Source organism: Quercus lobata, chromosome 10, assembly GCF_001633185.2.
Source record: "Quercus lobata isolate SW786 chromosome 10, ValleyOak3.0 Primary Assembly, whole genome shotgun sequence".
In the NCBI taxonomy this organism is placed as follows: domain Eukaryota; kingdom Viridiplantae; phylum Streptophyta; class Magnoliopsida; order Fagales; family Fagaceae; genus Quercus; species Quercus lobata.
In genome coordinates, this window is record NC_044913.1 from 64,135,035 (window position 1) to 64,207,123 (window position 72,089).

The 72,089-nt window shown below is 34.0% G+C and overlaps 3 protein-coding genes and 1 long non-coding RNA gene across 6 annotated transcripts; 3 read left to right on the top strand and 1 right to left on the bottom strand.

The window, feature by feature from the left end:
• Positions 1-24,323: 24,323 nt before the first annotated feature.
• On the top strand, positions 24,324-36,636 carry LOC115965223 (putative disease resistance RPP13-like protein 1). Its single transcript, XM_031084397.1, has 6 exons — positions 24,324-24,433; positions 32,898-33,201; positions 33,443-34,880; positions 35,424-35,802; positions 35,887-36,481; positions 36,532-36,636. Exons 2-6 carry the CDS (start codon positions 32,902-32,904, stop codon positions 36,634-36,636), a joined length of 2,817 nt encoding a protein of 938 aa, XP_030940257.1. The 5' UTR covers positions 24,324-24,433; positions 32,898-32,901.
• A 208-nt stretch (positions 36,637-36,844) lies between these two features.
• LOC115963213 lies at positions 36,845-44,091 on the top strand. 2 transcript variants are annotated; one of them, XR_004085746.1, is made up of 9 exons: positions 36,845-37,158; positions 37,855-37,951; positions 38,569-38,663; positions 39,026-39,114; positions 39,241-39,362; positions 39,966-40,016; positions 41,529-41,641; positions 42,491-42,749; positions 43,600-44,091. It is a non-coding gene; the product is annotated as an uncharacterized LOC115963213 (long non-coding RNA). The 2 variants fall into 2 exon arrangements; XR_004085747.1 differs by having other exon boundaries at positions 43,629-44,091.
• A 4,788-nt stretch (positions 44,092-48,879) lies between these two features.
• On the bottom strand, positions 48,880-49,918 carry LOC115965224. The gene is made up of 2 exons (XM_031084398.1): positions 49,329-49,918; positions 48,880-49,210 (listed from the first exon to the last, which is right to left on the bottom strand). Exons 1-2 carry the CDS (start codon positions 49,916-49,918, stop codon positions 48,880-48,882), a joined length of 921 nt encoding a protein of 306 aa, XP_030940258.1.
• An 8,922-nt stretch (positions 49,919-58,840) lies between these two features.
• On the top strand, positions 58,841-63,227 carry LOC115963211 (probable thiol methyltransferase 2). 2 transcript variants are annotated; one of them, XM_031082142.1, is made up of 8 exons: positions 58,841-59,137; positions 59,465-59,595; positions 60,325-60,411; positions 61,110-61,210; positions 61,289-61,388; positions 61,696-61,742; positions 61,922-62,000; positions 62,943-63,227. In XM_031082142.1, exons 1-8 carry the CDS (start codon positions 58,894-58,896, stop codon positions 62,994-62,996), a joined length of 843 nt encoding a protein of 280 aa, XP_030938002.1. In that variant the 5' UTR covers positions 58,841-58,893; the 3' UTR covers positions 62,997-63,227. The 2 variants fall into 2 exon arrangements, with proteins under 2 accessions (XP_030938002.1, XP_030938001.1); XM_031082141.1 differs by having other exon boundaries at positions 62,934-63,211.
• Positions 63,228-72,089: the final 8,862 nt, after the last annotated feature.

Consider the following 72,089-nt stretch of genomic DNA (forward strand, 5'->3'; position numbering starts at 1 on the left):
GATCTAGTACAAAACTTTTGTCCCTAAACTCTACAATTCTCGTAGATGAACTTACAGCGGAAACCTTCTATTGCTTCAAAACCTCTGAACTCTTCAATATATGTGAAAGCTCAAAAATGTGTTAAAAACACAAGAGCTATTTAAACCGCCAATTTAAAATTATGACTCGATAGATTTTACTCTAACTTATACTAAGTGCAGAATAGAGTAAATGCGAGCGGATAAACAAATAAACTACTCTAAGCCATATTCAATAAAACACAACAGTAATATGAAAGCTAAAAGAGTAGGGAAGAAGGATGCAAACACAAGATAACACGCTGATGTGTTATCGAAGAGGAAACCGAAGTACTCGGCGTAAAACCTCTCCACCGCCCTCTAATCAGTAATCGATCCACTAGACAAGCATTTGGGATACATGGGTTAGTAAGAGACCCTACAAGCCTAATCTACCAGATGCACCTAAGCCCTCTAAGCTCCTACTCCAACAAGGCTTCTCAGAATCGTGTCTTGTCTAGCTCTCCAGATACCGCAATCCACCCGATTGCATCCGCCAAAGCCTGGCTTTTTCCAATGCTTCCCAGCAGCACCAAAACCTCACTGAACACTCTGAAAGGGTGTGGTAAGTATTTGGACTATCAAATTTTCAATGATATGGAAATGGAGAGGTAGGAGTTGAGGAAAATCCACAAGTAATTGTATAGAGAAATGTGGGTATCACAATCTCTAACTCTCAAGGTTTGTGGTTAAGGTTTTCTCTTAGAAGCACTCCTCTAACATCTGTGGGTAATGGGGGTATATATAGTGTACGTACAGAAAGTGTGTATCAAAAATGACAGTTTAGCAAAACAAAATGTTTCACGAGTATCTCGCGGGAAGGCCTTACCTGTGAGACACTTGCGAAATCTAGCTATCTCCATCCTGTCCTAACTCTTCGCATTCCAGTCATGTGCAGGGCACATGCATCACTTCGCAGGATGCTTACTCGCGAGCTACCCGAGAAACACTTTAGTCTTCAATTTTCCTTGAGTCTTCACACACTCTCTCTCTCACACACACAACCCTTACAAATAAATCCCACATGAAATACAGGGTACAAAAGATTGAACATAATTACAATCAAATTTGGCACAGAATAAAGCCAACAAAAACATAGTTGTAAATTACACCTTTACAATCTCTCCCTTTGTCTATTTCGTGACAAAACCCCTAAAATAGACTCTAGACTTAGACGTGAGTTTGGGAACAGCGGTAAAACTCACTTATACCTAATCTAGAAGCTGTGAAGCACTTGCACGTATATACCTGTAACCTGAAACACTTGCACATAAACAAAACTTTCATTAAGCTTATGACAAGTTGAATACAAGCTACGTACATGAGCAAATAAAGTGCGATCAAATTTGTAAACACTATAAAACATGTAAGCATATCTTGATCAAACAAGGTCAGTCATTAAAGAATGACTACAATGAACATTTAACAATGCTCATCCGGACATGCAATGCAATGAAGACCAATCACAATGATCAATTGCATGTCCAACACACACCTAATGCAAAATACATGAAGTATATGAATCTAGGATACAAGATCCTACAAGGGTACAAGTGTGAGGTACTTAAGATATATAATCAACATCTAAAAGTACTAAAAAAATGCTACAAAGCATTGAGATAAACACAAGTACTAAATATAAAACTGAAATATAAAAACAATGTACTTAAGCATTAAAAGAAAAGCAATAAAACTATCCATGAGTTATAAACAGTAAAACAGTTTAAACTAAACAAAAGTAATGCTAAACCGCCTGAAATGAACCAAAATTTGTGGTCTAAGCTATGCTCCCCCTCAACTGTGCAAGCTCCCCCCTCAAAAGTTTCTCCCCCTTTTTGACCGGTATGGCCAAAGAGGCTAGAACTAATCTGAATCTAAATCGGATCCTTGTGTCATCAACATATCGTCAATCTATGAGGATAATGCAGTAATCTAACCCTGGATATATGCAAACTAATCTGTGGTGTGCTGCACATGAGAATCAAGCTTGCTAAACATCTGGTCTACTCTATCAATGAGGCGATCAAGTCTATCGGGTCCTTGTGCTGGTGCTGAAGATGATGGCTGAGTAGAAGTCTCTGGTGCAGAGGTGAATCTATCAATCTCCTCCTCTGTATCTCCACCTTCTTCCTCGGCTCCATCCCTTGGTATTTGAGACACATCGGTTTTGGATTCTCTGATGTGAGCTGTGCTTCGAGTCACTATATGTGCTCCAATAGGGTAACTCTAGGCACAAAAGTGAGGCCACTCGGAAGTTTGAGCTTTACCTTTGCAATGAGACCCATGATGAGAGTAGGGAATGGCATGATTGTCCTTGAGTTCCTTTTAGTGATGCTCTTGGTCAGGAGGTGGAAGATGTGTCCACAAATATCAATCTCCTTATGAGTGAAGAGATCGTACAAGAAGATTGTCCTTGGAGCAGACAATGTCGTCAGGTTCATGACCGGATACAAGTTATGGATCATCACATAAGCAAGAGCCCTTATCTCCGAACTGAATGGAATTGTGTTCATGGAGGACTTCTTAAGTGTACCACCAAGAATCGTCACCATCTCTTCAATAGAGTCTAAGTGATCATCATACTGCACAGTGATTGGTTGAGATGGAGGACGAACTTTAAGGAAGTCTTGGATTGATTCCCTTGTAATCACAAATTTTTTGTGTCTCACCCAGTAGTTAATATGGTCTCCGTCTACACTAGCATTGGAAAAGAACTCTCTAATGATTTCCGAGTACACATTTCCACTTGGAGTTAACAGCTTCATCCATGTCCTTTCCTTGAACACGTCTGGAATGAAAGTGTTTTCAAGAGTATCCAATTTGACAACTCTCTCCATAATTATTGTGGCTCGTTTGTACCAGTCATTGTAAGCCATGTCTGCATTAGCTAATATGAAGTTGTTAGAATTTGTGCGAGCACGCTTGGAGGATTTCTTGGATGCTGAATGCTTGGTGGGAGACATCTGCACATGTACACAGAGAACAGAGAAAAGAAATAGGTGCACAAACATAAAAACATAGCACAAACATGATTAGTTTCATGTTAGTCCAAACCAAAAGTAAAAATACTCAAAACAAAGCATAACAAAGTTAAAACAACATGCTTAAAGTGCTAAAACATGTAAACCTTAGCAAAATGCAAGAAATAAGCAACTATGCATGTGTGTACATCTAGTGTGCATGTGTGTGCATGAGGTGATGCATGGTGTGTTCCTAGTGAGTGCCTAGTGTGTGCCTAGGTGGTGCATGGCATGGCATTGTGAGGCACAAAATGGGAAAGTGTGTAAAACACACATCCATTGACCAAAACATGTCAGACATGTTCAATCAAGAGTAAACCCAAGCAATGGAACTCATTTGAGTCCAATTCAACACAAAAATACACAACGCATGCAACACTACAAAACACCAATGGACAATGCATGAACACATGTAAACATGCCTTAATACATGATTAAAATGCCAAAAAGGGCCAACACAGATACACACAAACCAAATGGGACTCAACCCAATCAAAATTTTGAAAAATTTTGGATAAAATCAAGAACCAAACCCTTGTTTCGAAAATCCCCAAATTTTGAAAACCTAAGTTAATTTCTACAAAATCTAAGACAGAAATGAAAATAATGTCTAAGAAAACATACCTTGAAGTGATTTTGCAGAGATTTGTGCTTGAAAATGATAGGGTTTGAGTAAAAATCAGTTTTGGGTTGAGAGGGGTTCGAGAGAGACAAGGTGAGGGAAATAGAGAGTGTTTAAAAAACTGTCACATCAGCCTTATAAAATTGAAAACACATGTTTTTCGTGGGTTAGGCAGTCGTGAAATTAGACGCGGAAAACACCACTGGAGCACAGAAGCTTTTGCGAGAAGCTTTTAGTCGCGAAACAGTTGTGAGACAGTCGTGAAAGCCTCTATATGAAACTTATGTTTTTCCAGTTTTTGCCTAAAACTCATTTCCCAGGAAGTTCTTGGTCGCGAAATAGTTGCGATACTCTTTGTATGAAATTTGAAATTTTTAGTTCCCCTTAACCTCTTTTTGCGGGAAGCTCTAAGTCGCGAGCTTCCCACAAAACTGCCTCTGAACCAGTTTGAAAGCTCGAAAATGTGTTAAAAACACAAGAGCTGCTTAGACCCCAATTTAAACTTACGGCTAGCTAGATTTTACTCTAACTTATACTAAGTGCGGAATAGAGTAAATGTGGGCGGATAAACAAATAAACTACTCTAAGCCATAATCAATATAACACAGCAGTAATATAAAAGCTAAAAGAGTAGGGAAGAAGAATGTAAACACAAGATAACACGCCGATGTGTTATCAAAGAGGAAACCGAAGTACTCGGCGTAAAACCTCTCTGCCGCCCTCCAAGCGGTAATCGATCCACTAGACAATCAGTTAGGATATATGGGTTAGCAAGAGACCCTCCAAGCCTAATCTACCCGATGCACCTGAGCCCTCCAAGCTCCTACTCCAACAAGGCTTCTCAGAACCGTGTCTTGTCTAGCTCTCCGAATCCCGCAATCCACCCAATTGTTTAGGCTATCAACCTCTCAATAATATGGAAAATGGAGAGGTAGGAGTTGAGGAAAATCCACAAGTAATTGTGTAGAGAAATGTGGGTATCACAATCTCTAACTCTCAAGGTTTGTAGCTAGGGTTTTCTCTTAGAAGCACTCCTCAACATCTGTGGGTAATGGGGGTATATATAGTGTAGGTACAGAAAGTGCGTATTAAAAATGATAGTCTGGCAAAACAAAATGTTTTGCAGGTATCTCGCGAGAAGGTCTTACCTGCGAGACACTCGCGAAATCCAACTGTCTCCATCCTGTCCTGACTCTTCGCATTCCAGTCATGTGCATGGTACATGCATTACTTCACGAGATGCTTACTCGCAAGCTACCCGCGAAACACTTCAGTCTTCAATTTGCCTTAAGTCTTCATACACACAACCCTTACAAATAAATCCCACATGAAATACAGGGTACAAAAGATTGAACATAATTACAATCAAATTTGGTACGGAATAAAGCCAACAAAAACATAGTTGTAAATTACAACTTTACAATATGAATGCCACCCTTTTACACGGATCCCAGTACGTGACTAACTCTAGCAACTTGAATATGTTGTTAGCTGCAAAGTTCTTCACTTCATGCACAATAAAGATCAAGAAGTACTTGGTTACAAAACCTTAAGGCGCAAAAGACGCAGTAACTTCTTGCAGAGAGAATAAGGCACTAGGTCACTTTCTGCATGTGTTCTTTATTTGTAACGGCTTTTAAAATAAACCTTATATATGTCTAAGGTTATGAGAAAAGAAACCCTACACATACATGTTAGCATGAGCCGAAAATCAAATCTTGAAATTATGATTTCGTAGATCTTGACAAATTCAGCTTTGGTCGAGCTTCTGTTGAGCTTCATTCTTAAGTCTCGATAGATACTGTTTCTGTCGAGGTATCTGTCAAGCTTTAATGAATAGCTTTTCTTCACTTGTTTCTTGGTCCAATCTTCATGGCTTTAATACTTGGCTTGAACAACATGTTTCTTGAAGTACTAAACTCATCCTTGATCTACCCAATTACAAGTAAAGTGTATTTTGTCAAAGGATTAGCCAATTACATAAAATATGTCCTTAACAATCTCCCCCTTTGGCAATCCATGACAAAACCACAACAAACAAATGAATCATGAGAGAAGTCTTAAATCACTAGACTCATAACCACTTGTTGGACTACAAAACAAATCTAACCCTACTACAAACTCTTGAAGAACTTTGCAAGAAGAGAGTTCATGGCACGGTAGACTTTCACAACCTGTCTTTCTGAAACACTTAAACAAAACTCATCAAGGCATTATGTGTGAAACAGAAATAAAGATTGCATACATAAAGAAACGTGAGTATAAAAATAGAGAAGAAACAACACATGTAATGATGGGTGAAGAAGGCATACATCATATATATATATATATATATATCAAAGATAAGCACAATGTATGTAAATATGGTCACAAGACCGGTGTACAAGAAGCTAAAAGAAGCTCCTAAAACAACAAAGAGGTAAACTCCCCCTAACAAGATGAAACACAACTCCCCCTTACAAAGGCATGTATTTCTCCCCCTAAGAAGAAACCACATTTTCTCCCCCTTTTTGTCATGATTGACAAAGGGTACAAGAAGCTATAAAGCTTCACCCGAGAAACATAAAGATGATCTAAGATGATCAAGGGATATAAGGAATCCATATAAATGCATGAATGTAATGAAACAAGATGCTATGGATGACAAGATAAAAGAAAGATGCAAAAACATGTGAAAAAAAAAGCATGTAAGAGGGTCTCAACAGATCGAGAAGCTATCTAGTTGCTATCGAGCTGGCAGAGAGCACATAAAATTACCTCGATAAATTGAGATATGTGTCGAGAATCTATCAAGAAGCTACCCAGAAATCTCGATGGATCGAGAATCTGTCGAGAATGTATCGAGCAGATAGAGAGCACAAAAATTGGGCTCGATGGATCGACATAGCTGTCAAGAAGCTATTAAGGTTAAATCCAGAAATCTCGATAGAAGAAACTTGTGTCGAGCTACTGTCAATAAGGTATCGAGCAGCTGTCGAGAAGACAGAAGCAAGGTTTTCCAAGGGAGGAAACACACACAAGATGAATGCAACAAAATAGCTACTCAAACAAGTATCCAAGCAGCATGTTAAGCACTCAAACACAGCTCAAATCTAGATGTAAAGCATTTCTAGATCAAAAAACACACATACATATTAAACAAGTCTAACCAATTTTATTTTTTAAAAAACAAGTTAAGACAGTTTAGCAAGCATATATTAACACATGTATCCTTTGTGATGACCAAATCGCATTGTACCTGCACATGTATCAAGAGTAGCAAAGAATTTACGTGTTGTGTGTGAAACAAAGCAAGAGTGCATAAGTGTCTCATATTATGAAGATTTGAGACATGAGAAAATCAAATACACTCACACACAATCATAACTGTTTGATAGGGACTATCACCTTTAAGGTATATCCTATAACTCATACATCTCTTAGAAACACGCTTGCAACCCTATTAAAAGCATTTTGATTCTTTTTGCTTTTATTTTCTTTGCATGTTTTTCTTTTAAGCATAGCATGCATGGGCATATAAGAAAGAAAAGAAATATCCAATTACGTAAGCCAAAACATCACAATTTTGCTATGCCAAAGCACACAGATGTTATATATGATTGGCGGGGTTTAGTGATGAGATGGTTATTTATGCCTTTTTCTTAGGATTTTCTAGTCCTTCCCGTCAAAAAGAGTGATATGAGCATGAGATATAAGAGATCATCTTAATTGTACTCATCACAAACACGAGCCACAAAGCTCACTTGCTTAGTTGTGCATTGAGATGCTTATCTAAGCTACAAGAGATATAAAGTTTAGAAACTTTGTTTCAATGGCCATCCAAGGTACACAAGTACCAATATACACAAACACACACTATTTTTGTATTTTTATGATTTTTTCCTTTTTTTATTTTAAAATAAAAAAATAAAAAATAAAAACTAAGCAACCAAACAAAAACAGACAAACAATATGAAAGCATGAAAGAAAGATACAGATGCATGAAAGCATGATTCCAAAAGCAGATAAGAAATCAAGCAAGAAAGTCCCACTTTAGATAGAAAGTATTAAAGTAGAGGACATATAGAAAATACAATTAAGTCTTAGGCTCCTTTCTCACCCACACAGCACGAGTCTTTGGCCATGAAGATGAAAAGGCACATGTCCTAGTATGTCTACTAAAGGACATAGAAGAATTAGAATTCTCCTGAAATTGAGTTAAAAAGCTCAAAAATTTTAATAACTCTCCAAACAAAGGTGTTGAACCTTGAAAGGGAACCTATAATCGTTTGGATACTTGCTTATGAGGATACAACTTGAAGCAATTAAGACGAATGTGTCCAGAAACACCACAATGGTGACAAACATGAGTAGTTTTTGAACTAATAGACTTCCTAGAGTGAGGTCTAACAAAGGATTTAGAATTAGCCAAATCAATTTTGGATTTCATACATTTATCACCTTTCTCAGATTGGGGCACAACGACAATCTTTGATCCAGAAGCTGTGGAAGAGGAGGGGCCGAAGGAAACAGCATATCCTAAGCCAATCTTATTAGAACTAGGTTTTTGAGCACTCAATACCTCATCAAGCTTTGCACTAGACATCCTCTCTATTTGAGTTCTAGCTTGACTAAGCTCAACCTCGAGATTCTTGACCTTCTCTTCTAATGAGGTGTTCTCCACAACAAGAGTCTCAACTAACCTTATAGTCTCATCTAGTTTGACTAACAGTTCAGCTTTTTCAGTTTTTACCTCATTAAGCTCTTTTCTACAAAAATAAGAAGTCTTTTTAGATTTTATAAATTCAGTGCATAGCTTATTATAGACTTCTTAAAGGGTCAACTTCTTGGGTACTTCATCATCAGAAGAATTCTCACTGTCACTAACACTCTCCATAATCACCTTATCGATTGTGGCAACAAAAGCCATATAATGACCACATTCATCCTCATACTCATCAGAAAGATCACTCTCAGAATCACTCGAGGTAACAACCAACACTTTACCTTTTGAATTCTTGGTCTTTTCCTTCATAAGATAGTTTGGGCATTCAATCCTCATATGACCAAAACCTTTGCACTCATGGCACTGGATGAGGGGTTTCTCATTCTTGCCCTTCCTAAAAGATTCAGATTTCCTAGGGGCTTTGTTTTATCCTTTTTCCTATATTGGAGAAGCTTGATAATCTCATTAGCTATGAAGGTTAAGTCCTCATCCTCATCCTCATCCTCATCCTCATCTTCATCTTCATCTTCAAAGTCATCACTCTCTTCCTTTATACCCTTAAGAACCATGTTCCTACTCTTTCCACCTTTTTTCCATTTTACCTAATCCCATCTCATAGGTTTGAAGGTTCCCTACAAGCTCAGTTAAAGGAATTTAATCAATGTCCTTCACTTCTTCGATGGTAGTGATCTTGGCATGGAATCTTTCAAGTAGGGACCTAAGGATTTTCCTAATAATTTTGGGTTCCACAATAGATTCTCTAAGATTGAAGGCAAAATTCACAATATCCTTGAGTTTAGCATAGAACTCATCAAAGGTCTAATCCTCTATCATCCTTATTTTTTCAAAACTGCTGGTGAGTATTTGAAGCTTAACAGTCTTCACTGCCTTGGTATCTTCATAGGTGGTCTCAAGAATAGTCCATGCTTCCTTAACAATTTCCGTGGATGATATTTTCTTGAATTCCTCATTGGTCACACCATTAAATAGAGCATTCAAAGCTCTATTGTTCAAGTTTTCCGCTTTGATCTTGGCCTCATCCCAATCAGCCAATGCTTCCTTTGGCTTCACCCAACCAATTTCCACAGCTTGCTAGACCTTCTCATCTAAAGACTGCAAGAAAACTCTCATGCGCACTTTCCAGTATGCATAGTTAGTGCCATCAAATAAAGGAGGTATAATAAGAGACTGTCCTTTATCCATGACAAACAAGGGTCAATGGATCACATAACAAAGATTAAAACCTAATCAGAGTGTGCCTGCTCTGATACCACTTGTTGGGAAATTTAGACCACGGTTGATAGAATTAACAAGTTTTAAACCCAAGTTGTTAATTAGATTTATTATGAATAAATTTTGTTAAAACAAACAAACATCAATATCATGTCAATATCATGTACAACAGAATAGTAAATAAGACAAGATATGATGATCCAGGAAAACCAATTAAGCAAACTAGTTTCACAGTAAAAAACCTGGGGGGAAACCTTCTCAAAAGGCAATTTACTATAGTAAAGAGAAGTTTCAGATCTAGTACAAAACATTTTTCCCTAGACTCTACAATCTCCGTAGATGAACTTACAGCAAAAACCCTCTACCACTTCAGAACCTCTGAACTCTTTAATATATGAAAGCCACCCTTTTGTATGGATCCCAATACATGACTAACTCCAACAACTTGAAGATGTTGTTAGCTGCAAAGTTTTTCACTTCATGCATAATGAAGATCAAAAAGTACTTGGTTACAAAACCTTAAAGCACAAAAGACGCAATAACTTTTTGTAGAGAGAATAAGGTACTAGGTCACTCTCTGCATGTGTTCTCTATTTGTAACAGCCTTTAAAATAAGCCTTATATATGTCTAGGGTTGTGAGAAAAGAAACCCTACACATACATATCAGCATGAGTCGCAAAACAGATCAGGAAATTCTGATTTCGTAGATCTTGATAGATTCAGCTTCTGTCGAGCTTCATTCTTAAGTCTCGATAGATACCGTTTCTGTCGAGGTATCTGTCGAGATTTAATGAACAGCTTTTCTTCACTTGTTTCTTGGTCAAATCTTTATGGCTTTGATACTTGGCTTGAACAACATGTTTCTTGAAGTACTAAACCCATCCTAGATCTACCCAATTACAAGTAAAGTGCATTTTGTCAAAGAATTAGCCAATTACATAAAATATGTCCCTAACAACAACCAAAGGAGATAGCATGGAATATTTCATTTATCAGGTTCAATGTTCAAACCACAGCCAAAGCAAAAAATTGAAAAGTGAAATTAACAACACAAATTTTAGAAGATTTAAAACAAGGACAATGCAAATGAACCCTCATTTGAAGGAATTCTTTCTCAGTCACACTACCCAATCTTTAGCTTGGTAGGTAAAAGTCAAGAAAGGAGTGAAGTATTTATGAGTCAAGAGAGGAATTCTTCCATTTGAAAGATTCGAATTCCTTTGAGAGTATCACAATTTCATTACTTGTTTGCCAACATTTATCAAGTTCCAAAAGAGGTGGGGTGGGACAAAAATCTTTTTTTTTTCCAACAATTATCATTTGAAACGATGTTATTTTTTTGTTTATTTTATATGGAAATAAAATTGAATCATTCAAATTATAGAAAAATATCAACATTTCTATTGGCAAATAGGAAGTTATGACATAGTTCCTTACTTCAACCGGGTACAAATATTAGATGAAAAAAATTTCAAGATAATAATAATGTTGGGAAATTGCCTCAAATTCCAATTGTGACTTGGAAAGTCAATTAAGTTTCCTAGTTGAAGAAGAAAAAATTAATTTGGGTTTCCTTGTTGTAGAAGGAAAGACTATTCCTTGGTTTGAAAGGAAGCCTATTCCTTGTTAAAGAGATAATATATTCCTAGTCCAAGAGGGAATAGATTCCTTGTTAAAGAGGTAATGTATTCCTAGTCCAAGAGGGAATAGCAAAAGAGTCTTATAAATAGACAATGCTACAAAGATTTGATTGCTTGGGTCCAAGGGTTCTCCCTATGGGGAGAGAGAAAATAGAGCGTGAAACCAAGAGAGAGAAAAGGGATTTTCGCAAGGGAGGAATGCAAGAGGAAGGAGGGAGCAAGGTACTGCCGCCTTCGAGAAGACACAAAGAGAGTATGTGCAAGAGCAAAGAAAGAGGAAGCCGCACAAGAAAGAAAGAAAGGAAGAGAGAGCAGCCAAGAGGAAGCCGCTTAAAGAAAAAAAAGATAGCCAAGAGAGAGTTGTGCGTGGAGAAGAAAATAAAAAGGGGAGAGTAAATTGTTACCATCTTTGAAAGAGATAATTAGTGTGTGTGTGAGAGTAAAGAAAAACAAGAGAGATTTTTCATTAGCCGTGAGACATACACAAGAATTATTGAAATTGATTTGATAATAGTGAAATTATTTGGAATTTGTCCTGTGGTTTTTTTCCCTTCAAAGAGAAAGGGTTTTCTACGTAAATATTTGTGTTCTTGTGTGTGATTGTTATTTTGGATTGCTAATATTGTTGATAATATTATTTGGGACCCAACAAATAAAAGCATGACATTATCAATATTAATAATTAATCTATCTATACTATTTTTTATTTATTTATATAAGATAGAAATTCTACTCTAGTCTAATCTAAGTGTATATGTGTGTGAAGTTCCCTCCTGAGAATTTGAACCCCGGCCCTTGCTCCTCAACCTCACAAGTACTTATACTTGTGGAGTAACCATCGTATATCTATACTATTAATAACAGAATTTCCTGTTTGGGTTTCAATATTTTGAGTACTAAAATTCCTTCACAAATTATTAAACTCTCTAAAATACCCATATCTTTTAGTTAAATAATTTTAAATTTAAAATCACAAACTGGTTAAAAGAGTAATTTATTATTCCTAAGTTTTAGATTTTTTTCCTTTATCTTTTTCATTCAGCCTAAAATTTAGGACACTGTCTCTATCTCAATTTTAAACATTATTCCCCGTTACTTTACTTCTTTCTTTAAAAAAAAAAAAAAATTACATACAGTTATTTGTATATCACTTTTAAACATTATAACACTAAACAAAAAAAACAAAAAAAACAAAAAACAAAAAACAAAAAAACAAAACAAAACAAAAAAAAGAGCATTATTGTGCATGCAAAGTGCGTGTGATAAGTCTAGTACTATTAATAACAGGATTCCTGTTTTGGTTTCATCATTTTTTGTACTAAAATATTCTCACACGAATTCTTAAACTCTCTAAAATACCCCTATCTTTTAGTTGAATAATTTTAAATTTAAAAATACAAAATTGTTAAAAGAGTAATTTACTATTTTTAAAAGAGTTCCTAAGTTTTGGGCTTTCAAACTGTTAGGTTTTTAGACCCCTTAACACAATATGTTTAACCTAATATTAAGCCAAGTTGATTAACAAGTTTGTTATTCAAGTCTAGGTTAAACAATTACGAGAAAAACAGATATAATGCGGAAAGTAAAGAACACAAAGATCTGATGACCCAGGAAAACCAAACCGGTAAAAAACCTGGGGAGGATTTAACCTAGCTATCCTCAAAATAAAAGCAAATCCACTATAGAAAGAATTGAAGTTTACAAAAGGACTTAGACCTCTAACATCCTAATGCTACAACACGTAGAACTTACTGACACGACCACGTGCCAGCTCCGAATCAACGGACTACTTCTTTCTTGGATTTGCAGCAACCACAAGTTCTCCTATTTGTGACTTTGAGACTCCTCTCAAAGGTTTTGTTGTTCCTTGAATGTTCTTTATGCAGCAACTGGAACAACCATTAAGTTCTTAATGTGAATCTTGATCTTAATAGCTTTATGTGTGTGTTTGAAGGTACAAACCTCTCAGATCTCACAAAAGATTCAACACACAACTCAACAAAGACTTCTAAAACGTAGCTAGGGTTTTTCCTTTTATACTTGGAGTGAAACACTTAACCCTACACGTCATATGGGCTTAGGCTGCATTTGAAAATTTTGCATAATTTTCTATGCTTCAATTTTCGATCAATCGAGCCTTGTAGTTTTACACAGTAAATTCCAGCAAAACACTCGATTCAAACTTACACTTAAGCCAACTTTGAGCAAGCCTAAATCTAGACTCATTTTTTTGATCATGGTTTGCCAACATATACAAAATGAAGTTCTAATACATTTAATTCCTAAAGTCTTAGAACCTAACACAAACTTTTATCAAAATCCTAAAAATTAGGACATTATCTCTATCTCACTTTTAAACATTATTTCATTGAATCCAAAGTAAAAAAATAAAAATAAAAGGTCTTACTGCACGTGCAAAGCACGTTTGATGAATCTAGTATAAATTATAAAAACATGGAACTAGAGATATTAATTTTGATAATTTAATTTTGTTATATAATAACACATCTTCAGAAAATAAACTACTATACTCTTGAAAATGATAGGAGTGTAACATGTTATGCTCAATGACTATGGCATTGACTAAGTTCTGATGTCTAGTTGTTCACATATCACAATTTTCAAGTTTGGAACCCTATTTTAGAAATGCAAATTAAAAAAAAAAAAAAAACATTTATATGTTTACATTGTATGTACTTGCAATGCACATCTACATTAATTATAGACACACAAAAAGTAATAAATATTATACATATTTGCAAAAAATGTACAATATTTACTACGTTGGCATTTAGCCATTATAGAGTAAGAGCACTATGACATTTCTTTCATGCTTTTTTTCTGGTAACATATCTTTCATGCTATTGGTTTAATATTATCTTGGCTAAATAAATGGTTTATTGACACATCAAATAGAAAATAAGAAGAAAAAATTAAATAATTTGATGTCAACCACTATCGAGAAGATAGACATTATATGGATCTATAACGTTTAAAGCATGCTGTTCTAGGATTAATCTATTAGATCCAATCCTCTGGCCTGTGGTATAACCAAAGCAGCACATTTTTTGTTTAATTTATTATACATGTATGCTCAGATCTAGTCATTACAAAATGTAGGAATAAAGAATAGTAACAATTGTTGAGCTTCTTGATAACTGATACAGAGAGTAGGAAATTAGAAATTAGGATTACTATATCATATGAAATCAATGATTGAATATAATATTTGACAATGTATTTATATTTTATATGATCTGAACAATCTCTCTCTCCATATATTTTTTTAGAGAAATAGAGAAATAATGTAATTATTTAATTTTATTAAAGAAATAGAATAAACTTATTTTTATTCTATTCTACATCAATTTTGTTTAAATTATATTCAATTATGATATTGTATTCTTTATGTATTTATTGTCAAGAAAAAAGAAATATGGGCAGAAAGAGAGATCGATTTTGGGATTATGCTGAGGACCTAAAGAATACTTTCAAATGTAACTTTTGTAAACGTGAATTCCCTGGAGGTGCATCAAGGATTAAATCTCACTTGGCTAGAGTCAAAGGGCGTGATATTTTTATATGTGATGTTGTGCCTGAAGATGTACAAAAAGAAGCTTATAAAGCAATTCAAGAGACTAACAAAAAACCTAAAAATCCATCAACCTCAAGCAATGATAAGGAGGGTACAATTGCCTCAACTTCAATTTCAACAATTCAGAAGGAAAAAATTGTCACACAAGTCATTATCTCATCCCAACTCTACACATAGTTGTTCATTCATAACAAAACCACAGTTTTAGTTTAACACTAAAAAAAATTTCATGCTAATTTCTCTTCTATAGAGAAAGGAAGAATATATGGCTGAAATTGTGCTTGATGATGTTGTGGACAGACTAATAACCAAAGCATTTTCACTTGCCACTGAGCATACCATTTTTAAGTGGGGTTTCAAGGAGGAGCTTAAAAATCTTCTTGACACATTATACAAGATTAAAGTTGTGCTACATCAGAAGAGGCAAGTAAGTGATGAGTCTGTGGGGATTTGGTTAACGGAGCTTAGAAATGTAGCTTATGAAGTTGATAATGTGCTAGACGAGTTTGACTATGAGATAATTTGGCAAAAGGTACAATTTCAAAACCAAATGATAGATTAGGTATGTATCTTTTCATTCTGCAGTCACGATAAAGTTAAGACCATCAAAAAATCACTGGATAAACTTGTGAATGATGTAGCTAGCTTTGGTCTTAGAACAGAGTCGTTGAAGTCAATCATCAAGATTAGGTTGGACAAGAATGAGGATTCATTTCTCAATGATTTAGAAGTTGTGGGAAGAGAATTCGATGTTTTAAAGATATTGAACGAACTTATTAGTTCAAGCAATCAACAAGTTATATCTGTTCTTCTTATTGTGGGTATGGCAGGTCTTGGAAAGACAACTTTAGCAAAAGTATTGTATAACCATGAAGAAATAAAGAAACACTTTGATGTGCTAGCATGGGTACATGTTAGTGAAAATTTTGATGTTGAAAAAATTTCAAGAGAGATTTGTGAATCTCTCAAAATAGACTCGACTAATTTAGGAAGAAGGAAATATTTTCTTGGTACTTGATGATATTTGGATCGAAGACCATGATAAATGGGATATTTTAAGGAGTCGCTTAGAAGACATCATCCATTCAAATGCTAGAATTAATATTATTGTGACAACTAGTAGCAAAGAAATAGCACAAATTGTGAAAACACTCCATATCACTTGGAAAAATTATCAAAAGATGATCGTTGGTCTATATTAAGAAAAAGAGCATTTGCAAATGAAGGAAAATCACTAACTTTTGATTTGGAGGCTAGTGGAACGGAGATTGCTTGAAGATGTGGAGGGGTTCCATTGGTTGCAAGAGTTGTAGGGGGAACAATGTGCTTTAAATGTGATAAAAATGAATGGTTAGCAATTGAAAAGGATAAAATTTGGTACTTGTTGGATGATAATAATAACGATATCTTTTCGGTGCTAAAGTTATGTTTTGATCATCTTCCAACACCATCTTTGAAACAATGTTTTGCATATTGTGCAATTTTCCCTAAAGACTATGACATTAAAAATGACGAAATAATTCAGTATTGGATGGCTAAAGGGTTCCTTGATGAGCCAGCTAAAGAAGCTAATATGGTGATGGAGGATATTGGCAACATATATTTCAATATTTTGTTGGCCACTTCCTTTTTCCAAAATGCTAGAAAGGATAAGTATGGTAATATCATTAGTTGCAAAATGCATGATTTGGTGCATGATTGTTCCTCTCAATTTCAAAATCAGAAACTCTTATTTTGGAGAGTGATTCAATGGACAATATTAGTAATGTACAAAATTTATTTGTCCAATTTGATGACAAAATAGAACAAGGAACTTCATTTAGAGGAGAATGTTTCATAAAATTGCACACATCAATTTCAAAAAATTTTGACTTTGAGGACATCCTATCAAATTTTAAATTTTTGCGTGTTTTAAAATTATCTAGGGATGTGAATAGAGATAGTATAATAAAGTTGCCAGATTCAATTGAGCATTTAATACATTTGAGACTTCTTCATATCTCACACAATGATATTCGGGAATTACCAAAATCCATCACCAAACTCTACCATTTGCAAACTTTAAGAATTGAAGCCAATGTGGAAGAGCTTCCGGAAAACCTAAGCAATTTGATTAACTTAAGACATATTCATATTTTTAATTGTATTGATGATTATATTTTAGAAGCACCTAAAAATGTGGGGCGGTTGACTTGCCTTCAAATGTTGCCACTGTTTCGTGTGGGTCCAGATGAAGGGTATTAGATTAAAGAATTAGGATTTTTAAAGAATCTAAGAGGAAAAATAGCCATATGCAATCTAGAGAACGTGGAAGATAAGGAAGAAGCCAAAAGTGCAAAATTAAAAGAAAAGGAAATATTCAAGTTGGAATTATACTGGAGTCTTGACAGAGAAGAGGACATGTATGATGAAGATGAAAAGGTGTTGGAAGGCCTCCAGCCTCACCCAAATTTGAAAAGCTTAACAATCGAATGGTATCTTGGAAAGAAATTCCCATCATGGGTTGGTTTGTCTTCACTATATCACAATTTGATTGAGATCAATTTGAGATATTGTAGGGAATGTGAAGAAGTTCCCACTCTGGGGCAATTACCCTATCTTAGGGTTCTTGAAATAACAGGAATGGGGAAGGTAAGATGTATAGGAAGTGAGTTTTACTTTTACAGTGATGGGAGTTACAGAAATACTACTACAAAATTATTTCCGGCATTGAGAATACTCAAATTGGGTTGGATGGAAACCCTAGAAGAATGGAAGGATGCAAAGGAGTTGACAACCACAGATGAGGCGTTGCTTGTGTTTCCTTGCCTTGACTAGTTGACAATTACAGGGTTGATTCAACTGAGAGATTTGCCAGACTCACTACACACCTATGTTTCCCTTCAGAAGTTGGTAGTAGAGGATTGTCCTAAGCTGAGGTCATTGCCAAGTGTCCAGTCCATAATAAGGTGTGGTATTGAAGACCCACCCAGTGGGTTACAATGTGTTGAATATTTGGAGAATGGGGATTGTCGTCTGCCTTCTACTTCATCCATTCACCCCTCCCTCCAAAAGCTCAAATTGCGTGAGCCACTCCACTCTCTCCTGGACCAAATTCAATACTTCATTGCCCTTAAAATTCTGTGGATAGAGGGATTTCATGAAATCGGAGCTTTGCTAAAGTGGTTGGGCAATCTTTCCTCTCTCCAAAAGCTGTATTTTGTGGATTGCAAGAACTTGGTGCATCTGCCCACCAAGGAAGCCATGCGACGCCTCACCCAATTGAAAATGCTGGAGATATATCATTGCCCCAATTTGGAAGACAATGAGCTGTCCAAGATTGACCACGTTCCATTTGTCAACATCAAGGATAGTGGGTAAGTTTATTCATACAATTTATTAGGTTCGTCGCATTTAGCTATCACATCTGCTGCATTTTGTTTATTTGACAAAGTCGGGTTCGTCGCAAATAATAAAACTAATGGCCACCGCTTTCCTTTCAGTGACAATTTATTTTAGTCGCTAAATGTCACATTCAGTGACGAAACAGGTTTCTTCACTATTAGCATGACCAGTAGCACCTTTTAGTGACGAAAGTGTTCGTCACAAAAAACTTAAACTTTTAGCGATGAAAAAATTCATCACTGTAGATCAATTTGGTTTCCCACCTCCACTTTCGTTTGGCGCCCTGAATTTAGCACACTCTATAGTGACGAAATCTAAATTTCGTCGCTAAATGTTACTATTTTTTTTTATATATAGTGACGAAATATAAATTTCATCACTATATGGTACTTTTTTATGACGAAAAAATTTTCCTCACTAAAATTCGTCACTATAGTTACATTTTGTTGTAGTGATAAGAAATTCTTCCCGTTTCTTCATTAACTATAGGTAATGTCGTATGGCAGATGGCCAAGTTTTGGATTACATTTGGGCCAAGTTCCATTGAGTTGGAAGTCAAAGTTCCCATCTTATCGGAAAGTATAGTGTCAACTTGGCCAAGTTCTTCATTCAAATTTGAGGTACGGGCACATGTTGGTTTGTCAGCTTCTTCATAGTACATTTGTAGATCTTGATTGATAAAAATACTTCGAAGAACTTCAATTATTTCTATTGAAACATACAAGGAAATACAAGGAAATGGGAATCAGTTAACTATACAACATAAGGACAATCAAGATTTTGTTCTACAGGGTGGGGAGGAAGCGACACGGTTTGGGTTTAGTTTATGTTTTCTTTTTTCTTTTTCTTTCTTTAATTAGCATTTTTTCTCAAATTTAGAAATTAATAAAAATTAAATATTAACTAAAGTGTAAAACGACGTCATTTTAGGTAATTTAACGGTGTAATTTAACGGATAATAAACGAATGACTGAATTGAGTATAATTGAAATTTAGAGGACTGAAATAAGCAAAACTTAGAGGATGAGTTTTGCATTTTGGCATAAATTTTTCTTAATGTTAAGCAAAGTTTAGAAATCTCAAAGAGCAAATTGTCATTTTTGAAATTTTCCTTTCATTTTTGAAATGCAAGCATAAACTTGCTAGCTTTTACTTTCAATAGATTTTCCAAAATTTTCAAATCTTCGCACATGGCCATATATGTTTGTTTGGATGTAAATGATCTTATTTTCAAATTTGCGGGTTGTAATGTATTTTTTGCATTTTTTTTCCATAAATTAGATAAATATTTAAAGCCATCATTATGCCAGTGGCCTAGAATAAGCCCTTAATTAAGTGTCAAACATATTGTGTACAAATTTGCAATTAAAATTAAATTTTTGAGTTACCGAAGGTGCTCATTCCTTCCTCTTCAAGAAAAAAAGAAAAGGAAAACTTATCTTCAAGTGTTGTGTTTTTTTTTTTTTTTTTTTTTTTTTTTTTTTTTTTTGCATGTGAGCATGTTATGTTTGATGTTGAATTTTTTTGGGCGGCTTTGTGTTTGTATTTTGTTTTATTTATGTTTTTTGTTTTGTTTTCTTGTTTCGTATCTTTTAATTTAATTAAAATTTTAATTCAATTTTAAAAAACTTTTGATTACCAAAAATTAATATTTGGTAATTTTTTTGTTGGTGGTTTTTGGCTATAGTGGCGTTTTAAAATGCTGCTATGGCTAATTTTAAAAAAAAAATATAAGGGTCTATAGTAGTGTTTTAAAAACGCCACTAGGACCTATAGTGGCGTTTTAAAACGCTGCTATAGCCTAAATAAATAAATAAATTTGGCTGCTATAGGGTAGACCTACAGTGATGTTTATAGGTCTATAGTCGCGGTACAATAGTGGCCTTGTGTCCTTAATTTGATTTCCCATAATAATCAAATAATACACACATCATAGAAAGCTAGTGATAAACACCTTGTCCTAAGATTTCCCATAATCAGATAATACAAGCATCGCAAAAAGTAAGTGATAAACACCTCACAAGCTGACTTCTTACTCTGTTCTTTATTTATTTTTTCTTTGAAAGCAAAAACCAAATATGTGTGATTCATATGTGATCTATTATTTCTTGAATAAATACTCACTTTTTTTTCATTAAGTCACTACTTACTAATACCATTTGCGCATCATGTTCTTGAAGGGCTATTTATAGTTATTTTCAACTAAGAAAATCACTGAAATTAAACATGACATAATGCTTGAGAAATTCGAAATTGTTTGTTTTTATTAGGTATTTTTACACTTATCTTTTCCTGGACCTGAAATAAGGAATACTATACTTACACATGATTGGTATTTCACAAATGTAATATTGTGAAAAAGCTTCAAGTTTTTGTTCATTTTAACACTTTTCCTAATAAAACTATCAATTAAAAAAAAAAAAGTCTTGAATACTCTAGAAGACTTGTCTCAAATTCTTAAATGAAGCAGCACCTAGTTTACCAAAAAAAAAAAGAAAGGGAAGTATCTAGAAGAGTGTCTTATACTAGGACTTTCCCATTTGGCCTTATCTCAAAGAGTTATGCTTGTGCAGTTGTGCCACATAAAGTGACACAACTTGTGCCACCATTCATAACTTGCCACGTGATTAGTGGTTATTTTTAAATTTACTCTTGACTTTGGTTTTTTGGTTTTCTTTAACGTGTCACATGGAATAAACTTAATTAGTGCTATATGCAAGTAATTTACTCCAGTATAAAGTTTTGTTTACACTTTTTATTTAGATTCGAATATAAGAAATTGATTAAAGTAGATTTTTAGCCTTTAAAGTCCGAGATTGTTTTGATAATCACCCTTTATGTTCTAATATTTTTATTTTAGCTTTTTATAGTTGATTCGGTTTTCTATTCAGATCTTTACACTTCAAAATATTTATATTCATGAGGGACTAAACATAAAACTAAATAAAAAATGAATAGTCTCAAAATGAACATTTTGATGTATAAAAGGCTAAAATGAAAATAACTATAAACTTTAAGGGTTAATAATTCAAGAAATTCAAGTGAAGAAGATTTGAGAAAAATCCTATAAAATAAGACAAATATATATATATATATATATATATATATATTATAATATATGAATTTTTTAGCCAACAAGCATCAGCAAGACCAAAAAAAAAAAAAATCGAACTTTTAGATATAAAATCAGTGAGAAATTCATTTTAAATAACAAATGCTTTTCTTTCTTTCTTTTTTCACTTAAATTACTTAATTTTGTCTTTTTCTTAAATTTTGTCTTTTTAATTCAATCATGGGGCTCATGGGTCATGGCACATGACATGAAGTGTGCACAAAGGAAATTAGTTTAACTATGGATAATACCTTGGTGAACGTAAATTTAGTTTTTAGAAGGCGGTAGATCTGCTAATTTAAAATTTTATCAAAAGGCAAGGTGTCAATTTTGACTAAAACAACTATTTTTTTATTAAGGGTATTGTAGGTTAGGTGGATTAAAAGAGTTAAAAATAAATAATATAGGTTACATCAAATATAAGTAATGCAGCTCTAATTTTTTATATTCAGACCTTCATCATATTCATATCATATCCAATGGTACACGCTAACCGAGAAATTAAATAGTTACCTTTGAATAAGCAATGCTTATCTTTAGAGGGTTGTCTTTATCTTTTGATACCAACGTGAACGTAAATTAAGATTTAAGGAGGAGGTTTTATTTGCTAATTTATAAATTTCTCACAGTCAAGCTGGCAAATAAGACTAAAACGAATATTTAGTGTTAAAGAAATGGTAGACTCGATCGGTGGATTAGGTAAGAAATAAGAATTGGAGTTTGTCCATCTGATAAGTCATGACCCATGAAAGAGTTTTGTGCAGCCAGGAACAATAGAACTGAAAATACAGAACTCTTCTAGAGAGAGATAGAGAGATAACTTGCCCCTTTCATTCTCATCTCCGGTGAGTTTCAACGACATCCTGTAACTTCTAACTGGTTGCTTCTTTGTTCTTCCTATCTTATTATTTATGATTTAGATATGAATATATTGTTCCTCTTTTCATTGTTGGGTTCAGATCTTCCTTTCACATTCATTTTTGATTTAGAGTCTTTTCAGTGTTGTGCATCAAGTATAAAATGATTAAAATCATACTTCGCTTTTTGTATCTTAGAAAAAGAAAAAGAAAAAGAAAAAGGGAAAGAGTGTTCTATTTATAACATAGAAGGATTCACGATGACTGTCAAGAATAGGCTACATTTGGTTTTAATTTTTTTTTTTTAAATTAAATTCAGATAATTACAAGAAAATACTTATAGCGTGTACGTAGACTACGTAGTACCAAAATATCTAATAGTTTTCCGATATATATATTAAAAAAAAAAAAAAATCTAATAGTTTATACAATTGGACATTGATTTTACACCCAAATGCATGTGCGTACCAATAAAATCACTTTAGACAGCCTTTTTCTAAGTAGGCCTTGAAAATTCTTTTCCCTCACCACTTTGATTTCAGGATTTTAGCCAAGGATCAGAGTGCACAAATGTGTGGATTTCATGAAAGAAGGGCCAATTAAAAGGAGTGGAAAATAAGGAAACACATCCTCATTACTTCATTGCAGCCAGCCACACATTAAGAATAGTATATATGTGAATTCCACGGTTGTTTGATTCATTTTAAAGAATCAATACTAGTCCAGCCATGTGTGTGTTAAAAATATATAGCATTTTAAAAAAAGAAAAAATACTAGTTCAGCTATCAGAATTAAAATGCATCTTCAATTTCTTTCCTACCTATCACTGTCAGACAATAAATTGAGGCACCTTAATCAATTGTTGTATTAGCAATTTTTTTTTTTTTTTTTTTTTTTTGAGAAGCTATTAGCAATAATTGTTAAAAACATTTTGTTGTAATTTAAAAGTAAAAAAATTTAAAAAAAAAAACAATAGAGAGATTCTTATATAACATTTTCACAACAAATCCTAAGTAACAAACCGTTATTGATTTTAATTTAGGCACACCATTGACATTACTTTTTTATCTAATAATAATAACTTGTTATCTAATATTTGTTATAAAATTGTTGTGAAAGTATTATGTATGTTTAACAATACACATACTATACGACGTAAAAACATTAAATTGAAATGAATGAGTGAAAGGATATAAAATACGTTATAACTTATAATTGCTACACTATTACTTCTCTTTCTTCAATCCTACCTCTTCTCAGACTTAACCTCTTCACTTTCTATTGGCATCCGTTGGCTGCATTTCCCTGTTTGCAAAAACTAATACAGTAAGTGCACTCTAACATGTCCTTCATTCTACTGATTTTATATTTCTTGGCTAAATTAATAGTTTATTAACACAACAATTAAAATAAGATGAAAAAATTAATGAATTTGATGTCTAATAATATCGAGAAGATAGACAGAGTATGGAGCTGTAACGTTTAAAGCATACTCATCTAGGATTAATCCATTAGAGCCAATTCTCTATCCTGTGAAACAACCAAAAGAGCAACGTTTTATCTTAATTTATTGTACATGCTCAAATCTAGTCATTACAGCATGAAGGAATGTAGAATAGTAACAATTGTTGAGCTTCTTGAGAACTGATGCGGAGACTAGGTGATTATAATAATTATGTACTATCATATCTCTCAGTGAATATAATATTTGATAAATTTTTTTAATTTTTTGAGTTTGTTTTAGTATCCAAAATTGAATCCCATGGAGTTTACACGCAATACCTTCATAAAGATAAGGCTTTAAATAACTTGGCTATTTATGAATAAGTCAGATTCAGTTAAAAAAGAACCCATATATTTCTGTGATTGATTATGTGGAAAAAATGAAAGTATTGAGTGTAAACTGTCCATACAAAGGAAAGTTGTAACTCTAACTTCAACTTTCATTCTAATATTCGGTGAGTTTCAATGACATCGTGTGCTTCTTCGTTCTTCGTTCCTATTTTATGTAATTAGTTAGTATTATTATTATTTTTTTAATTTTTTATTTAGATATTAATAAATTATTCTTATTTTCATTGTTGGGTTCAGCTCTTCCTTTCACATCCATTGCTGGTAAACTACCATTTGAGGACTAGTTCTTTCTCTTTCTCTTATTCTTCCCAACGATCACAGCATTTACCTATCTGCAAGCTACTCCTATTTTCGTAAGTTCCCTTGGCCTTTTTGACTTGTCTCTATGTTATTGACTTTTTTTTAGTTGAAAAAATAGTTTATTAACACAACCAAAGGAAGGAAACAATGGTTGAGGACTGATTCTGATATAAATCTGAGTTGTTTATCGTATCACTAAGGGAATATTATATTGATAAATTGGTTTTAACATTTTATATGATGTGAACTCTCTTCTTTTTTCTTTTCTTTTTTTCTTTTTAAATATTTTTAAACAAATAGAATAAAATTATTTTTATCTTTTATAAATATATTTTAATTATATTAATTTAAAAATTATGGGTTTTTTCTTAATCCAAATATGTGTTAACAAGAAATAAAATTTGATAGTTTTTAGACCCCTTAAAAACAATTGATTTAACTTAGGTAATTAGCCAAGTTGTTACTTAGTCCAATTTAACAAATCTAGATTATCACAATAATAAAGATCATATCATGCAAAGCAGCGAAAAAATAAATAACACAAGATATGATCACCCAGGAAACCAAACCGGTAAAAACCTGAGGAGGATTTGACCTAACTATCCTCAAGGTAAACTTGAATCCACTATCTTGAAAACATCGAAGTTCATACAATAAGACTTACAAGCCCTCACGCTCAACTTCTTATTGCTACCAACCAGTAGAACTTACTGACACGACCACGTGCAAACTCCGAATCCACGGACTTCTTCTTTCTTGGATTCACCACCAGATACAAGCACACCCGCTTGTGTTTTCTTTAAGTTTCAATGGCAGCAACTGAGTTCATCATCAAGGTGTAGATAAATCTTCTCCTTGAAAACCCTAAGTTTGTGTAAAGGAAAACTCCTCTAGATCTCACAAGAGATTTATACAAACCGCAATATGAGTAACACTAAAACGTGGCTAGGGTTTGCCTTTTATACTTAGGACAAATAAGAAACCCTAAAAACGTTTTAAAACAACTAGGGCTGAGTTGGAAAATTCTGCAGAAAAACATTCTGCCCAAGCTTCGATCGATCGAGCCAGGCCGAAATGCATAATGCTTTCCTGCATCAACTCGATTCCAACTTTACATAAATGCACAACTTTAAGCAAGACTAAAACACTTCTAAATACATTGTTTTGATCATGGTTTGCCAACAATACACATTAGAGTTCTAAATACATAAAATCCTAAGTCTTTAGAACCTAACAAACTCCCCCTTTGGCAATCCGTGACAAAACACAACTAGAAGCTCAAAGTTTACAAAATAAAAGCCCTTTACAAAAATAATGCTCATAAAACAAATTCAATCTTAACTACTATCCATCAGTTGCAAGTGTAGACAACAGCTCAATTGAATCAGCCTGTATATTTCCTGAAACACTAAACAAAATGCATAACCGCATGTGTGAAAAAAATACAAGTAAACAAATTAAATTCTTGATTTCAAACAACACACAATAAAGATATATATCAATGAATAACTCATAAATATAAATCAATAAATAGTTTGAAACAAGAAACATATAAGAAAAACAACACTCCCCCTAACATGAATATCCCATCAAAAACATGGCAAGAGTTAAAAAGGTAAAAAACAAAGTGAAGCACCTAGATACAATCTAAACTCCACAAGCTCCAACCAAAGAAATACTCTCCCCCTGAAAACAAAAACTCTACAAAGTACTCCCCATTTTTGCGACGGAATGCCAAAGGGCAAACAAACACCATCATCAAAAGGGAGGTGGTCTAAACTGTGCCAACTCCGCACGCAAGGCACAGATCTCATCGAGCACGTCCACCAAAATCTGTCCATGAGTCACCTGAACGGTCAAGACATGATCCAACGTACGTCGAATGTCTGAATCATCTGAAGTAGTTGGTAGAGGAACATCAGCATCAGCAGCAGCAGCAGCACCCGATGTCTCAGCAGAATCAGCACCTGTAGAAGAGGGAGGAGGGGGAACAGCACCAGATGACTCACCCCTAAGACGTGAAGGAACAGCTCGCAAGTGAGCAGCCCTCTGTCTAAGAAAGGTGGCACCTATGGGAGCAACAATATGCACAGGCTCACCAGACGGAAAACCATCTAGACCTAAAAAGAACAAAATCCTATGAATGAAAATAGGATGAATAAGCGCATGCCCTATGATAGAACTCCTATGAACCTCATTCGAAGAACGAAGGAACAGATGAAGGAAACTGATCGATGCACCAGAAACAAAAGCATACAAAAACACACATCGCTCTAGAGGGATGGTGTGGAAGTAAGAAATAGGCCACAACGAATGACACGCTATCCTAAAGAAAAGATAGGTAGTCTCGGTAAGCTCAGCGGACGTGATCCGAGGATCAAAACCCCACTGAATAGATGACCCAGTGATGTATAACATGACAACATCTAAGGAGGGCGACTCATCATAGGGATAGTCAGGCTCCCGAACAACCGGAACCCCAAGAGCCTCAGCCACTACCTGAGGGGTAATGGTGAACTCAACACTTCGTATCCAACTCCTAACAAGGGTGTTGGAATCATAGATGTGGCAAGAGAGGTTCGAGAAGAACTCTCTAATCAGGGCGGTCGGGGGTGGATGATCTATCTCTAAGAGAGGCAACCAACTTCTAGACTCAAAGTTAGCCCTAATGGCCGGATCAAGCTCATCTAAAACCACAACACGCTCAGCCCAAATCTTACGCTTACAGTTCAAAGTATCAAAGGCCTCTCTGCTCTTATCATTCCTAAACACCTCACTCCTAGAGGGAGACACAGAGGAAGTGGAAGGGGTCCTATGGGCTCTAGTTTTCCAAGGCATGGTGCTAGGATAAGGACCAAAACACAAAACAAAGAAAAAACAAAAAAAATACCAAGGGCAGACTGCAGTTAGCACAAAAAAAATATAGAACAAAATCTATATGATGCATGAACAATTTAAATGGCATGATGCATGTCCTAATGCAGTGCAATTAAGTCCAAATAAGTTCAAATTCACAAAATTGGCTTGAACATAGAGGTATTAACACAAAAACCTCAAAATTTGGAAAACCACTTGATCAATTTGAAAGATATTGACTAATTGATCATCTTACAAGATAGATTTCAGAAAATAATGACCAATTACATTAATTGATCAAGCCAATTTCATCAATTTAACCCAATTTGAACAAAATCCCCAAATCGGATCAATTACAAACCCTAGAATTTTCAATTTTTCACAAACCACAAAATTGATCAAATTAAACCACAAGGATCATGATTATAACATCCTAGAACAAAAACCCAATGATCAATTTCACAAAATACGGTTTGAAACATCAAAAACCCCAAAATTGAAAAGTGCCGAAAATACCCATGATAATGCATGAAAATATGAAATAAAATGCAAAAGGAAGGGTATAAGGGTCTTACCGGCCTTGGGAGACAAAAACCTTGCAAAAATTTCGGAGGAAAACGACAAAAAATCCTTAGTGGAGCCTAGCCAAGTCGGAGAGAGAGAGGAAAGTTTGAAAAGTTTTGAAAAAGTCCAATCTGACTTTTAAAAAACATGATTCACGAGTTTCGATCGATCGAAAATCAGCCTCGATCAATCGAAACAGACAGAGACTTTAACAAAACAATTTGAAAAACGTTCGATCGATCGAAAATCAGTTTCAATCGATCGAAACAGTCAGAGGCTCTCTCAAACACATTTAAAAATTTTCGATTGATCAAAAAATAGAATGGATCAATCAAAATGGGCAGAGGCTCACTAAATTTGAGGAAAAACACAGTTTTTTGACAAAAATCTAGAATCAACTCAAAGCATTGAAATTTAAGAACAAAATGCATGAGTATGTGATGATGTGATTTTCAAAAACAAGAATTTTAAGCCCAAATTTCCCAAAGATAAAATTTCTTGCATTCTCCATAAATTTTCAAGCAACAAATTAATTTTGCACATAATTCAAAGTATTTTCAAAACTTGGTTGGTCAGACCATAAACACACACAATAACATGTACAAAGTTTAGCAAAGAGTAACTCGTGTAGTGTGTGCAACTAGCAAAAGCTTGAGATACATGTGAGGTGATATGTGAATAGCAATCAATCACAAAGTCTACAAAATTCATCACAAAGAATTTAAAAGAGACTATCACCTAAAGAGTTACATCATATAACTCCCACATCTCCTAGATCATAAGCTTGCAATCATGTAAGTTTCTTGTATTTATGCCTCATAATATACATTCCAATTTTAAGTTTATGTGAGTTTGGCATCAAGCCTAATAGTACACACCAATTAGATTTTAAGAATTAAGCACTTTTACCGAGGCTTCACCTTATGTTCTTTTTGTGCATGTGCTACACTTTCTCGAGCACAAAATCTTATGATATGCACTAAGGTGTTCATGATTGGCTAGTGAACAGTGGTGAGATGGTTATTTATGCTTTCTCTAAAAGTTCAAGTCCAACATTCAAAAACATGTGACTTCAAGATTAAGACAAGTAATCAAAAACCATAAACATCTTTCCCACACAACATGCACTACAAAGCTTCAACTAGTAAAGTGCAATAAGTAAGCTCATCAAAGCTAAACAAGGTACAAAAGACATGTTATGTGAAAATAAATTGACCAACCTTGTTCTAAAAAAAACCAAGAAGAATAGTACAAAACAAAATTTGCTTCCTTTTTCTTCCTTTAAAAAAAAATTTAAAAAAAAATAAAAAAAAAACAACAACACCTAGAATGAAATGCATGAATGTTATGCAATGCAAATCCTAGAAAACAAAAAAAAAAAAACAAAACCAAAGAACAATGGTCACAAAGGGTAGAGTAATGAAGCACAAGGACCATGTCAGAAAGACTCAGTTAATTCGAGTCTTTTGCATCCAAAACCTTTTAGATGCACCATGAGCATTGGAGTTCTTATTCACATGGGAATGATTACCAACTTCAGGATTGGAATAAAGGTTTAAAGCCTTTACCAATTCACCAATAAGTACCATAGGATCTTGTGCTTGAAGCACAGGTACTTTTGGTTTGTTTGCTCTCTTTGCAGCTTGCAGCTTGTAACAGTTAGGACGAATGTGTCCAGACTTTCCACAAAAGTGACAAACCCATGCAGGTTTATCATGTGTCTTGTCCTTAGATAGGGTAGACTTCTTAGACTTAGACTCTTTCAGATCAACCCTAATCTTCCTAGATGATGAAACTTCTATGGGTTTGACAACCTCACTCACAGGGAGTTTGACAGTTTCACTAACAATCTCACTCACAGAAGGTTCAGAAGAAGATGAAAGAACAAACTTTATGGAATGGGGAGCAGACACAGAGATGCTTTCAACATAACCTAATCTAGTTTTGTCAGAAGAAGACTTTTGAACACTCAACATTTGATCAAGTTTAAAACTAGCAGATCTAGCAACAGATAAATCAAGTTCCAAAAATTTAACTTTATCAAGCAAAAGCATATTCTCAATTTTCACATTGTTCAAAAGTTCATTAGCATCAAACAGTTTAACAAGCAAATTCTTCTTATCAAGCTCAAGAGATTCATTTTTTTTCAGGCCAAGTTCAACATTCATAGCATTCTTTGCAGCAACTTTGCAAAGTTTATTATAGGCCTCTTGAAGATCTGCATCTTTAGAGAGCTCCCCATCAGAAGGGTTCTCTTCAACAAATATACTTTCATCGACTATAGCAGTAGCGGTGAAAGCAATGAAGTTTCCATCATCATCACAATCAAACTCATTATCAGAAACTTCACCATCACTAAGGGTTACAGCCATAACCTTTCCCTTAGACTTCAAACAGGTAGGACATTCAGATTTCATGTGACCATACCCTTGACATCCAAAACACTGAGAACCCAAAGAATTATTAGAAGATTGACCTACTTTTTCTCTAGGTTTATCATTATTGTTAACCTTAGTGGGATCATGCTTCCTAAAGTTTCTAGGTTCAGCAGTGTTTGTGCATCTTACCTTTCTGTTACTATTCCTGAGAAAGTTTCTAAAGTTCTTGGCAAGGTAAGCAATCTCTGTAGCAGAGAGCTCATCATCAAATCCACCACCTTCAACATCATCAACTGACTTAAGAGCCATTGATTTGGATTTGGTAGTTTTGGGTAGATCCAACTCATAAGATTGAAGAGATCCTACAAGTTCATCAACAGGGATGGAGTCCACATCCTTACTTTCAGTAACGTCTGTCACTTTGGGTCTAAAGTCTTCAGTTAAAGATCTAAGTATCTTCCTAACAATGTTAGGTTGATCATAGATTTCACCCAAGTTAAAAGCAGAATTAACAATATCATTCAATTTAGCATAGAATTCATCAAAAGATTCATCATCAGACATCCTAATGCTTTCAAATTTAGAAGTCAATTGCTGCAATTTATTTATTTTGACAGCCTTTGTGCCTTCATGCATAGTCTAGAGGATATTCCAAGCAGTATGAGCAACCTCAACATTAGAGATTCTCTTAAATTCTTCCATAGAAATAGCGTTAAAGATAGCATTCATAGCTTTGCTATTAAACGCAGCTGCTTCTTTTTGAGAAGTTTCCCACTCACTAACAGGAGTAGTGGGCTTCTCCCATCCGTATTCAACGGAGTTCTACACTCTCTCATCAATAGATTTCAGGAATGCTTTCATCCTTACTTTCCAATAAGCATAATTATTCCCATCAAAGTGAGGAGGAATAACTAGAGAATGTCCATGTTCCATGACAAAGGGGTTAAGGATTAGCTCAGTGATCAAAATATCAACAACCAAAGAGCTACCCGCTCTGATACCACTTGATAGTTTTTAGACCCCTTAAAAATAATTGATTTAACCTAGGTAATTAACCAAGTTATTACTTAGTCTATTTTAACAAATCTAGGCTATCACAATAATAAAGATCATATCATGCAAAGCAGCGAAAAAATAAATAATACAAGATATGATCACCCAGGAAACCAAACCGGTAAAAACTTGGGGAGGATTTGACCTAGCTATCCTCAAGGTAAACTTGAATCCACTATCTTAAAATAATCGAAGTTCATACAATAAGACTTACAAGCCCCCACGCTCGACTTCTTATTGCTACCAACCAGTAGAACTTACTGACACGACCACGTGCAAGCTCCAAATCCACGGACTCCTTCTTTCTTGGATTCACCACCAGATACAAGCACACCCGCTTGTGTTTTCTTTAAATTTCAATGACAGCAACTGAGTTGATCATCAAGGTGTAGATAAATCTTCTCCTTGAAAACCCTAAGTTTGTGTAAAGGAAAGCTCCTCTAGATCTCACAAGAGATTTACACAAACCGCAATATGAGCAATACTAAAACGTGACTAGGGTTTGCCTTTTATACTTAGGACAAATAAGAAACCCTAAAAACGTTTTAAAACAACTAGGGCTGAGTTGGAAAATTCTGCAGAAAAACATTCTGCCCGAGTTTCGATCGATCGAGCCTAAGCTTCGATCGATCGAGCCAGGCCGAAATGCATAATGCTTTCCTGCATCAGCTCGATTCCAACTTTACATAAATGCACAACTTTGAGCAAGACTAAAACACTTCTAAACACATTGTTTTGATCATGGTTTGCCAACAATACACATTAGAGTTCTAAATACATAAAATCTTAAGTCTTTAGAACCTAACAAAATTTTAAAAATAAGTCAAAGTAATTACAAGTTGGGAAACAAAGAATAAAATCAAGGACTTAATTTTGTTATGTTTGCAATAAAAAAATTAAAAACTTGGAATAAAAAGAAAATTAACAAAATGAGATTTCTTTAATGTTTTTATTTTTTCTTAAACTGGAGCAAAATAAAAAATAAAAAATCAGTTCTGACGTTGAGTACCACTTGCAATGTAGGCTTTAAAAAATCAGTTTGAGATTGATTTATTTAGGCTTTAAACATTTGCAATGTTGTTTAACATATAATAGTGACAGTGTCAGTGCTAAGTACTAACGACCAAATTGAACTAACTCTTAAACAAGAAGATCGAAATTTGGCTAAATTTAAAGTATAAAGATCAAATTGATAACAAATATAAATTTGGAGGAAACAATTGTGAATTAATAAGAAATATAAATTACAACTTAATGAGAGAGGAAGCACAAAACTAAGGACTTTTCAGAAAATAGTTTCTAGAAACCTGTATTGTTATTTATTTTTTCTTTTCTTTTTCGCTTTTCTATTTTATTTCTTGGCTGAATTAATATTTTGATTAACACAGCGCAAGGCAGCAGAACCCCTTCCATCTAATTCTATGTCCTCAACTAACAAAGACTGAGGAGGGCTATACTAGTTGTTAACATGATCGAACATGAGACAGACTTAAAAAAATATAAGGATAAATTTAGTTTGATATCAAGAGGATAGACCATTTCGGAGAAGCTGCTGAATAGAAGGAACTCGCTCTTCTAGGATTACTATATTATATCACTAATTTTTATCTGAATTAATTTATATCTGATTTTGATATTGTGTTATTTATTTATTGCAAGGAAAAAGAAATATGGGTAGACAGAGAGATCAATTTTGGGATCATGCTAAGAATGAAAATGGCCGTTTCAAATGTAATTATTGTCAACAAGATTTTCCTGGAGGTGCATCAAGGATTAAAGCACATTTGGCCGGAATTCCAGGTCATGACATAAAGGCATGTAATGCCGTGCCTCAAGATGTTCAAGAAAAAGCTCAAGCAACCCAAAAAAAAAGAGAAGCTCACGTAACTCAAGGGACCAACAAAAAACTTAAAAGTGTATCAACCTCAGCTTCAAAACCAAAAACTAAGACAATTAAAATTGTCAACCAGGTGATTCTCTAGTCCCAACTCTATACATAGTTGTTTATTTCTAACAGTTCCAATACTTTTTAGGATAAATATTAGTACACACCGGTGGTTCCACACAACCCTGCACACACTTTTTGCACTGAAATCTGACTTCAGATTTCAGTGCAAAAAGTGTGCGTGCACGATTGTGTGCAACAACAGATGTGAAATAAACATTTCCCTACTTTTTAACCCTTTGCAAATATTTCCATTCTCTTTGTAGGGTAAGGAAGAATATAGGGCTGAAATTATCCTCAATGATGTTATCGACAGACTAATAGCCCATGTGTCTTCACTTGCCACTGAGCATATCAATTTTGATTTGAGTTTCAAGGTGGATCTTCTTGAAACATTATTCAAGATTAAATTCGTGTTAGGTGATGCTCAAAAGAGGCAATCAAGTGATGAGTCTATGGGGATTTGGTTAACTGAGCTTAGAAATGTAGCTTATGATGCTGATAATGTGCTAGACAAGTTTAGCTATGAGAGTTTTTGGCAAAAGGTACGGATTCAAAATCAAATGATGGATCAGGTATGTAACTTTTCATTATGCAATTTTGATGAAGTTAAGGCCATCAAACAATCGTTGGATAAAATTGTGAATGATGTAGCTGACTTTGGTCTTAGAATGGAGATGGTGAATTCAATCCCCAAAATTAGCTTGGACATGAATATAGACTCCCTCCTCAATGATTCAGAAGTTGTAGGAAGAAAACAAGATATCAAAAAAATAGTAAACTTACTTATTAGTTCAAGCAATCAACTCTTTGTTCTTCCTATAGTGGGTATGGCAGGTATTGGAAAGACAACTTTAGCAAAACTTGTGTATAACAATGAACTGATAAAGAAACATTTTGATGTACTAGCATGGGTAAATGTCGGTAAAAATTTTGATGTTGAAGGGATTTTAAGAGAGATTCTTAAATCTCTTAGAGAAGACTTGATTTATCATTTATGTGCATATGATGAAGTACGTCAAATATGTGCAAAAATTTTGGGGGAGAAATATCTTCTCATACTTGATGATGTGCATAATGAAGATCCTAAGAAATGGGATACTTTAAAAGGTTACTTATTAGAGTTCAATTCTAATACAGGAAATAATATTGTTGTTACAACCCGTAGTGATAATGTGGGGCAAATCATGAAGATACATCATCCCCCACATCACTTAGAGAAGTTATCAAAAGATGATTGTTGGTCTATAATGAAAAAAAGAACACTCATAGATGGAAGAAGTCCATTAACTTTAGATTTGGAGGTTATTGGTAGGGAAATTGCTAAAAGATGTGGAGGGGTTCCATGGGCTGCAAGAGTTTTAGGGGGAACAATGTGCTTTCAATTTGATAAAAACAAATGGCTGGAGATTCAAAATAATAAAATTTGGGATTTGTTGGATGAAGATAATAGTGATATGTTTCCTGTGCTTAAGTTATGCTTTGATCATCTTCCAAGACCATCTTTAAAACGATGTTTCGCATATTGTGCAATATTCCCTAAAGATTATGACATGAAAAAGGATGAAGTAATTCAGTATTGGATGGCTGAAGGGTTCCTACTAGCTAAAGAAGCTAATATGGAGATGGAAGATAGTGGTAACATATATTTCAATATTTTGTTGGCCACTTCCTTTTTCCAAAATGCTAGAAAGGATGCCTACGGTAATATTATTAGCTGCAAAATGCATGATTTGGTGCATGACTTTGCACTCTCTATTTCAAAATTTGAAACTCTAATCTCGGAGGGAGATTCAATGGATAATGGTAGTAGCATACAACCTTTATTTGCCCGACTTGATGGCAAATCAACACTAGGAAGTTCATTTAGTGAAGTTGATTCTACAAAATTGCGCACATTAATTTTAGAAAATTTCAACTTTGACATCATATTATCAAATTTTAAATGCTTACGCGTTTTAAAATTATTCGGGGATAGTATAAAGGAGTTGCCAGATTCAATTGAGCAATTAATACATTTGAGGCTTCTTCAAATCTCAGACTCCTTACTTGAAGAATTACCAAAATCCATCACTAAACTATACAATTTGCAAACTTTAAGTATTGAAGACCGTTTAATAGAGCTTCCGGAAGACCTAAGCAATTTGATTAACTTAAGACATATTCATATTAATTGTATAAAAACACCTAAAAATATGGGGCGGTTGACTTGCCTTCAAACATTGCCATTTTTTGCTGTGGGATCAGAGGATGGTTATCGGATTACAGAATTGGGAGCTTTAAAGAATCTCAGAGGAGAAATAAACATATACAATCTAGAGATGGTGGAAGATGAGGAAGAAGCCAAAAGTGCAAAATTAAAAGAAAAGGAAATATTCAACTTGGGATTATACTGGGATGAAGATTATTACGTTCCTGATGATGAAGATTATTACGATTCTGATGATGAAGATTATTACGTTCCTGATGATGAAGATTATTACGATGATGAAGATTATTACGATTCTGATGATGAAGATTATTACGTTCCTGATGATGAAGATTATTACGATTCTGATGATGAAGATGAAAAGGTGTTGGAAGGCCTCCAGCCTCACCCAAATTTGAAAAGCTTAACAATCGAAGGGTATGTTGGAAAGAAATTCCCATCATGGGTTGGTTTGTCTTCGCTATATCACAATTTGATTGAGATCAAATTATATTGGTGTAGGAAATGTGAAGAAGTTCCAACTCTGGGGCAATTACCCTGTCTTAGGGTTCTTGAAATGGAAGGAATGGGGAAGGTAAGATGTATAGGAAGTGAGTTTTACTTTTACAGTGATGGGAGTTACAGAAATACTACTACTACATTATTTCCGGCATTGAGAATACTCAAATTGACGTGGATGGAAACCCTAGAAGAGTGGAAGGATGCAAAGGAGTTGACAACTGCAGATGAGGTGTTGTTTGTGTTTCCTTGCCTTGAGGAGTTGACCTTATATAAGTGTCTTAAACTGAGAGATTTGCCAGACTCACTGCTCACCTGCGTTTCCCTTCAGAAGTTGGTAGTAGAGTATTGTCCTATGCTGAGGTCATTGCCAGGTGTCCGGTCCAGTGGGTTACAATATTTGGAGAATGGGGATTGTCGTCGTCTGCCTTCTTCTTCTACTTCCTCCATTCACCCCTCCCAGCGGGTTGTTGGTTTGTCTTCGCTATATCACAATTTGATTGAGATCAATTTGAGAAATTGTTGGGAATGTGAAGAAGTTCCCACTCTGGGGCAATTACCCTGTCTTAGGGTTCTTAAAATAAGAGGAATGGGGAAGGTAAGATGTATAGGAAGTGAGTTTTACTTTTGCAGTGATGGGAGTTACAGAAGTACTACTACAAAATTATTTCCGACATTGAGAATACTCAAATTGGAGAGGATGGATTCCCTAGAAGAGTGGAAGGATGCAAAGGAGTTGACAACCGCATATGAGGTGTTGTTTGTGTTTCCTTGCCTTGAGGAGTTGACCTTAAGTTACTGTACTGTACTGAGAGATTTGCCAGACTCACTGCACACCTGCGTTTCCCTTCAGAAGTTGGTAGTAGATAATTGTCCTATGCTGAGGTCATTGCCAGGTGTCCGGTCCAGTGGGTTACAATATTTGGAGAATGGGGATTGTCTGCCTTCTACCTCCATTCACCCCTCCCTCCAAAAGCTACAGCTAACATGGTGTGACTATCTCCTGGACCAAATTCGATACTTCATTGCCCTTAAAATTCTGTGGATAGAGGGATTTCATGAAATCGGAGCTTTGCCAGAGTGGTTGGGCAATCTTTCCTCTCTTCAAAAGCTGTATATTGTGGATTGCTGGAACTTGGTGCATCTGCCCACCAAGGAAGCCATGCGACGCCTCACCCAATTGAAAATGCTGGAGATTTATCATTGCCCCAATTTGAAAGACAATGAGCGGTCCAAGATTGACCACATTCCATTTGCCAGATTCAAGAATAGTGGGTAAGTTTATTCATACAATTTATTAGGTTAATCGATCTTGGCATAAAATTAATCTCACCAACCACTCTAGTAACACTTGAAAAATCCAACTCTTCTTTTTCTATTTATGAAATCATTTGAGAAAAGAATAGTCTAATTAAAATTTTTGTAATGGTTACCAATTGGCTTGCTGCTATTCAAATTTTTTTCTTATTTTTACCTATTGTCTTGCTGCTATCGAATTTCTGTTTGCTAGCCTATTTCTTTCTGCAAATTTTTCAAATCTGAATTTTTTTGGACATTGGGAAATTTTGAATATTGAATTCAGCACTATTAGAGCCTTCTTTATGTCCACATAATCATTATTTCGCTCAGTATTTTGATACTGTAAGAGTTCATGGATCAGTTCTTTTACTTGGGGCTGTCTAAAACTTGACAGTAGATGCTGTTGATTTGCACTGGGTTGTAATTGCTCTGTTTATGAGGGTGAATTTATTGTGGGAATATGGAGTTTAGTTGCATAAGAATGAGAAATTGGGCAGGTGAAGGTATTGCTGATTTTTCATTTTCCGTTTGGGTTGGGGGGTTTAGTTTTACTGGAGTGACCTTGAAATTATGTGATCCCCAGTCCTACTAGTGCAAGCAAAATTTAAATTAAAATTTCAAATAGCACTGAAGGTGTTGATGGTTCTAATATATGGTTTTTACCTTTTGAAGGCAGCCAGATTACTCTGATTTCTAAGGCTAACTCAGGAAGCTGGCAAGACATTTGCATCTAATTTACTTGATGACAACTGATGCCAAGGCACTTCAGGTTTTCTTTCTCTTACCATTTGAATTATATGTACATAATTTACTTCATAATTGGTCATTTACCAAACTCAATTCAGTTCAAAGCTCAGTTAGTCTACTCATACTACCCTATATCCTCTTCTATTCTCTTATATCCGTAATGGGTGAGTTCAATGATTCATAATTGCTCCTGGTATGAATACTTAATTGGATGCCATTGATGAAATTTATAAATGTTGCAATTTGGTTTAATGTCTTTTGAAATAAATAGTTGACATTAATCTCACCAACCACCGTGGCAACACTTGAAAAATTCTACTCTTCTTCTTCAAAATTAGATATCATCTGCAATCATTTGCGAAAGTTGCCAATAGTATAGTAATTAAAATTTTTTTTTTTTTTTCTGATTTTTAGCAATTGTCTTTCATCTTTTCAAATTTTTGTTTACTATATTTATAAGGGTGAATTTATTGTTGGAAAATAGAGTTGAGTTTTACTGGTCCATGAAGTTATGTGATTCCCTGTTCTACTAGTGCAAGCAAAGTTTAACTCACTTTCGTATAAAGTTTCAGACAGCACTGAAGGTGTTTTATCATTCTAATATATTTCTATTTATGTGTTTTTTTTTACCTTTTGAAGGGACCTGCCCAAATTAGAATTTTAAGGCTAACTTGTGAAGCTCAGAAGATGTTTGTGTCTGGGAAATAACCAACTTGATTAGAACTGATGCCAAGGTACTTAAGTAGGTTTTCTCTTTTCCCAGTTGGGATTCGTATATATAATTTAATTCAAACTGGTGTTTTACTAGTTACCTTTGAATAAGCAATGCTTGTCTTTAGAGTGTTGTCTTTATCTCTTGATACCAACATGAACGTAAATTAAGATTTAAGGAGGAGGTTTTATTTTCTAATTTCTAAATTTCTCCGTCATACTGGCAATTAAGACTAAAATGAATATTTGTCTCAAAAAAAATAAAGACTAAAATGAATATTTAGTGTTAAGAAATTGCGGATTTGGTGAATTAATTAAGAAATAAGAATTGTAGTTTGTCCATCTCTCATGAGTCATGAACCATGAAAGAATTTTGTGCTGCCAGGAACAACAGAACTGAAAATACAGAGCTCTTCTAGAGAGAGAGAGAGAGAGGGAGAGAGAGATAACGTGCCCCTTTCATTCTCATCTCTGGTGAGTTTCAATTACATCCTGAGACTGGTTGCTTCTTTGTTCTTCCTATTTTATAATTATTTTTTATCTTTTTCATTTTTGATTTAGATATGAATGTATTGTTCCTCTTTTCATTGTTGGTTTTAGATCTTCCTTCACATCCACTGCTGTTAATCTACTGATCGCGGACTACTACTTTTTCAATTCTCTTTCTATTATTCTTCCCAACATTGACTGCATCTACCTAGCTGCAAGCTACTCCTAATTTAGTAAGTTCTCTTGGCCTCTTTGACACGTCTCTATGCTATTGACTCTTTTTTTGGTTGAAAAAATAGTTTATTAACTCAACCAAAGGAGATAGCATTTATCAGGTTCAAACCACTGCCAAAACAGAAAATTAAGTTCCAGAAGAGGTGGGGTGGTACAAAAATCGTTATTTTTTTTCCTACAATTATCAATTTCAAATGATGTTATTTTTTGTTTATTATATGGAAATAAAATCTAATAATTCAAATTATAGACAAATATCAACATTTCTATTGGCAAATAGGAGGTTATGCCATGGTTCCTTACTTTGACTGTATACAAATATTAGGTAAAGAAAAATTTCAAGATTATAATATAAGGTACGTGTTTAATATGTTTAATTTCAAGATTTTTGTACAAATATGATACAGAAAACGTTTAGTACGTGTTCAATATGTTTAATTATAAAAAACTTGTATTTTTCAGAGTATTTTTTATTTTTATGGCAAATGGGAGTTTTATTTAAAATATATATATACGTTCGATATGCGATATAGTATGCGTACTTTACTAACTATGGTTTCCAGTGTTTTGACCCACGGTTAAAATCTGTTATGTTTGTACAGGAATTCCTTTTTGGCTGGCAAATGGGAAGATCATACTGGTAGACGTTTATGGTAACAGAGTCCTTGCAGGCTGCCATATTAATTATAGTTGGAAATCTTCTAAAATTTTCAAGATAGGAATGAATATAACCTTATAGAATCCAAAAATGATAGGCGTGTAACATGTTAGGCTCAACGACTATGGCATTCACTAAGTTCTGATGTCCAGTTGTCCACATATCATAATTTTCAACTTTCAAGTCTGGAACCCAAATTTAGAAATACAAATAAAAAATAAAGGACCTTTATATTTGCAATGTGTAACACACAAAAAGTAGCAAATGTTATACATTTGCAAAAAAGTGTACAATATTTAGTATTTACCACCTTTTGCAAATATGTACAACATTTGTCACTTTTTGTGTGTTTACAATGTAAATTTACAATGTACCGCACAATGTAAAAGAAGAATTTTCCAAAAAATAAATAACCATCTTCTTTCTGCAAAGTGGTAAATTGGTGGCTGCTTGTTTTAATAATTGAGAGAGGGAAAAAAATTTAGCAAAGTTTCACACTCGTTGGCATTTAGCTATTATAGAGGGAGAGAATAAAGGAAAACACTTGGATCGACCATTACAAACTTTCGTTTTCACATGAATAATTCTACTGAAAACACTAGTCAAGTCAATACAATTACATATATGTAACATAAAAATTACTGCTGTTGTTTAATTAATTTAAAGAGTCAAATACCAGTCAAGCCATCAAATTTGAATGCAACTGCAATTTCTTTATATATATATATATATATTGTATTAGCAAATTGGAGTTATAATTACTTCTTTCTAACCACATAAAATTAATGTCTGCACTGGTTTTAAAAATTAACAATAAGTTTCTTTACGATTACTTCTTTTCTTTATCCTACTCTTCTGAATTCCCAAAGTTTAGCTCTCCTCCTCTTGTTGCATCTATCTGTTTGCAAATAAATAGAGTCATGTCTTTCAAGCATATATTTTATTTTGGTAACATGTCTCTCATGCTATTGGTTTTATATTATCTTGTCTAAATAAATGGTTTAAATAATTTGATGTCTACCACTATATAGATCCAATTTTATATATAGCCTCTGATATAACCAAAAGAGCCACCTTTTTTGTTCATTTTATTGTACATGCATGCTCAGATCAAGTCATTACAAAATGTAGGAATTAAGAGTAGTAACAATTGTTGAGCTTCTTGAGAACTGATGCAGAGATTAGGTAATTAGGATTACTATTAATATATCATATGATATCAATGATTGAATATAATATTTGATAATGTATATATTTTTTATATGATCTGAACAATCTCTTTCTCCATATATTTTTTTTTGAGAAACAGAGAAATAAACTAATTATTTAATATCATTAAAGAAATAGAATAAACTTATTTTTATTCTATTCTACCTCTATTTTGTTTAATTTATATTTGATTATGATACTGTATTCTTTATGTCTATGATTTCTATAACCCATAATTAGCAGCACTTGACAATTCTTTTCATGTAAATGTCACCAGTAATTTCTTTTTTATCAGCAGATACTTTTCCAATGTCAAGGACGCTTCACGATTGTTTGGTGCCGGGTTAACTTTTTATCTCTTCAAGAACTGAAGTTTTGGAACAAGAGTGCTACTACCTACCAGCAAAGCAGGTGGTGCATTCCCTTTCCATGAAGAGCTAAATGAAGAACTAAAGCTTGAATTGGTTCCAAATTTCCAATCTAATTGTTTCATTGAAATTTGTGAGTTGTAGGAATCTCTTCTTCTTTTCATTTGATTTCTCTCTTCTAACGAAACCTAATATGATTCCTTTTGATTCTTTTTCCTTCTTTCCATTTCATATATTATTATTATTATTAGTAAATTTTTTGTTTGTATACAGTATACTATATATAGATTTTGGTCATCCCTCATATCCCAATTAGAGTAGTCATGCACTTCAGCAAAGAGTGGTCCCAAATATCCGGATAAACATCTGATTCCTATTTTAAGCTCAAAATAATCTTAAATTCGTATTTCCTCTCAAAGGTCCTTTTTTTTTTTCCAACATTTCATTTTGGAATAAACTAGTTCTTTTTACAATTAATTTACCATATTTCTTATCCACTTATTTTAAAGAAGTTTCCCTTCAATTTTTGTGTCAAACTTGTTTTTTGCTGCAACATTTTCTGCTGCATAGCATATTAGCTTCAAATTTTTGTTTCAAACTATTCCCTCAAGGTTTTTTGGTTTTATTTTACATAGGAAATTCAGGTCTACTTGTTACTTTTGCATTGTCTTCACTATAATGTTTTGACTTGTTAGTTTTCTAATAATAATGGCTCTTATCAAATATTAAGAAACAGCATTTTGTATATGCTTTTGTCATATTCTGATTTTATTTTAAAAATGAAAAGCTAGAACCTTATGCTTTCTCAGTCTCTCTATATATCCACCACTAGCTATCACATCTGCTGCATATGTTTATTTGAGGACTCAATATGCCTGCTAATTGCATCCAGGAAACAGCTATAAAGTTCAGATATATGCTTATGTGCACAAATGCATGTATTCCAGAACCATGCAAGAATCCGTAAGCCAATGCTTGAGTATCATTCGTCTGTCTTAACTTTCTCTGCTATAGGAGATAAAAGGAGCAACAAAACCAACATATATCTGATGGCATAAATACACTATGACAATTGCTCTACTTGACTGCATGCAAAGATATGGTGACAATACTAAAAACTCCTACCAGTCCCTCTTTGAAGCTTCTCCAAGGTAATTCCAATCATGCCATCATGGTTTAAGCATCCTACATAAACTAGTTCTTTTACTTTACCAACAACAACACAATTAAAATCTCGCACTTGGGAGAAATTCTCTTGTAATATAAAAGGAAAAGTAAAAGAATCTATCTTCTCTCTAGTCAATTACATGTCAATAGTGAAAAATAGGCTATTATATATGTGGATGGCCTAATCTTTTATCTCCTCTTCATCTACTTGAACACACTATACTAACATTTTTGAAAATCACATAACCAAATAGTGAGAATATCTTCTATCGTAACTGGAGAACCTATCATTCATACATGAGCTATACATTTGCAAGAAGCCACAAAATCTGCTTATGGTGTAACTGGCTCATTGCGTTAACAAATACCAATGATCTTTCATTGTCCCAATCAGAGGTTATGTAGTTTAGCACAAAAGGGTCTATGATTTCCATGTTCCTTTGATTAAGATAAACCTTTGATACATCCTGTTCTAAGGTCAAAATCATTTAAAACTGGTATGTTCTCTCAAACCTCTTGTTAGTTGTTTCGCTTTGAAGTTGTCTAAACTATTCATGATTTGTTCTCTACTCAGCTTATTCCTAGGTTAATGATATCCAAAGAGTTTAATGTCAAACCATTCATTCATATTCATTTAACATATTTTACTGCATAGCTTTGTGTATCTTCAAATTTTAGCTCTATTTTATTGTGGTTCTTCCATGATGGTTGGATTTCTTTTTGTATATCAAATATTTCTCAGAAATTAAGTTTTTAGGATTTCATTTGAATTATCACATCCACTTATGTTTTCATATTCTTTATTAATATTCAATTCTGATCTGCTTGTTGCAGTTGTGCTATCTTCATTGAAAATTTTGTAGTACTAAAGTTGCTGTGTATGAGACAAGAAAATTTTAGAGAAATTTTCTACAAAACCAGATACTTTCAAGCTGAAATCAAATTCAACTCTAATTTTGATGGAATTTCTTAATGAAGAGAGCTTCGTGTTGATTGGTGATTGGTGTTACTTTAAATTCCTCTCTGTTTGCTTGGAGCTAAAGCCCACGTGGTGGGATCTTTTCTTCTTTTTACTGTTGGTATTTTAGTGTGATAAATATTTGCTGTAATCCAAGAACAGCATGTTTTTGTTGTCTCAGTAGCTGGCATTTGTTCTAGAGAAGATTGTTGTAAACCCATATTTTATAGTGGAAGATTTTACTAGACTAGGTCCTGTGGTTTTTCCCTTCTCATTGAAGGGTTTTCCACGTAAAAATTTGGTGTCTTGATTACGGATTGTTGCTGAATTTTTTTTATTTATATTTGTTATTGTGCTTTGCTAATTTATCTGAAATATCCATTAAATTAGTACAAAGAGGGAAAAAGGAAATAATTCTGTGTTGAGTTAATTGGCTATTATGATGCATATGTGGTATAGGAAATATTTTTCAACCAAATGCAAGAGGAAACTTCACTTCAATGTCACCCCTCCGTGCCTCCATTTGAATTTTGAGTTACCATTTTGTTTGCATTTGAAAGATAAACTTATAAAAGGATCATTAGAACTTTTGGCTGCCATGATGTAGGCAACTGAACTCTTTGTGTTATCATAATGTATGCTTCTTGGTGAAGTGAACCTAGTGGGAATCATCATGGTTTGTGACTTTGTTCCATTTCCATCTGAATAAGGACACATACTTTGCCCTCATTTCATTCCTTCTTTCTTTATCAGTTCATTGATTTTTGTTTTTAATTACCTGCATATGGGGACTGATTCTTATTGCTTGTACGTTTCTGAGAAAGAGCTTGCACTACACTCATCTTCTGACTTATTATTTGTAGATAATCTGACTGAAATGAGGCATTTAAAAAAAAAAAAAAACACTTAAATCTCATGGCACTATATACAAGATGCAAAAATGGAAAAAGATCTTTGATGGTTTTTTATACTCTAGAAGTAGACATACACACACATGTACATAAATCTTTATAGCTGATTCATAAATCTTTTTCTCAAACTTTATAGCTGATTTCTTGACTAGATTTTTCTCTAGGAAAAGTTTAGTAGTTAGTTTTTCAGATTTTTTTTTTTTTTTCCCCTTTTTGAATTTGAATTATAGGTTAGCATATTTTATCAATATCAGTTTATTTGTAATCCAATTGAGAAGCATTATTTGCATTTAATAAATGAGAATTGAAGTCTAATCCTTTTTTTTTTTTTTTTTTTGAGAATTGAAGAAGGATAATAAGAAGAGAGATGCTACGTCTACAACATTTTTACAACAAATCACAGGTGGTTAGTTGTTATTGGTTCAAATTTGCCCCAACAATAACAACCAATAACAATCTTCCACTTAGGATTTGTTGTAAAAATGTTGTAGACATATCATTTCTCTAATAAGAATAAGGATCCAAAAAAATAACTTGTTTGGATAAAAGGGTCAAGGGCTTGGATTCAGCTAAATCGACCAAAAAAAAACCCTCAAGTGGGCTTGGGGTGTGTACTTCACTTGGGTATGGATTATGGATTATGGACAATGGACTTGTCATGACAAATTGATAGATAGCCAATGGGAGAAAGCGCAGTTTCTCAATTTGGGCTTTGGTTACAATGCAATCCAATCCCTTCCACTCTCACGTTTACCGAGTCACACATAAGCCATGGCCTTCATACCGTTTTGAAACTTGCCATCAATCATACAGACCGTTTCGTCCAAAAACGCTGGGATTCATGGTTCAAAACTGAGGAGGATGGAGAAAAGAGATGAAAGTCAAAGAGTGTAACTCATACACAAGGAATCTACTAGTACCAACCAAAAACCTTTTTTTTTTTCTTTTTTTGGGTTTTTAAGATGGTTTTGTCAAATGGGTATGTCAATTTTGTTTAAAAGATGTGAATTTTTTCTGCTGGGTTTTGGTTCTTTCTTGTATTAACTTTGTATTTCTATTATAATTTATAATGGGTCCTATGAACATAAAAATGACTTGGTTGAGTTATAAGTTTATGTTTGTATCAATGTTATTGTGCCTCATAATATGGCAAAAATGTGAAAATTGCACACATTTAGATAATATTGTACTATGGATGGAATGTGATTTGTTTGGTTGTTCAGTACTCATTTTGTTGTATGTTAACTCATATCATATGGTTGGGAAAAGAGTTGAGAGCAAGGTGTGACCCCATGGGATTTTTTTTTTTATAATCGTCAATATTATATATTCAGAGAAAAAGGAACACCGCAGTCTACCTTACAAGCATCCAAGAGGACAACTGGTAGGTTGTGTTTATTGAAACAAAAGGACTGAACACTATTGATGGAGAGCTTTGCAACAACGTGAGCGGTTGCATTACAATCTCTCTTGACCCAAGAAAATAGACAAGACCTAAAAAATTCTAATAGAAGAAGGATATTACTAATAATAGCACTAATCTCCCAATAAGGGTGGATGGAGGGGCGTTGAGTGAATCCAAGCATATCTTGGAATTTCCTTCAATGACAATCTGGTGCCATCCTTCAGCTTTAGCTAACTGAACAGCCCAAAAGATGGCGGATGCTTCAGCTTGGAGTGTAGAGCATAAGTGATGTGTAGGGAAGTTGAATTGATGGCAGCATCCACATTTAGCTTGATCCAACTAGGGAAGGGAGGTTGCCAACCTCAGCATGGTGTAGGATGAGGGCTCTCTAGAGGACATGGTGGGGACCACAACACCTTGAACTCAGTCAACCTTTGATTGATATTCCTTATGGACTCCACTGGGTTGGCAGGGATGCCCGAGAATATGACTTGGTTTCTTATGTTCTAGATTTCATCCAGAATGAATGCCATATTTAAAGGAATGCTCTAATGCTTCTCAAGATGATCAGGGGCCAAGAGGGGGTCAAGCAGTATGTTAATCAGTTCTTCACATGATAAGATAGCATGCTCCTCTGGCTTAAATCCCCAACAGCTAGCAAACCAGATTCCTCTAGCAAATGGGCAGTTTATGAACAAATGGGTGGAGGATTCTAAAGCTTGGCTGCATAACACACATCCCAAGTTTTGGATGATCGACCTTCACATTAAATTTTCATATGTAGTTAGTGCATTGGTTCTGATTCTCCATAGGAGCATTTTAATGCGTTTTGGGGCCTTGATCTTCTAATGCTTCATCCACTTGATGTTAGGACTCGGGTTTGTGTGGATGTGGGAAGTGGAGATGCGATATGCAAACTTGACAGAGAACTTACCTTTAGGATCGGGTATCTAGATGAGTGTATCAGGTTGATTTCTAGTTAGGATAGCTATGGAAAGGACAGCTTGAGCAACTTGGGCGTAAAAAATGTGGTTTACCAGATTTGTATTTCACGTATGCAAGTCATGATCAATCAATTGTGATTCCATTAAGGGGGTTTCTGCTATGGGATCCAATCTCAGTTTAGGTTTGAAATTTTGGAGCCACGGAACCCACGGGTCATTCCACACATTGATAGAGGAGCCATCACCTAATTGGTAGCAAGCGCCCTTTACTATAATGCTTTTGGTATCCTCAATGGCATTCCATATTGGAGAGTAGATTTTTGGCCTGTTTGCATATAACGAACCTTGTCTAACTTTGTATTTAGCTTTTAAAAGCGACATGCAAAGACTGTCATTGACGCAATCATCCAGGCCAACTTAGCAAGGAGGGCATTATTGAATACAATCGCTTTTTTAAAACCCAGCCCACCTTTATCTTTGGGATAGCCAAGCTTGTCCCATGATTTTAAAGCCAAGAATTTGTCATCTTGGTTGATTGGTTTCCACCAAAAATGCCTTGTTAATACATCCAACTTGTCACAAATGCTGCTAAGAACCTTGAATGAGGACATGGTGTAGTTGGGGAGATTTTGGGCCACTAATGAAATCAATGTACTCCTATCTACCCATGAAAGGGTCCTGCTTCTCCAACCCAATAGCCTAGCTTCAAGCTTGTTTTTGTAGATAGCTGAAATCTTTGGAGGGAGATCTGGACAGAAACATAAGTGCTCCTAGGTAAATGGAGTCCTTAAGGCCTTTCATATGGACTATTTGTTTAATGCCTCTTGTTGTCTACCTTGGAGTATGCTTGGAAAAATATATGTCAGATTTGCTCCTATTAATGCATTGGCCTAACCACTTGCAGTACATGTCGAGACATTCATTGATGGCCTTGGCTTCCATCCTTGTTGCCTTAGAGAAAAGCACTATGTCGTCGGCGTACATGACGTGTGTGATGGCTGGCTCATTTAAATTGGCTTTAACTCCACTAATTTTTTGAGATGGAATTCTCGATCAAGAAGTCTGGATAGAACATCCTGAGCTAGAATGAACAGGTATGATGACAGTGGATCACCCTATCTTACACCTCTGCCAGGCTTGAACTGATCAGATTTTCCTTCATTAATTAGGACTTTAAATGATACTGTGGTCACACAGGCCATGATCCAAGAGGTGAATGTTTCATTAAACCCGAATCTCAGCAACACCTCTTTAATGAAGCTCCAGTTCATTCTATCATAGGCCTTTTGAAGGTCTAGCTTTATGGCCATGTTGCCAGATTTGATCTTTCTATTCTTGAAACTATGCAGCACCTTTTGCATAATCACTTGATTCTCTATTATCCACCTTTCGGGGATGAAAGCTGATTAAGTTGGGGAAATGAGCTTATGGAGAAGAAGTCTTAATTTGGAAACTAGAAGCTTGGAAATGACCTTGTAAACAATGTGGCAGAGGCTTATAGGTCTGAAGTTGTTGATGGTGGTGGGACATTGCATCTTGGGGATAAGTACTATAAGTGAGCTGCTTATCTCCTTAGGCAGGGAACCCATCTGGATCGGGTGCCTTTTGATCCTCCATATTAAAAAGTGTATCCTTGATTTGCTCAGGGGTGGGTATAGCAGATAGGAGGGTGTTTTCTGACTCAGTGATGGCATGTGGAATGAGGTCTTCCAAGTTGGATGGAAATGAGACCTCTTATTCCATCAATAGCTCTTTGAATCCATCATGGAAATACTTCCTAATCAGCTTGGCATATGAGATCCAGTCCCCATTATTATTTTTGATGTTATCTATATTGTTCCTGCGTCTTTGGATGATTTTGGAAAGGTGGAAAAACTTAGTGTTCCTCTCACCATATTAAAGCCACAATTCCCTTGATTTTTGCCTCCACAAAACCTCACTCCTAGTCCATTCTGCCAATTCTGCTTGGAGACTAGCTTCCACTATTTCATTGTGATCGGAGCCCTCTTTAGTTTGGATTTCTTTGATTTTGCTAAGAAGCGTGCCAATTCTATCCTGGCAGTGGCCAAACACCTTCCTATTCCATGTGCAAAGAGCCCTTCTCGTGGCTTCCTGCTTCTGACAGAGCCTTGTGAAATCAGTGCCAAAGGAGTCTTGGTTCCAAGCATTGTTAATTATATCATAACACCCTGGATCTCTAATCCATGCCACTTCAAAATGAAATGGCCTATGTGCAAAGGGCTCAGTCGAGTTTGAGACAAACAAAATGGGAGCGTGATCCAATTAAATTGCTTCGAGATGAGAGACACTATCTTTAGGGTAGGCGAGTCTCCACGAAATACTACAGATAGCTCTGTTCAACCTCTTCTTTATAGCTGCATTGCCCCCATTTTCCTTTGGCCCATGTGTATTGATTACTACAGAAACCTAAATCTATAGCGCTTGTATTAAACATGAGCTCTTGGAGGAAGTTGTTGAAGGAGGGTCTCCCTTTCTTGCATCCATTTGATTCATCATCATTGAGGGTGTAGTCGAAGTCACCTAAACAAAGCCACGGGCATCGAAAGAAGGCAACCAGATTTTCCCATGCCTTCCTTTTCTTGACTGCATAAGGAGGGCCATAAAAGCCCACTAAATTCCATGCATAAGTAGTATCCGAAATATTTACAGCAATCAAATCTTTATTAAAATCAACAAGCTTAACTACAGAACCAGATTTCCACATTAAACAAAGGCCTCTGGCTAATCTTTTGGCATCTACAACAAAATTGAAAGAGAAATTGAGGGAGTTCATCACCTGATCCATGCGTTCTTTGGAAGCTTTCATTTCGTAAAGAAAGATGAAATCGGGCTTTGAACTTTTTATTTGAGCCTTAAGGGCTCGAACTATCACGGCGTTACAGATACCACGACAATTCCATCCAAAGATTATCATGGCGCCATTGGAGGCATGATAAGGCCCGCCTCCTCGGCCGTTGATATAGCAGCTGATTTATAACTTGATGATGGGGAAAGGGAGAGTTGATTCGCTTGGTTTTTGACTCTTCTTGCTCTGCTTTTTAGAGGTTGGCCCTAAATCTTGGAAGGACTGAGAGGTAGCTTCTCTATTTCTGATACTATGAAGTATTCTAGGCTATCAGCAGTCTTCTTGAGTCTCTTTGCAAAGTGCTCAATCTCTTTCTTGGTAATTTTCCTTTTGGGGGGGGAGGGGGGGAGGGGCAGTTGGCGTCTAAACTAGAGATAGGGATTGAAGTGTTTGAGGATATGGGTGTTTTCAGATTGGTGATGGGTATAGGGAAGGTTGATGTTGGATGTGGGTTGGCCTTTAAGGGATTAGGCCTAATGGAGTGGGTTAGGCTTTTTGGAGGCAGGGCTTGGTCGGATGGGATTATGGGTATATCTGTATGCTCATCTTTTTGGCTTGTTTGTGGATTACGATTGGGGCTTACTGGATAGGGCACCACATGGCTCAAAGGCTCTAGTACTTGAGTAACGAACAAGTCGATTGGAGTGGGGACAGTGTCGTTGTGAGGTGTGGGTGCAGCTAATGAGTCCACGTTGTCTGTCGTATTAATGAGCACACCTAGTGCCAGCTGGTGTGGTACTATAGTAGTAGTACAGAGAATGTTTGGAGTGGGTTTAATGTTTGGAGTGGGGCCTGTACCTACTGATGATATGGTTGTCTCATGTGAACCGGCTTTCCTCTTTGAGGAGATGGATGGTTCGGCCATGCCACCGCCATTAGAGCTCGTATTGAGGATGCATGGGGGGATTCATCATTGTCAGTACAAAGCCATAGACCTACTGCCTTGAATGGGATACCAAGAGGGTTGTTTAACCAGAAACGGTCAGCTTGGCAAAGTCTCTCCTCATGTCCGATAATGCCGCAGTTATAGCAACCATCGGTGAGCTTCTCATACTTCAGACTGATCTAAAGGTCTACTTGGTTAGCCCAAGGTAGAAAAATGCTGGGGATGAGAGGGTAGGAGGTAGGAATGTCGATCTGGACTCTTGAGTATCTCCTCCATGCACCATTGGAATTGCTAGTGGATTTGATGTCAAGGATGAAGCCAAGGCTTTCCCCAATCCTCCTAAGATTATTAGCAGAAAGCCATAGGGAAGGATGTCCATGAACCTGGACCTAGAATGCAGTCGGGGAGAATCTACCTCTTTATAGGATAACTCCAGGTTCCACTTCTTGAGAATGAGATGGTTGCCTTTAATGGACCAAGGCCGCCGATTGAAAGCCTTGTGGAGGTCAGCTTCGTGTTGGAATACAAACATGAATACATTCTTGTCGATTCACTTAACTTCAAGGGGGTACGTTGGGTTCCAAGCTTTGATTACTACCTCCCTAACATTGATGGTAGCAATGGATTTCGTGGTTATAAGCTTGCCGATGAGCTTAAGGTGGGAGGAATCAAATGAGTCTTGGTTTGGAGGGAGCTCTAATCTTAGTCCTAGATTGGAGAATTTCTTGGTACTGAGAAGTATTTGAGTTTTCCATAATAAAAGGTGAGGAAAAGGAGGTAAGTAGAGGGTAGGGGAGAGCTGTTGGGACTTGAAGTAGGGGCTATGGGTGGGGCATAGAACCAAGCTTAAGGATAGAGATGTGGGAAAGGGTGCTACAAGAGCATAGTCACTTAATTCATCAAAAGTGACCCCATGGGATTTAACACAACTAACACCAATTCTTTTACATCTTCATCAGACAGGAGCTCTTCCCAAGGGTAGTCTCTAGTTGTGGCAGTGTAAGTTCTATGGTTCATTCTTACTCACAAGATATTATTTTCTCACATATTAATTCAATTTCTTATATATTTATGCAAGTTTTGAGTCCCCTGCATGTCAATATTTTGTATATGTTTCCTTTTTCTTGGTTTTATATGTGTAGGATAGAATGGTAGAGAAGAAGATTAGTCTCTTGAGGATCCATCATCAATGGCTAGTTAGATCAATGATCCTATAGAAAATCTACACGTGATCTATGTTTAATGAAATTATAATTTGAAGAGAAAAATAATGACACTTGAAAATAATTTCTTGTTTTGAGATTAATTTCTTGTATTACATCTGAAAATCTTGTAGATGATATTTGACATGATATCTATCTCATCCCAATGAGGGGGACCCAAAATAAAAAAAGATAAAAGGATTAAACAATAACAATTAAATCTCTTTGTGATTGAGTATTCAGTTGAAGCAAAATTCAGTTGTTAAATGAATTCCTGATGCAATTATTCAACTATATCAAAAACCAATCACTTGGTATCTTTCCTCCTTCCTCCTTTCTCACACATGGAATTTAAACTACTATTTGATCAAGCATTACTAAAAAGGGCACAAGGTATAATGTATATCCTTCCTCCCACTTTACACTGTTTTCATGTTATGTTATTTATGTGCTATTCCTATACCTTTAACTGTTCGCTAGCATTTTACTTTGCTATTGTGGCTAACAACGGATTGCTCAAATATGGCAGGGTATTGATGTAGCAGCAATTGCATGCCTTGAACTCTACGTTGTTGGATTGGTTATATTAGACATTGCCATTAAGAAAGCAGTGGAGGTAAGAGCAGTTGGTCAGAAAACTCTGACATTAATAAGGCTTGTGATCTTTTAGAAAGAAAGGACACCCGAAAGTTTTTAATTTTTATAAGAGATATAATTTTTATTCAAATGAGAAATAGACCAAGCAAATAATTGACCAACTCGTAAAGAATTACAATCTCAAATTCATAAGGTCTATAAACTATTAGACACTAGAAAAGAAAGTAGCCAAGATGCTCCACAAAACAGTAGGAGATAGGATTCAAACTTAGGACCACCTAATTTGATACATGATAAACTACCATATGCCCCAAAAACCTTAATTAAGAACTGAAGTTGAATCTCTAATTGTACTAAAACTTAATTCACAAGAACAAAACCTCCCTCTAACTAATTCCCCTACAATATCGGAACCGACTTTCAACTACAAAATCAGGCATTTTTAACATGCTCCTTGTAACAACTTGAAAATATCATCACAAGCCACAATGGCTTCACTAACCTAAAGTTTTAGCTACACATGTTTGGATATGTGCAAAACCATAAATTTGAACTACAAATCATCTACAACATCAAAAACAAGCATTATAAATAGAAAAAGATCGGTAAAATAAACTTACATTACTCGCAGAGACGGTGCCACAACGGCTCCAGACATTGTCGATAAGCTCATCACTCACCTCTTCCTTGACCTTAGAATCAATGAAATTCACTCTCTTCTCATCTTCAAAGCCCCTATTAACCTCAATTTCCTCTTCTTCTTTTACTTTATCTCCAAACTTCCGTCGCTCCTTTCTTTCCTTCCTTTCCTTCCTCCCTTTTCCATTCTCTGCTTCCTTTCTCTCTGAAACCCTAGCTCTTTGGTCAACACCATCGCCTCTCTCCTTGCCCTTCTCTCTCGTGGCTGTCAATCTCTCTCTTCCCTTTCTCTCTCTCACGCTGTCGTGCATTTGTTAAAAAAAAATCAAATTTGTTTTTAATCGGGTCCATATGATTTAAATTTCATCAATTTTTTAAATTAAAAACATGCTACATCATTAAAAAATAAAAAAAAATAAAAAAAAAAAAAAAAAAAAAAAAACCAACTCATTGTTCCATTAACTACGTAAGTAACACCACTAACGGCAGTTAGTAAAAGGACTAATACAACTCAGTTTTAAGACTTGAGAGACCAATTATGCTTGCTTCAAACTTAAGGGACCAATTGCGCACACATGGCAAACTTCAAAAACCAATAGTGTATGGAAAGAATGTGGTATCAAGTGAAAAGATATAGCTAATGGTTACATAAAATTTTTGACAAAAAAAAAAAGTTGGTCAAAAATTAATTTGTAGAATGGCTAATAAAGAATCACAATAAGACTCTTCGACAAGTGTTATGCATAATTCATGAATGTGACACAATAAATTTAACTGTGTCACAAAGGAGTTATTTGATACTTGTAACTTTTAGGAAAAGAAAAGTTAGCTTTATATATATATATATATATATACACAAAATAATAGCAGTGCTCTTTTTCACCATTAAATAGGCTACATTTTTTTTCTCATACTTGGGCCCAAAAAAAAAAAAAAAAAATTATTTTAATTGTAGGGTCCCGATTTATAGCGCAAACCCAATACGTGTGGAATCTCGGCCCAATGAGCCTAATACAATAAATTTGTAGAGAATGGGTCAAAGAACTAAGCTCTAACGATTTGAACAATGGCTAGTATAGAATTCGATGTTAATCAAATACAAACACGATATATTGATATCAATTGTCCTTCAGTCTGAGGAGACTATAACAGTATATAGATCACAACTGAATATAGAATCCATTTGGATTATTGCAGTATTCTCTCATTTTTCCTTCTTTTGATCCTTTTTCCATGAAGACCCTTCTACCTTATATATCTTTCTTTGAATCATCTTCGCCCTTCACTTGTTGGTCATCTGAACCCTCACTTAAGTACCTGTCCCATCAAACACCCTCTCTGGTTCCTTATGAGTTGTGGTAGCCCAGACGGTATTGTTCAGAGGTCTTCTCCACATAAATGCGGCCAGAAGTAGCTGCAGTGCATTTAATGCGGTGGTGGCAGCTTTCTTTTAGATATTTTTAGGTTTCCTTTCTTCTCGTATGTTCCTGAAACGTGTCTTCATCTCTAGAGTTTCTTGGAGGATTATACTAACGAATGGAGTATGTATTGTGAACTACTTTTATCATATCTGAGGAGGGTTTCATCCTCGGATTGCCTACCACCCATTCCTCATCTTTGAGACTTTAGCTGGTGACGCTTAACAACTACTCGCTCCTCCTCGGACTTTTCAATGTCCTCGGACAAGTCCAAGGCCCAATACGCTGTTTTGGGCTCTAGTCCTTACATTAACTAATTCATATAGTTGAAATTTATCATCACCTATTTTGTGAGTCCAAAGAAAAAATTTCTCAAAAATGTTTGTCTTTTTAATTATATTAATATTTTCTTAATAATTTGATAATTGAGAGAGAAAAAGATTTGAACCATAAACATCTCCACTAGAAATATCAATAAGTGTTAGTTGAGTTACAAAATTCTTGACAATTATATTAGTTTGGACAAAACTTAGGTATAATATTTAGGTGTTATTCCTTAAGTTCTCCTCTTAAAATTCAGTTGTATGACTTTTTTCTCATGGGATGGAAGTGTATTACTTTTTAGTTAAGTACGGCCACATGGCTGAATCTTAAAAGAGGAACCCAAAGAATAGGATGTAAGTACCGTACCTAAATTTTGCCCTATCAGTTTTAAAATTTTACATTTCTATATTCTTTAATAACATGTAACATATATATGTACGTGTGAAACCAACACTTAGTTGCCTAACTTTGTACTATTTAAATGAATTTTGATGTGTTAATTCTTTATAAATGTCACTAAAAACAATTCTTTATAAGTGGTGCACTAAATATTTATGTATTCTTATGGTTATTTCTATAAGATTTATATAAGAAACAGTTGATCTGAAACATGTGGTTATTGTTGAAATTGATTTAATTTGGCAACGATTGAAAAAAAACAAAAGTTCAGTAAATGTAGTAACAAGCAATTGATTCATTCATATTCTTAATTATACTAGCTTTTATAATTTGCATTTTCTTTCTTTTTAATGATGTGTAATATAATTGAAATTGAGTTCCCAATCTATATATATATATTAGTAGGTAAAGCTCAGAGAAAATTCGATTAGACTCTACAATTGAAGTCCAATTTTGTGCCATGTGTCCTAAATTATTTATTTTTAGAGAGTTTTATTTCTTAATTTTGGAGTCAAATGTGGGACCATATCATAAATATCCATTCAAGTGAGTTGTTGCGTACAAAAATCAAAATTAATGAATATAACAATTTTTTTAAATGGATAATTTACATTTTCTACCTAATAATATTCTTACAAAACTTTTAAAGAGTTAAAAAAAATATAAGAATGGCTATCAATAATATTTAAATTATATATGTAAAAATTATACTATGCATCTTAATGTATATATTTTAAGTATATCCATACATGTGCATGGGGTTACAAGTTAGTATATATATATATATATATTTATATATTAATAGGTAAAACTGAGAGAAAATTCAATATATAAAATTTCAAATTGGATTCTGTGGGGGCCAACTATCTAGAAGGTAATATTAAACCTATATGAATTGGGCCTATGGCCCAATCCAAGGATGGTTAAATAAGGCTATAATGGGAATGGTATAAGAAGAAGAAATAAAGATTGTATATGATAGTCCACAATATGTCCGAGGAAAAAATTCATCTCGAAAACGGAGATCTGAGGTCAGTAAGAATGTCTTATCATCCCAGGCATCCTTTAAGGTTGCATCACAACTAAGAGTCGGACATTGGATAAGGGATGAGCAAAGGGTGGCAACAAATATCTTCAAAAGCTGCTACCTCCACCTTAAATGCCTTCCAACCAACTCTCTGGCCGCATTAATGTAGAGGTGATACCTGAACAGTGATCAAGCAGCCTTACAGCTACTAGTTGATGGTTCTGAAAGGTGTTGGATGGGACAAGAAGGAGTTCCTAGAATCCAATCTACACGTGTATGGTAGGGATGATACCAAGATTGTAATATATAGCATGGGAAGGTGACCTAAAAAAGGGGGATAAAAAAAAAAAAAAACTCAAGAAATCTTTATAATAACATTGTGAACTCTTGGAACTTTGTTCATTAACAAAACATTATAACATAAGCTCCTCAGACCGTGCCGAGGACAGTTTTTCTTATTTTACTTGTGTTTAACAATCTTAATTTAGCAACTTTTATTGTCTTTCTTCTGGAGTAGAACTAGAACTTTCACCCATGCTCTATAAATTCATTGTTTGAGCTTGTTTTGCTAAAACCCAATCCTATTCTTGGTCCAATCCAAATTCAGTCCTTACAGATTCTAATTATTATTTAATTTTACGCCAAGTGTCCTATATATATATATATATATGTAATAAATTTCTAGGTGAGTTAATGTTGTGCAAAAGACGAATAGTCTAATATAAATAAACAGGAAAAAAAATCAATAAAAAAGAGTAAACTCATGTGTGTGTGTGTGTGTTTTTTTTTTTAAAATTTCTAAGTGAGTTAATGTTATGCAATAGACGAAGAGTCTAATATAAATAAACCATATAAAAAAATAAAAATAAAAAACTCAATAAAAAAGACTAACTCATGTGTATATCCAAAAAATAAAATAAAATAAAATTATAAAGAAGAAAGAAAGAGTAAATTCATGTATATATCTATGATTTAAATAATGTATAATTTGAATCCATATATGTGTAATTGTGTTGTTTTTAATTGTACCGTGCATACACACAGATTATACACTAGCATATATTAATAGCTAAAACTTAAAGAAAATCCAATTAAATTTTAATTAGATTATATATTGCCAAGTGAATTATTAAGTATAAAAATCCAAAAGCCCAAATCTAATTAAATTCTAAATTGGATTTAAATTGAAATCCAATTTTTTGCCTTGTGTCCATCTAAGTTTTTAATTTTTGCAACAAGTAAATTATTTAGTGCAAAAAACGAAGAGTCTAAAACCAATTAAATTCTAAATTATATATATATATACACAAATGAAAAACTATTACATATTTTAGAAATGTATGATTTAAAAAAGTGTAAGCTGGTACCATATATAATTTGAACCTCTAAAAAAAAAAGTTTAATTTGAATTATATAATTGTAATTTATTTTAATTATATCCGTGCATATGCACTAGGCTATGTACTAGTATATATATACAGGTAAAACTAAAAGAAAATTCAATTAGATTTCAAATTATAATTTAATTAAAGTCTAATTTTGTGCCACGTGTCCTATCTAATCTAAGTTTTTAAATTTTATGCCAAGTTAGTTAATTCAATGTAAAAATTGGAATTCAATTAGAGTTTAATTTTGCACCATGTGTCTCGTCTAATGTAAGTTTTTTTAATTTTTGTGCCAAGTGAGTTATTTCAATGTTGAAAATGAGGAGTTCAATATAAATAAACCATAAAAAAACCTAATCATATATATATATATATATATATATAACCAATACTTAGAGAAAATTTAATTAGATTCAAAATTGAATTTTGCTTTTGTTAGCTTTCTATACAACTTAAATTGTTTAGATTTATTCAATTACTTTTTCTTTGAATTAATGAGTATATTTTTTATATTGTTTCTATTAAGATATTTTGTATTCTAGGATCTTGAACGTAAAATTGTAATTGACTTGAACGATCTTATGCACGTATCCCCATTCAATTTAGGAGATACTATTAGATCAATAAAAAAAAAAAAAAATGACAAATTACAACTTACTTCTATGGTTTGGCTGAAATTTAAGTTGCTTACCTGTGGTTTAAAATTTGACACTCCACCCACATGAGATTTAACCGAAATTTAAGTTGCCTACATGTGGTTTAAAATCCCATGATGCTAGTGTTCTGCTAGATTCTTTTTTATTTTATTTGATCTTATATTTGTATTATTATTTTTTTTTGAAGAAGAGAGACATAAAAGAGAAGCAAAATTACATATTTAGTCATGTTTTTAACTGAGTTGGGTTAAGAAAATCTAACTAAGATAACCTCAAGTGTGTAAAGTATAAATTTCAAATCACAAATAAACAACTTAAATTTCGACTAAACCACGTGTGTGTAAGTTGTAATTTGCACTTAAAAAAAAAAAAAAAACCATCTCAAGTGGGCTTGGGTGTGTTTATTTCACTTGGGTATGGATTATGGATTATGGATTATGGACTATGGACTAGGCAAATTCATAGATAGGAAAGGGAAGAAAGAAGAGTCTCTCAATTTGGGCATTATGCAATGCAATCCCTCTCACACTCACGTTTACTGGCTCACACATACGCCACGGCCCTCATCCCGTTTCGGAACCCGCCATCAATCATACGGACCGTTTCGTCCACAAACGCCAGGATTCATTGTTCGAAACTGAGGAGGATGGAGAAAAGAGATGAAAATCAAAGGAGTGTAGTTGTGGAGAGCACCACAAGATTAAACAACCCCCGTGTTGATAAGCTTCAACAACTCGTACAAAAGGAATCTACCGGTACCAACCAAAAACAACATTTTTCTTTCTTTTTTTGGGTTTTTAAGATGGTTTTGTCAAATGGGTATGCCGATTTTGTTTAAAAGATGTGATTTTTTCTGTTGGTTTTTGGTTCTTTCTTGTATTAACTTTGTATTTCTATTGTAATGGGTCCTAAGAACATGAAAATGACTTGGTTCAGTTATAAGTTTATGTTTGTATCAATGTTATTATGCCTCATAATATGGCAGAAATGTGAAAATTGCACACATTCAGATTGTACTATGGATGGAATGTTATTTGTGTGGTTGTTCACTACTCATTTTGTTGTATGCTAACTCATATCAGATGGTTGGGAAAAGAGTTGGGAGCAAGGCGTGACCCCATGGGATTTAGGACAGCCGACACCAATTCTTTTACATCTTCATCAGACAGGAGCTCTTCCCAAGGGTAGGGCTTTAGTCCCTGGTTGTGGTAGTGTAAGTTCTATGGTTCATTCTTACTCACAAGATATTACTTTCTGATATAATAATTCAATTTCTTATATATTTATGCAAGATTTGAGTCCTCTGCATGTCAATATTTTGTATCTGTTTCCTTTTTCTTGGTTTTTCTATCTCAATATTTTCTATCAGGAAGATTAGTCCCTTGAGGATCCATCATCAATGATTAATTGGGTCAATGATCCTGTAGAAAATCTACATGTGATCTATGTTTGATGAAATTATAATTTGTGGAGAAAAATAATGACACTTAAAAATAATTTCTTGTTTTAAGATTAATTCAATGATCATTAATGACGTCTTAAAATATGGTAGACGATATTTGACATGATATCTATCTCATCCCAGTGAAGGGGACCCAAAAAAAATATAAAAGATTAAACAATAACGATTAAATCTCTCTGCAATTGAGTTTGAAGTTGAAGCAAAATTCAGTTGTTTAATGAATTCCTGATGCAATTATTCGATTGTATCAGAAATCAATCACTTGGTATCTTTCCTCCCTCCTCCTTTCTCACACATGGAATTTTAACTACTACTTGATCAAGCATTACTAAAAAGGGGACAAGGTGTAGTGTACATCTTTCCTCCCCCTTTACCCTGTCTGCATGTTACATTATTTATGTGCTGTTCTTATATCTTTATCTGTTCACTAGCATTTTAGCTTGCTATTGTGGCCAACAACAAATTGCTCAAATATGGCAGGGTTATGATGTAGCAGCAATTGCATGCCCTGAACGCTATGTTGTTGGATTGGATATATCAGACATTGCCATTGAGAAAGCAGTGGAGGTAAGAGCAGTTGGTCAGAAAATTCTGACTTCACTAAGGCTTGCAATCTCTTAGAAAGAAAGGACACCCAAAAGTTCTTACTTTTACCATTTCATTTTCTGTTTCCTTTGGAGAAACAACCATGTATGTGGCTATGATGATATAATTGAAATATTAAAACTGAATCACCCATGTTTATTTGGCCATTACTGTCTAATTTATCAACTTTTTGGAATGCCTCCCTGAACTGGTTGTTAATCAGCATTTCTGAATTGGATTAGGAACTATAGCTGGGTTACCCCAGCTTCTCTCAGTTGTATTAAGGACAGGGATTAGATGTACCACACTTGTGATCTCTGTTAAATTGAATTTGGAACAATAACAGGGTTGTTCTAATTTCTGAAAGCATGCCATTATTCATTTTCAGATTAAAATTGATGCTTAGGAAATTTATGTTATAGAAAAATTTAGAGCACTGTAAAGACCAATTACTATGGCGATCATTTGCAAATGTCTTGCATTGGGATTACCTCGACCAATAGAGAGTTGAACCTGATAGATTCAGTTACTATTTCATAAGAAGCTGGTATTTTTGTGACTTTAACTTGTAATAAGTCATGGAATCTAAATTGTTTTACAGTTTAAAGAGGTGACCTGGTATAGGTTTCCATCTCTTTCTTTACTTATCATTTTAATAGTCTGTTCTAATGTTAATGCAGTTGTCTTCCTCATTACCGAATGCAAGTTATTTTAACTTCTTAAAGGCAGTCTTTTTCACTTGGAATCCAAGTGAATTGTTTGATCTCATTCTGGATTATACGTGAGTTGGCATGAATAGTGGTTTAGTTGTCCGTGAGAAGAATCTCTATATGATCATATTTTAATGGAGAATTTACAGGTTCTTTTGTGCCATTGAACCAGACATGAGGTTGGCTTGGGCACAGAGAATTCGTGATTTATTGAAACCTGGTGGAGAGCTCATAACACTAATGTTTCCAGTAATGATCTTAATTCCTCAATAATTTTTCCCACTTATTTTCTCTTTGTTTATTCTTGTTTGCATGTGAAAAACACTATCATATGATATTTGATTAGACATTCCACAATCTTACCTTCTTTTCTTTTCTTTTCTTTTTCCACAATCTTGCCTGCTTTTCTTTTCAATAGCCATGTCCTTAGAATTTTAGAGACCTTCCAATTTTTAAAGTGAAGTTCAGATTAATTAGTGAAATTTCAAAATTTATAAATGTTTGTGAAAATGGTTTCCTTATGGCTCTGTTGAAACTAAATTTTTCGTGATGGCAGATTAGCGATCATGTTGGTGGACCCCCATTCAAAGTATCAATTTCAGAGTACACACTTATTTACCTTCTTTTTTTTCTCTTTTTCTTTTTTGCCTGCCCTTCCCTTGGGGTTGGGAGGCTTGGTAGTTTGAATCTTGTATCGATATCACTGAAGAAACTTTTGCATGGATGTTTGTCTACACTTAACAACTTTTTTTTTTCAAACTTACCAATTTAAATCTTTGCAGTTATGAAGAGGTATTACTTCCCATGGGCTTTAGGGCAGTATCCATTGTGGATAATGAAATGGCTATTGGACCACGCAAGGTATGTCAAAACATTTTCTCCTAGTTGGATCTAACCTGCAATGTAGAGCTTGCAAAATCAAGCATGCTAATCACACGATAATAAGTTCTCTAAGATACATGGTACACTTTGAAAAGTCAACAAAGGTGTAATAACAGCCATTGGGACAGCCTGCTAGCTTACAGATAAATCTAAAACACACACACACACACAAGAGTCTCGATGAGAATGATACAATAGCCATTCTTTGTGTTATTTTTTTGATTTGTTGATATTTTGTTTATTGAAGTTTTTCCATCATTGTTTTTGACAACTTGTTATTAAACAGCATCTCTTTATTGTCTTACACCTTGCTAATGCTTTTATTGATGTTTTATTTGAGGCATTAATGTTCAAAAATGGGTCCAATTTCACTGAATGAGATACTTGTCTTGGTATTTTGCAACTCGCCACTAAAAGTTGATTTTGTGGACAGATATTCCACTCTAAATTACCAAGTTGGCAATCTTATACTTTGAGGGAGGAGATAAATGAGTTTGGAAATGGAGTGGGCATTTAAAAATATTTTCAGTTTGACCAGGATATTTTATACTGCACCAAACACTTGAAAACAATGAAAATGTTTTCCTCTGATAAACATAACTTAAGTGTTCCCTGTAGTGGTCTGATGTACAAGTTGATTGAATGCCTTTTTGTAGGCTTAGAGTTTGCTTTTCCAGTCTCATAATTCGTTCTCTTTATTATTACTTTTTTATTTATTTTAGAAAGAAGGGCAATGACTATTACACACACCCACTTGCACTCACTCATGATTTCTGAGTAAGAGGAATGTTCCTAGAAAGAATGAGGAAAATTAATTAGTAACTTTCCGTCTGGGGAGTTTAGAAGTCTAATGAATTTTTCGTTTAGATATCATAATACCCTTTAAAGTGCTCTAACAATTGGCTTTATTAGCTTTTACAGGGAAGAGAGAAGCTTGGCAGGTGGAAGAGTTCCCTAGCCCAATGCACACTATGATAACTACAGCCATCTTGTGAAAAGTGGAGCACTTGGGGTCATTGAAATCGTTCATATATTGATTATGACAATAAAACATAAAGAATCGTTCTAATAATTTGATTATTGTTAAATGATATCAATAAGTCTAGCGACACAACTTTTACCTGCAATTTTTGAATATATTTGTTGATATATACAGTTCTATGTAGCCCTATAACTATAAAGTTAAAAAAGAGATTTGGTTCAGGTAATTTTTTTTATTCCCTTCATCCCAATGTTAAAAGTAAAATTTTTGAAATTTTTTGGGTTTTATTTGGGATATTTTCACACAAGCAGAGAGTGGATAAGATATGATCTTGACAGACAACATTTGCCGTATACAATTCATTTACTCCATGTTTTACCCTCTCATCCTAACTTGTGTTGGTCTTACTAAATACTAACCTCCACTTTGGCGAATTTCAAACATTTGAAAAACACTAAATCAACATTCAAATACAACCAATTTTAGTTCATTTGGATCATGGTGGAGAAATTTAAGAACCCATTACTTGATAAGAAATTTCAACTCTGATTTCGAAATCTTCCCCAGTTCAAAGTCGATTTTGTAGCATAAGTTAAATTGGGAGAAATTTTCGTGCTTTTTAAGATGGCAACTCATTTACTCTAACTGGATGATCGAAAATTTGTTCAAATTTGGGCAAATTTGTTCAACCTTGGTCAAATCAGACTTGACTCAACATTTTTAACAAATTTATGAAACTCTTTTAGCATATGTATAATTGAGGTAAACAAGAATCATCAATTTGGTTTCCAATGCTTCAATTACAGTTTAGGATACAACAAAAATTTTCGAATACCTGGGCATCATTAAATAACTATTTATTTTAAAAAAAATTATGGAGCAATATATGATGTCGACAAGTTCATCACATAGTTTATAGCAAAAAATTATGAATCCTTTTCATGAATTCTTGTGCTCAAGGTTTTTTTTCCCAACCAATCGTGTAAACCAAAGAGTGTTGGTTAAAACAAGGATTAGGATGTTCTTAGGATTTGAATCTGGTGCAATACCTAAGGTATTGCACTGGGTGCAATTACACCACACCCACTCATATCATTTTTTACCACTTTCATTTTTTAACTTTAACTTTTTAACTTTTTCAACTTTTTTATTCAATGGTTGAGATTGAAAGTTTATTTTTTGAACTTTCAATCTCAACCGTGTATTACTATTTCACCTTATCTGAATCTGATGTTCTTATTACTCAACATTTATTACAAAGTATTTAATTCAGCTTCCAATTCCTCTTTTATTCTTCATACATATATAACATCTCTTATTCTTCATACATATGCAACATATTTATTATTATTTTTTTAATTTTTTTTTTTGAAAGAGAGTGATTACTACCGAGAAATAACTGATAAATTTTCTTCCCATTGCCATTGCGAATATCCATATTGTATTCCACCACCTTAGTTGCATCAAACAAGTTACAAACTGATTCAAAAAAAAGAAAAAAGAAAAAAGAACCAAGTTAGAAACTTTAATGTAAGTGAGGTGGTATTAATTGATGTTGATATCTAGATGTTTATCATGTTTGGATGGACTTCAAATTCAACGTATTTAACATGTATCAGTATCACCCAACAAGTAAATCCAAATCCAGACAAAATTTAGCTATAAAATTGATTGTAGCCTAAAACTACAACTTTATTTAAGAAAATAAACATTTCTACATATTTTGAAAATCTATTTGTTGAATTGTATATTCTTTACGCTCTAAATATACATGCCTAATTTTGTGTTATTATTTACTATATGATCTATAAGTTTATACATTATGCATCATTTTAAACTATAAAAACTTGCAATTTAAATAATTTATTAATGACAAAATTGTTGATCTTTTGTTTTCTAGAAATTTTGCAAACATAAAGGATATAAAAAGAAGATATAATCTGATGGTGGATTTGTCAAAGATATTGAGTAAGGTTATAGCTTATAACTAATTTTGTAACTAAACTTATCCAATCCAAAAAGCTTCTAAAGTTAAATGGAACTTCCTAAAGTGTATTATTCACTTACAAAAATTTATTTGTCTACCAAAGAAAGAAATTTTGATTTTGGTCTAGCCATGGTCCAAAATTTAATGTAGTCCAAATATTTTCAGTCTTATCAAATCATAGAAAAAGAGTTTCATTCGTAATCAAAATTATTCATTAAAAAAATGTGCATTTTAAAAACTAGGAAGAACCATGTTAAAATTTATTAATTTTTGAAAAATATAGTCATCCAAAAATGTATAAGCAACCCAACACCATAATTTTGTCGACCTTTATGAATCAATTTTTTTGTTTAATTTGAGACCACAATTGGCGTAAAAACAAGTTTTTATGACTTTTACGATTAAAGGAATTAGGTGGTACACATAAGAGTACCACCTGGACTGCCATGTCAGCCTACCAAATTAAAAAAAAAAATGAAATAGCAAATAACAAAATGACAACATTCACTCGAATCCACTAGATCAAGCACATGACGCATGACGGCCAACTCTGCTTGGTGAAGTCCAAGCCGAACATCATCAGTTCACACTTCACAATAATCTCTTCTCTTTCTTTTGAGGGCCAACTCTAGTCGATGACGTCCCAAATAAAGAACTCATCAACTAGGGAAATTAACCCAAAAACGTTGGAAACTAAGCAAAAAATACGTTTTAATAATGACATTTTTTTTCTATCTTTTACCTCAAAAAAAGAAAAAAAAAACTCTTTGAAAAGATTGAAACCAATAGCAACTTCACGGAGAATCCAAGAAAGGATTAAGAATCCACTGAAGAGACCATAGCAAGCAAGTCTAGACCACTGCTCAACAGTTCAAGGGATGTAATGATTACGGCTCAACAGTTCAAGGGGTCTCTTGGCATTTTTCCCAAACTTCTCCTTATCCTTCGTTTTTCTCTCCCCATTTTGCAATTTTTTTTTTTTTTTAATTAAAGATGAAGTCTTCCACTTACTATATGTGCTATTGGTTCAGAACACTTACTGTGTGTGCTAGGCTTTGTTAGAATTATCATTGTATAGGTAGTTTCCATTCCACTTCCTTTTTCTTTAAGTTCTTTTCTATTTTAAATTCACATTCTATATAAGTTATAAATATTTCTCATATCTTTTTTTTTTTTTTAACCGAATCTTTAAATATTTCTTCATGGTTTGATTTTTTTTTTTTTTTGGGATAAACTTCATGGTTTTGATTTTGATTTTGAAAGATGAATTTATTTGGCTGTAATCTGTTAGTTAAATTCTAACACTGTACAACTATTAACTATATACTACCAATCTCAAATCTAATGTTATCGTTAATTTTCATGTCTAATTAGTAATTAACAAAATTTAGATATAAAATCAGTGAGAAATACATTTTGAATAACAAGTGCTTTTCTTCTTAGTTTTTTTATTTTTTATTCGCTTATTTTCTTTCAGTCATGGGCCCGCTTATGGCACACGAAGTGTATACACAAAGGAAATTAGTTTAACCATGGATAATACCTGGGTGAACGTAAATTTTGTTTTAAAAGGACGGTAGATCTGCTAATTTAAAATTTTATCAAAAGGCAAGGTGACAATTTTGACTAAAACAGATATTTTACTTTTTTTTATTAAGGGGATAGTGGGTTAGGTGGATTAAAAGAGTTAAAAATAAATAATGTAGGTTCCATCAAATATATAAATAATGCAACTCTAATTTTTTATTTTCAGACCATCATCATATTCATATCATATCCGACACTACATACAAAACCGAGAAATTAAATATTTATCTTTGAATAAGCAATGCTTGTCGTTAGAGTGTTGTCTTTATCTTTTGATACCAACGTGAACGTAAATCAAGATTAAAGGAGGTTTTATTTGCTAATTTATAAATTTGTCACAGTCAAGCTGGCAAATAAGACTAAAACGAATATTTAGTGTTAAAGAAATTGTAAATTTGGTGGGTTAGGTAAGAAATAAGAATTTGAGTTTGTATGTCATGAATCATGACTCATGAAAGAGTTTTGTGCTGCCGGAAACAACAGAACTGAAAATACAGAACTCTTCTAGATAGAGAGAAAGAGAGAGATAACTGGTTGCTTCTTTCATTCTCATCTCCGGTGAGTTTCAATGACATCCTGTAACTGGTTGCTTCTTTCTTCTTCATATTTTATTATTATTACTTATTTCATTTTTGATTTAGATATGAATATATTGTTCCTCTTTTCATTGTTGGTCTTAGGCCTTCCTTCACATCCACTGCTGTTAATCTACGTATACTGATCGCGGACTACTACTTTTTCAATTCTCTTTCTCTTATTCTTCCCAACCTGGACTGCATCTACCTAGCTGCAAGCTACTCCTATTTTGGTATGTTCTCTTTGCCTCTTAACATGTCTCTATGCTATCGACTTTCTTTTTTGGGTTGAAAAAATAGTTTATAAACACAACCAAAGGAGATAGCATGGAATATTGCATTTATCAGGTTCAAACCACTGCCAAAACAAAAAAAAATTAAAAAGTGAATTCAACAACACAAATTTTACAAGTTTCAAAACAAGGACGATACAAATGAACGCTCATTTGAAGGAATTCTTTCTCAGTCACACAACCCAATCTATAGCTTGGAAGGTGAAAATCAAGAGAGGAGTGAAGTATTTATGGGTGGGTTTGGAAAAATTCTTCCATTTGAAAGATTCAAATTCCTTTGAGAGTATCACAATATCATTACTTGTTTGCCAACATTTATCAAGTTCCAGAAGAGGTGGTGTGGGGCAAAACCTTTTTTTTTTTTTTTTCAGCAATTATCAATTTGAAATGATGTTATTTTTTGTTTATTTTATATGGAAATAAAATTGAATCATTCAAATTATAGACAAATATCAACATTTCTATTGGCAAATAAGAGGTTATGAAATGGTTCCTTACTTCAACCGGATACAAATATTAGATGAAAAAAATTTCAAGATTATAATAAAAGCATGACAATATCAATATTAATAATTAAAATATCTATACTATTTTTTTCTAATACAAGATAGAAATTATCTATACTATTTTTTTTTTAATATAAGATAGAAATTATATTCTAGCATAATCTAAGTGTATATGTGTGTGAAGCTTCCTTCTAGAGACTTGAATCCCGACCCTTGCCCCCCACACCTCACAAGCACTTATACTTATGGAGTGACTATCGTATATCTATTCTATACTATTAATAACATGATTCTCTATTTGGGTTACACCATTTGACGTATTAAAATACCGTCACAAATTCTTAAACTCTCTAAAATACCCTTATCTTTTAGTTAAATAATTTTAAATTTAAAAACACAAATTAGTTAAAGAGTAATTTATTGTTCTTAAGTTTTAGGCTTTTTCCTTTATTTTTTTCATTCCGCCTAAAATTTAAAACACTATCTCTATCTTAGTTTTAAACATTATTTCATGTTACCTTCTTTTTTAAAATTTTTTAAAAAAAATACATAGTTATTTATATATCGCTTTAAAACATTATAACATTAAACCAAAAATAAAAATAAATAAATAAATAAAAAAGAGCATTATTGCACGCGCAAAGTGCGTATGATGAGTCTAGTACTATTAATAACAGGATTCTTGATTGGGTTTCATCATTTTTTGTACTAAAATATCCTCACACAAATTTAAACTTTCTAAAATACCCTTCTCTTTTAGTTGAATAATTTTAAATTTAAAAATACAAACTTGTTAAAAGAGTAATTTACTATTTTTAAAAGAGTACTTACGTTTTAAGCTTTCAAAATTTTATCAAGATCCTCAAAATTAGGACAATATTTCTATCTCATTTTAAAATATTATTTCACTAAATCCAAAATAAAAAATAAAAGAAAATCTTACTACACGTGCAAAGCAAGAGTGATGAGTCTAGTATAAATTATAAAAACATGGAACTAGAGATATTAATTTTGATAATTTAATTTTGCTATATAATAACACATCTTAAGAAAATAAACTATTATACTCTTGAAAATAATAGGAGCATAACGTGTTATGCTCAATGAATGTGGCGTTGACTAAGTTCTGATGTCCAGTTGTTCACATATCACAATTTTCAAGTTTGGAACCCTATTTTAGAAATACAAATTAAAAAATAAAATACCTTTATATGTTTACATTGTATATACTTGCAATGCAAATCCACATTATAGGCACACAAAAAGTAATAAATATTGTACATATTTGCAAAAAATGTACAATATTTACTACGTAGTAAGAGTACTTTTTTGCAAATTTCAGCAAAGTTTCACACCCGTTGGCATTTAGCCATTTTAGAGTAAGAGCACTATGACATTTCTTTCATGCTTCTTTTTTGGTAACATATCTTTCATGCTATTGGTTTAATATTATCTTGGCTAAATATATGGTTTATTAACACACAACATAGAAATTAAGAAGAAAAAATTAAATAATTTAATGTCAACCACTATCGAGAAGATAGACATTATATGGATCTATAGCGTCTAAAGCATGCTCTTCTAGGATTAATCTATTAGATTCAATCCTCTAGCCTGTGATATAACCAAAAGAGCACATTTTTTGTTTAATTTATTATACATGTACGCTCAGATCTCAGATCTAGTCATTACAAAATGTAGGAATAAAGAATAGTAACAATTGTTGTGCTTCTTGAGAACTGATGCAGAGAGTAGGTAATTAGGAATTAGGGTTACTATATCATATGAAATCAATGATTGAATATAATATTTGATAATGTATTTTGTAAGGTTGAATTTAATCAACCATTTTGTTAGCTTTATTCCATGCCAAATTTGCTTGTATTTCAGCATTTAGTAACCCTGTATTTAGGTAGGTTTGTTGTAAGGGTAGTGAGTGAGATAGAGCGTTGAATACTCAAAAGTGTGCAAGAAAACAGAGACTCACGGCTGGATCTCGCGGGTGACTCGGGGCTGCAAGCTGCCAGATGCAGCACACGTGCCAAGCATGCCAGAAGTTGAACAGTCATGCTAGCTGGAGCACTACAGGACAAAATAGGACAACTGGCCATTCGGTTATCTCGCGACTGGATCTCACGACTCAGTCAAGTTGCAAGGCCAAGCTGCGAGCCAGCCCTGTTTTGAAAAACCTGACGTTTCACATTCCTCTCTCACCCTAGTATATATACCCCTTATACCCACAAAAGAAAGAGAGCTTCCAAAGAGAATTTTGAGAGAGAAACCCTAGAGAAAAATAAGATTGATTCATCCACAATCTTTACATGAAAGTCTCTTCATATTCCTCAACTCTCTTCCTCTCCATTGTCAAATCCTTGAGAGACATTTTTACCAAAACCTTTTTCTCACCATTTCCATTACTGTGAGAGGGATGTTTGGTGTTCTGGGAAGTAGTTAGGAAGGAACCAATTTACATTGGTTGATACTATGGTCAAGTAGCGGAATCCGGGAAGCTAGAAAAGAAATAGGTTCGGCGCAACCTCGTTGGAGTAAGAAGCTTGGAGGGCTTAGGTGCACTAGGTAGATTAGGCTTGGAGGGTCTATTGCTATCCATGTATCCCAACTACATTTTCTAGTGGATTGTTTACCGCTTGGAGGGCGGCAGAGAGGTTTTACACCGAGGGCTTCGGTTTCCTCTTCGATAACACATTGCGTGTTGTCCTTGTGTTTGCATCTTCCTTCCCTTTTATCTTTGCCTTTTATTATTTGCTGTGGGTTGTGATTTTAATTTGGCTTAGATAGTTTTCCAATTTTGTTTTATAGCTTTTGTTCATTTTCCGCACACTAGTTGTTTGACATAAAGCTTGAATTGGGGGTCTAAACGTTCAAGGGTGTTTTTACACTATTTGAACTTTCATATTTATATTTTATATGATCTGAACAATCTCACTCCATATATTTTTTTAGAGAAATAATGTAATTATTTAATATTATTAAAGAAATAGAATAAACTTATTTTTATTCTATTCTACATCAATTTTGTTTAAATTATATTCGATTATGATATTGTATTCTTTATGTATCTATTGTCAAGAAAAAAGAAATATGGGCAGAAAGAGAGATCGATTTTGGGAATATGCAGAGGATCTAAAGGGTCGTTTCCAATGTAACTATTGTAAGCATGAATTCCCTGGAGGTGCATCAAGGATTAAATCACACTTGGCTGGAGTCAAAGGGCATGATATTGTTATATGTGATGTTGTGCCTAAAGATGTACAAAAAGAAGCTTATAAAGCAACACAAGAGACTAACAAAAAACATAAAAATGCATCAACCTCAAGCAATGATAAGGAGGGTACACTCGCCTCAACTTCAATTTCAACAATTCAGAAGGAAAATTTTGTCACACAGGTCATTATCTCATCCCAACTCTACACATAGTTGTTCATTCATAACAAAACCACAGTTTTAGTTTAACACTTAAAAAGAAATTCACACTAATTTCTCTTCTACAGAGAAATGAAGAATATATGGCTGAGATTGTACTTGATGATGTTGTGGATAGACTAGTAACCAAAGCGTTTTCACTTGCCACTGATGAGCATATCATTTTTAAGTGGGGTTTCAAGGAGGAGTTTAAAAATCTTCTTGACACACTATACAAGATTAAAGTTGTGCTACATCAAAAGAGGCAAGTAAATGATGAGTCTGTGGGGATTTGGTTAACGGAGCTTAGAAATGTAGCTTATGAAGTTGATAATGTGCTAGACGAGTTTGACTATGAGGTAATTTGGCAAAAGGTAAAATTTCAAAACCAAATGATAGATCAGGTACGTAGCTTTTCATTCTGCAGTCACGATAAAGTTACGACCATCAAACAATCACTGGATAAACTTGTGAATGATGTAGCTGGCTTTGTTCTTAGAACAGAATCGTTGAAGTCAATCATCAAGATTAGGTTGGACAAGAATGAGGATTCATTTCTCAATGATTCAGAAGTTGTGGGAAGAGAATTCGATGTTTTAAAGATATTGAACGAACTTATTAGTTCAAGCAATCAACAAGTTATATCTGTTCTTCCTATTGTGGGTATGGCAGGTCTTGGAAAGACAACTTTAGCAAAAGTATTGTATAACCATGA

Excerpts from the sequence above, each read along its gene's own strand:
- LOC115965223 (XM_031084397.1), top strand. The coding sequence starts at position 32,902 with ATGGGTAGACAGAGAGATCAATTTTGGGATCATGCTAAGAATGAAAAT. Across the intron at positions 34,881-35,423 it reads TGCTAGAAAGGATGCCTACG|AGGATGGTTATCGGATTACA; the intron begins GTAATATTATTA and ends CTGTGGGATCAG. Across the intron at positions 36,482-36,531 it reads AAATAAGAGGAATGGGGAAG|AAGTACTACTACAAAATTAT; the intron begins GTAAGATGTATA and ends TGGGAGTTACAG.
- LOC115965224 (XM_031084398.1), bottom strand. The coding sequence starts at position 49,918 with ATGATAATCTTTGGATGGAATTGTCGTGGTATCTGTAACGCCGTGATA. Across the intron at positions 49,211-49,328 it reads GAGGTTGAACAGAGCTATCT|GCCATTTCATTTTGAAGTGG; the intron begins GTAGTATTTCGT and ends CTTTGCACATAG.
- LOC115963211 (XM_031082141.1), top strand. The coding sequence starts at position 58,894 with ATGCAATCCCTCTCACACTCACGTTTACTGGCTCACACATACGCCACG. Across the intron at positions 60,412-61,109 it reads CCATTGAGAAAGCAGTGGAG|TTGTCTTCCTCATTACCGAA; the intron begins GTAAGAGCAGTT and ends ATGTTAATGCAG. Across the intron at positions 62,001-62,933 it reads TGGCTATTGGACCACGCAAG|CTTTTACAGGGAAGAGAGAA; the intron begins GTATGTCAAAAC and ends TGGCTTTATTAG.